Genomic DNA, 72,089 nt, shown 5'->3' on the forward strand with positions numbered 1-72,089 from the left:
CCCTTCTTTATCTCTCCTCTCTCTATACCCCTCATTATGACCTGCCTCTATCACCTTTATTTCTCATGCTTGCCCCTTTTGTCTTTCTCTCCCTACCTCTCCCCACTCCTTATAAATATCTCATTATCTCTACCTCTACCTCTATCACTTATTGAATCCATCTCTCACACTCTCTATCACTCTATTTCACCATCCATATCCTTTTACATCTCTCCCTCTATTTTCTATCTCTCTATCTATTTGTCTCCAACTTCCTATTTTTTCTCTATCTTCATCTCTACTTCTATTTTCCTCTCTCCTCTCTATCTCTAGACATGTCTCCCCCTCTCTTTATCCATACATCTCTCTCCATATCCCTCTTCTTATGCATCTTTTTCTATATATCTTTGCCTCTTAATTTAAACCTCTATTTATTTCTTCTTTCATTTCTCCCTCTATCTAGCTATCTCATTATCTCTCCCTCTCTCTACCTCTCTTTATACATCACTTACAATATCTATATCTTTCAAAATTAATGAATGTAACTAATATCACTATGACATGTTTTCCTCTTTCACTCAAGAATAAAAAAATCAAATCTAATATTCATTCATTTCAACATATGATAGACAAAATTCATTAGCAGAGTGCAAGGTTGTATAGATGTTAGGAAGAAATGACTTGAAAGAGTATCAACATTAAAGAACGTATAATTAAAATAGTATCTACACAATTTGTATGTGAAATAAAAACAAATCAAGTATGGGTAAAAAGAAAACAATGGCACAATGTAAGTTAAAACTTCCATGGGTGAGAAACAAGTGCAATCTCTGTCCCCTATGTCTCTCCATATATTTATCTCTTTCATTATCTCTCTCTATCTCTATATCACCCTCTATATATATTCTTATCTTCCTCTCCTTGAATATATTGAGCTATATCTCCCTCTCTCCCTCTCTACATATCTCTCCCACTTTATCTCTCCCTTTGTTGCCTCTCTCTCCCTCTCCCTCTCTCCCCCTCTTCCCTCTCCCTCCTCTACCTATCTCTATCCCTTTCTCCCTCTCCCTCTCCCTCTCTCCCTCTCTCCCCTCTCCCTCCTCTACCTATCTCTATCCCTTTCTCTCCCTCCCTCTCCCAATCTCCCTCTATCTCTCTCCATCTCTCCCTCCTTGTTTCCCTTTCCCTTCCCATATATCTTTCTCTCTATTTTTCTCTTCCCATGTATCTCTATACCTCCCTATTTCCCTCTCCCTCTTGCCATATCTATTTGTTAATCTCTAATTCTCATTGCTCATTTGCCTCTATATCTATCTCTTTGTCTCTCTCACTCTCCCCTTTTATATATCCTTCTCTCTCTCTCTCTACTCGTGTCTATCTCACTATCTATTTATCTCTCTAGACCTCTACATGTATATATATTTGCTTCTCTATCTCAACCTCTCCATATTTCATCTTCCGCCTCTTCCACTATCTCTAATGAATACAAATTATACTAACAGGTGGGCATGAATCAATATAATACAATATTTCACTTTCAACTTAAAAATCTACTTGTACTTCTCTTTACAATTTTTTCTTTGAGTTCCTTCACAAGTCTATTCTAGATCTCTTCAATTTTGTTATAAATCTATCTACACACTTGAAGATCTTCTATAAACTTCCTTTATTTCCTCTTATAGATCTCTACTTTTGATATACTCTCAAGCCTGCTTTGAATTTTCTTAACAAATCTTCAGCGATATGATCTTAGGTCTTCACAAAGACTATTCAATCTCCCTCAAAAAGGCATGTTCTAAGTTTTCTATAAATCCTCCACAAATCTACTCTTAGCTTCACTCATTTTCCATATCTTCTGCTTCACAAATCTACAATATTCTTCATATTCTCTATTCACAAATCCTTCAGATATCTTCTCACAACTCTTAAAACATCTACCACTTTCTCAAATATGCTAGAACCACACTTTTGAATAATTTTCCATTGTATATCTTCTTTATTCGATTCTCATTATATTCTTCTTAAATACCTCGTCACATGCCCTTTCCCCCAAAGGAGACAACCATTCATAAAGAAGTTGACCATATTTAAGAGAAATTAATTCTTTTTTTCTTTTGCAAAAGTGGCACATACATGAAGGGAGGTCAACCACTTTAAATAAACATTTATTTTTCTTTCTTGAAGAGGTTGGTCTGTATTATATCAAATCAGAATATAGGAAATCATTTTCTAATTCTTCTAGGGCCAGCCTCTATAAGTGTGATGCCTATTTTTTAACGTTAGGTGCCATAATTTGCAAGTCAGCCAACTTTATTTCTTCATAAAGTCTTCATGTTTAGCTTGTGATTAATTCCTTCAATTTCATTGACAACAACAAACTAATTTCTTTCTTCTTTCATAGCAAAAACCTATTCTTATTTGACATCAACAAAAATAATCTTGGACTAGTGAAATCCTTCTGGATATAATTCTTGGACTATAAGAACTTTGACATTAATGACAAATAATCTAACAATCTCTATCTCATTACACACACACACACACACACACACATATATCTGTGTGTGTGTGTGTGTGTGTGTGTGTGTGTGTGTGTGTGTGTACACACACACACACATATTATATATATATGTGCACACACACACACACACACACACACACACACACACACACACACATATTACTTCCCATATCAATCTTTATTTTTCTCTCTCCCTCTCTCATTCTCTCCCTTACTATATATTTATCTCATCCATATATATATATATATATATATATATATATATATATATATATATATATATATATATTGATTCACCCCCTCCCAATATTTATCTATTTATCTCTACCTCTCTCCCTCTTTATCTCAATTGATTTCTCTCCCTGTCTCTACATCTCTATTTGTCTATCTCTACTTATCTAAGTTTGTATATATTTCTATTTCTCCCCCTTTCTCGCCCCCCCTCTCTCTCTACCCTCTATCTTCTTATCTACCTCTATCTTCCTCTCTTCCTCTCTTCCCCTATATCTCTAGACATGTCTCCCTCTCCCCCTCCCTCTTCATAGACCTCTATATGTATATCAAATTTTCCTCTATCTATATCTCCATATTTTTTCTTCCATCTCCCTCTCTCTACCCTTATATCTCTCCCTCCCTCTCTCTACCTCCCTCTCTCTATATATTATTCTCTCTCTCTGTGTGTATGCATTTAACTTTTCCAATTTATCTCCCCCTCTACTCTCCATATTCATCTCTCTCTCTCTCTCTCTCTCTCTCTCTCTCTCTCTCTCTCTCTCTCTCTCTCTCTCTCTCTCTCTCTCTTTGCCTCTCCCTATTGCAAACATAACATGAGCATTTGTGGTGGAGCCTAATTATCCTCCTAATTTAGAGGTTTTTTTCAATCATGTTTGTATCCTTCCAAGTGGATGTATGGTTGATTTGAAGTTATCATTTCTCTATTGAAACTTATTTTTGGAGAAACAACATTGTTTACTAAATGACCTATCAAATGACCTCATGTATTACACAAATGTATGCAAAAAATGGATCAAAATATTTCCTAATTGACCTTCCACACCTCTTTGGTGTACCCATTGCACACCAAGGTGCGATTGTTAGTTGACAAAAAAAACTGTTAAATTGATGGAAAAAAAATCAACCCTACCTTAAACACCCACTATAAATTAGAATGTTAAGAACTTGTATATTTAAAGTCAAGATTCCACATATGTTTTTTTCAATCTCACAAAATCCACCGTTAGGGGAAAGGTACCAATAGCTGTCATAGCTTGCTTTGTGCACCTTAAGTTCCTAAATGGTACATCAAATTTTGACAATTTTTTTTTATTTTCTTTGTATATGACTTAAGAGCTTATAACTATTGTTTTGACTTCTGGGTAGTTACGATGAATGTGGTGGGATTCATTATGCACACAAAGGTCAAAAAACGATCATTTTGAGTTGACATTCAATACATATTCTCTATTGCCTTGCTAATCGTTCGCTTTGACCACCACAAAATTTGCACAACTGATCCAATACTTATACACAAATGTCTTACTAATCGTGTGCTATTACTATCAATAAAGTTGTACAATTGATCTAATTACTACTTTTTCCCTAAACAACTATTAACCCACTAAATAAAATTTTAGTATATTACTAATGAATGAAATCCAATGAATGATCATTAGAACACAAATGATAATTAGAACCTTTCCCCTATCCTATAAAAATAGTTGGGGAAGCTCCCTTAGGGGAAGAACATCAATTCATGTTCATGTTCCAATAAATAGATGGGGAAGCTCCCTTAGGGGAAGAGCACCAATTCACGTTCATGTTCCAATAACCGTTCACTCCTTGCACACCCAACCCCTCAATTACTAACTTTAAAAAAACGAAAAAACAAAAAAGTAAAAGCTCATTAATAAATTACAAATGTACCAATAGCAACTCATTTTTGAGCTTTTTTGGACCATAATTGACCCATTTGTGCATTTTTATTGGTACTCATAGCACACGACTATTGGAGCATTTGTGTATATGTATTGACGATTTTAAGTGCACAATTATTTGGATATCTTTAAACTGGTATTAGGCAACACTTTAAAAAGTGTACTTTTTGACCCTTGCACACATAACAAATCCCACAACATGCATCGTTAAAGCCAAAACAATAACTATAAGCAGTTAAGTCACATTCAGAAACAACAACAAAAAATGAAATCCAATGTACTGTTTCGAATATATGAATATACAAAATTAGCTATAAACAACTATCGGTCTGCTTCCCTGGTGAAATCACATCCTAATTCTGGCTTGGTTTGCACTAAAATCTACAGCGTGACGTTTTTGACGTGACAACTGAATTGACAATTGGCTTGATAAAATGCCACTCGTTTAGCGTATCTTCAAATATGAATATCATTATCTGATCCTCACCAGCTAAAGCAATTGAGTCATACACAAAATGGGTGAAGAGAAGAGCCGAGTTATATCCATATCTCACACCCTAACGCCCACGAAAAGTAACTCAGAAGAGGAAGAATGGAGGGCAGCCATGCTGTTCATAGGAAAAGGCCCCTCTGCAACCCTGCAATTCCTTCCAGAAGAATCCAGAGCATTATTATATGCCTACAAATCCCAGGCACTGGATGGGCCATGCCCAAGTGGTCAAGATGGGTCACTTGCCATTGATAGGGCACTGAGAGTGAAGCAGGAGGCATGGGGGGCTCTTGGGGATATGCCCAAATTACAGGCGAAGAGAGAATTTATTGGGTTACTCACACAGGTATTTCTGAAAAATAGTTTTCTGGTTTGTACTAGAATTATCGAATTTTATTCGTTCCCTTTTTTATATAAATTACCCAATTTGCTGATTTTCTACAATTAGAAAAAAAAATTCAATTTTTAAGTATTGATTGATTTTTCGTGTCAAAGTATCTGCTTTAATGATTTTTTCCTGATGGTATGTTCAGTAATAATACCAGGCACGTCAGAACCAGTCGTGGGAAGATTTCACCGAATTTATCCAAGTTTGCTTACAAAATCATTAAAAACAGAAATAATTAAAAATAAGAAAAAGTTCTTGAAAACAGTTCTTATATTTGATAATTTTAAAAACTTCTGCAGTTTTGGCGCCGAGCATAAATCTCAACGCCATGCTCAGAACCTAGTTAAACTACACAGTTGATTCCAGACGAACATTACAATTCAGGATACTATCGACAAGACATTCTTGAAATCTAAAATGTATATAAAGATGTTGGTCTTGGGTTCATGCATTCTATCAAGGTTGCGCAGACGCTTTCTGTCGAAAACTGTGACAATCTATTGAAAAATCAACATTACTGATTCTGCATAATATTTCACGTTTTTTATTCATAGATTATATGTACATAAAGTTGTTACATTTGACAAAATGTATGCTAACAAATTATATGTTCTTTATTAGAATTCACCTTGAATAGATATATTTTCTTATTTTTTGAATTGGCAAAATTTACCTGCCCTTCGACAGTTGTAAAATAATTTCCTGTTCACTCTGAGGCAGGTGTTGCCTGAGTGGAAGCAGTGGTGTAAGGATCATGGTGATTTGGTTGACAAGAAGGAGGAAGATACTGATGGGGTTTCTAAAATTGTGAGGGAGTTTTTGAAAAGGATTAGCTTGAGAGCAAATCTGTGAGTAAATTTTGCATATCATGTTGGTTTGCGTATTCTTGATTCGGTAATGGATTGAACCGGCATTTTGAAATATGCTTTTTAGTTTAGTTTTTCTTGGTCGGTTTTGGAAACGATGTTGTGTTGCATCTTTGTAAAACTGTTGAGTATTCAATATAAAAAATATGAGTTTTGATTTATTTCCTTAGTAAATCTTGGGGGAATTTTGGATGCCATGTTATATGACATCTTTGCCAAACAGTTGGAGTATTGAATACAATTTTTTTTAAAGAAATTTGCTTAGTAAATATTTGGTAAGGCTAAAGATGGCATATAACATGGTGCGAGGTAACATTGGATCACATTGTGGAGATGTATGAGCATAGGGTACATCAAGATTCAAATGTATTCCGTAATAATTGCCTGCTGCCTTCACTACAAACATGTGTAAGATTTAGGTCGCACATTGTTCTAAAGTTTTAAGTATTCTATAAAACAGTTATTAGTATTTTTTTTTCTTATCAAAATTGTGTGGGACTATGGGTGTGTCCACAATTCTTAAATTATTGTCTAGTAATACTCCGCACATGTTAGCTTGCACACTAATAATGCAAAAGATTATTTGAAATAGGTAGCACTCAGCACAATTAATTATTTTTTTTAATGGTATTGGTAAATGAAGCAACTGGCTACCTATAACATAACAGGTGAAGTTTGGACTGCACATTATGTTTATTTAAAATTTTAATGATATTCCTTTCGTTAACCTTAGCAAGGTTCACAACTGCATGAACTTTTCAGATCAAAATTTTGAGTAGGTTTTGAAGTGATGAGACTGAGGGTTCAAAACTTCAAACTTCAAATATATGCCCTGAAGCTATTTTCCAAAGGCCTGGTCTTCTGTACGTTTTTCAAATGAGCTAATTACATTTTAAGTTTTAACTAGGTAAACTATAAAACGAACCATAAATACCAAATATGTACAGGTGCGAATAATGACATTCTACTGTTCATGGTGCTTGGTCGGGAGATTCCATAAGTGAGTAACCCTGATCCCCTGGTTCAAGCAGTGTCAGGCAATTGCTACATGTCCCAGTCTATTAGGTTGTTTTTTTTAATACACCCAAGTTTTAGACCTAGATGCTCTCATAAGTCTGGGTTAGCATTTGGGTCCTGAACCATGCTGATTGACCTGTCAAGGAAGGGCCCACTGATGGAACTTGCAAAATTCTGATTAACTTTCAAGAGGAATGACTCCACAGCACTCCCGTGAGTAAGTTTTGAATATTTTGTTGTTTTAATAAGTTCTGAGAGTGGAATATTACTTTAGGGGGATTGTAACATATACCGACCATCATTGCAATGCACCATCAATCATAGAACACCTTTAGGTTTAGAAGGTAGAATCCATGTCGAAAACGTTTCCATTCGAGGATTAGGATTAGATGGAAGATTAGGATTATTGTTTGGAGGATTGTAGTATAAGGGACTTGGATTGTGGGTGGAGGTGATGGAGGGGTTGTACAAAGATGGAGATTGGGATATGGATAAGGGAGGAGATGTAGATATGGATATTGGATGAGAGGTGTATGTAGGTGAGGGATAAGAGGGAGACATGAATGGGGGATAAGATGGATGAGGGAAACTTTGGATAGGGAGTTGGTATCCTTTGTCAAAGGAAGAGGGAGGTTGAGCAATAGGAGATAGGTTAGAATTGGATGTGTTGGAATTGATTGTCATTGATGTCAATGGAGAAACAACACAACTGAACCTTTTGGAAATAGATTGGCATGATGATAGAAGGTACACTAACAAGGGAGAAGAGGAGGAAATGATATTTGCTCAATGTGGGGAAATAGATGGGGTGAGACTCGGTGACAAAGTGAATGAGTTGGCACTTAAATTTGACTCCTACATATCTATATCTACATATATCTATATACTATATAATTGAATCTTCTGTCACTTTGGAGGTGAAGATTATAGAAGGATCAGAAACTACAATTGATGTTATATTGATAATTGATAAATGGTGTGCTTCATTAAGGTGATCAGATTGTGGCCTATGGAATGCAGGGTCCCATTGTGACAACTATATGCGCTTTATTAATTCCATATCAAATGAAGGAGCTTCGAGTAAAGGAATATTTTCAACATTATAAGGAGTTGAAGGTTGCATAGGGAATCAAGAATAACTGCTCAAGGTCTTGAGCATGAACTCAGTTGTATGTTGACGGGCCTGACAAATCAAAGATTTCAGTTGAACATTTACATGAGACCTCTGTTAAAGCAGTAGTTGCTGTTGCAGATTTAGAAAGAATGGATCTTAACTTTTTTTGATTAAAGTTGAAAGAATTGCAAGTACAAAGAAAGGAATCGCATGAAGAAGATTTCAAATGGATTAGTCACTGTTAAAAGGGTTGTTGAAGCAATCATAATTATTATCATTTTGTTGCCGACTCCCTGGAGAGTAATCACCTATTATAGAAGTTATATTTATTCAATAAGGCCGACCTTTGAATGAATCGCCTCTTTTCAAGAAGATTTGCCTCCCTTCATGAAGGCAATGGGGTATATAAATAAGGAGAGTTGGACATAAAGACAACAAGTTCTTCAACACAACATCATACAAATTGGAGCAGCCTTAAAGCAGATTTGTGTAAAAGCATATATGAGAGATAGGGTGAATATGTTGCAGACTTAAAAAGGATCTATGAGCAGACTTAAAGAGGAAATATATGAGCAGACTTAAGGAATATTTATGTGCAGATATCTATGAGGAATATTTGCAGACATATATGAAAAATTTGTGCAGATATAGATGAGGAATATGTGTTGATCTTTACGAAGAATATGTGCAGATATACATGAGAAATATGTGCAGATATATATGAAGAATATGTGCAGATGTACATGAGGAATATGTGCAGGTATTTACAAAGAATATGTGCAGATCTTTATGAAGAATATATATATTATATATAGGAAGATAAAATCAGGAGAAAGATTGATACAAACGAGAGATCGAATTGACTATCATCCATTGAAAATTTGGAAGTTGGTGCTTCCTGCTTCCTGAAGGAGAGATTTGTGTTTCTCGCTGAGTTGGTGCTTAGCTATGGGGGTTGGTGCATACAAATTAAGAGGATTGGTGTCTCTTGTGGGTTAGTGCCTACAAAGTTTGAAAGGAGAGGTTATATAAGCATTTTTTTGCTCTCGTTTTCTCCTGTTTCCACGTAAATCGTATGTTCTACTTGCGTTGCGTAATTCTTGCATCTTATGTTATTGATATTGTGCAATTGATATGCTTAAGGTATTCAATTTGAAAAAGTAGAAAATAGTATTTTTTTAAATCCTTTTGGAGCATACCTCCCTTCTTAGGAAGGCTTTTGTTCCCACAAAAGCTTAATGAGACATCAAATGAGGAAAAGAGTTATACTCTCTCCTTAGAGTACCACTTGGCTTGGTTTTCCTTTTAATCTTTGAGTTCAATCTTTCAAGTTTCCTGGACTCTATTCCTTTTTTCTCTTGTTTTCTTTTCCAGTTCTACATCCTTCCTTATGAAGGATGATTCTTCCTTTCACACCCAAGTCTTCTAAAGAGTTTAGTACTTGTTCTTCATTTTCATCCGGCATAGAGGGCTCATGTAGCTGTAGGTACTCACAATTGGCAATGGAATGCATCTTCATGAAGGGAGGAAGATGAAGTTTGAATGCAGTTTCACCTATGGCTTTTAAAAGTGTGAAAGGTCCATACCTTAATGGCTTGATATTCTTTGCTTGTCCTTCAAGTCTTTCCTTGCCCAAGGGAAGCCAAACTTTGTCTCCTACCCCAAAGTTGCATTTCTTTATAGTTTATATATTTGTTGTGTTCTTTCCAATTGTTCTTTAATTTTGAGTTGGATTTTCCTAATCCTCTCAACAGATTTAGATACTAGTCACCTCATTATCTTGTCCTACTTACTCATATTGCTTGTCAAAAGCTACATCAAGTGGACCAGATGGTAGATATCCTAAAAATGCTTCAAATGCAACTTATCAGTAGAAGAATGCATGCTCTATTTAAGAATGCTGGATGTATGAGAGCGATTCATCCCATGTTTTGGGACACTTATGAAATATCCATTGTATTAAATTTCCTGGTTTACACAAGCTGACACTTTCAGACAATTATTGCTATCACAGTTAATTGGTCGTGATTCAGAATTGCTAGGTTAATTCATAGTGCTTTCATGTCTTAATCAAACTCAGAATCTCCAATCAGTGAAACCGCAACTTCTGACAATAAATTTAAACACCAAATACAGTCTACGAGATAGGAAAAAAGTAGCACAACATGCATGTGTCAGAAAACAACATTTATATTCAACAATGATTCAGTTACAGTGTTTGTGGTGCACAGAATCATTTACAGGTGTTGTCTTCAGATCTGGTAAGTATGATGCTTGGAATAGCTTCAAACCCAAAAACAATGGCAATCCTTTTATAGGATAATGACGCTTTAGGAGTAGACAGTGCAGAGTTGAAACGTCCCCCACCAAGTGATGAATATAAAATCACAGTATGCTTCAGATGCCTGGAGAAGATGTGAGGTGTCTCCAGTGCATAAAAAGGGCCCTGAGTGATCAGATCACTAGGGCATATCTAGGAAAAACCCTTGATCTGTATTTAACCCTTGTTGGTGCCACCAACACCCAACAACTCGCCTCTAATTCGTGACCTCTGGAAGTGCCCAAAGAGTTAGTTTCGGCCCGTGACTGTTTGAAACTGAAATCAGATAATCAAGGTATTTTCCCATGGAAATTCAGAATGAATCACTGTTGCAGGTAGTTATAGTGATGGGAATTTTCTGAGCATGCTACTTGATTATAGACCTAGAATAAACAATTTTTCAATAAGCTCAATTCAATTCCCCAAACGGAAATTGCACCAAAGATCAGTGAGGTTTGCATCTGTAAAGCGGAAAATCGAACCCTAGGTGTTCCCCCACTCAATGGAGAGAGAAAGGAGGTCACTAGGATTGACGGTTTTCACTTAGGAGAGACTTTACATTCAAAAGAGGGGTTGAAACTCACAAGATCCAATCCCACACAATGCAAGACTGGATTCTAAATGAGTTTTAAGGGTTAAGACATCAAGGATACCCTCTTTTGTAAAGAATGTAGATAGAATGATTGAACTAGGAATGCATGTAAAGTAAGGAAGATTCGCTTGTAGACGGAGATAGGGACATGGGATGAAGCTGCGGACCTGAAATTAGCAGTAAAATGTCGAGACGATGCTGTCCTGCAAATTTGAGCGAAAGTTGACGGGACGATGGCGCCCGGAGTGCACACGGTCCTCCGAAAAATCCGCGAAACGAAGGGGGATCTGTTCGTCTTTGCACAAGGCTTCCAAATCTTCAATTACAGCTGCGTACCTGCAACCTACACACAGAAAAGAGAGGACGATTGGGGGTTTAGGGATTAGGGGTTTGCCTTTAGGTCAAACCCCGGTTTTGGAATTAACCAAGAAATGAGAATGCTGTAAATGTAAATGTTTATAATGTAAACAAGTACTGATACCTTGTTGTAAGAATGTTTGTATTCTTACATGCGAAGGTGTAATGATGTTGTATGTTTGTATGTTGTATGTTGTAAGTGATCTCCTCTTCAATGGTTGAATCCTTGTCTTGAATGCAACATCTAGCCTTGAATGGAGACTTAGAATACTCAATTGCTTGAAGGAATGCTTGAATGCTTGAATGCTTGAATGTTTGAATGTTTGAATATCGCTTCCGCCTCTTGCTACCACCACCCTTTTTCTGGGAGGGGAAATGTAGTTTATATACTTGTCAATTAGGGTTGAGAGACTGATTTTTCCGACCTTAGGCCGACCTAGGCACATTATTTTCCGAATTGCAAACTTAAAGACCCGATGCCCAACAAGAGACCGGGCCCAAAATAGGGCCAGGGACCAGGGCGCTGGGCGCCATGGTCCCACCTCCCGGGACAACAGGGTGCAAGGAAGGATCAGGCCAAGGTGCAGAAATATGCAGTTTTTGATGTCGTAAACAGGTTTCGGGGTCTCCATTCAGGTTCAACGTTGCGCCGCCATCGTGAAGACCCAAATGCAGTCGAAATTGCAAGTGTCGCAATTTTAGGACGCTACGGCATCCTACCTGTCCAGCTGGCTTGAGGGTTTCGTCCCAAGTCTAGGTAATAAGCAAAATTACAATGATTGGAATAAAAAATTGGCTGCTCAAAATGTTCCATCAAACAGACACATATACCTGTTTGAGAATGCTTGGAAGGACTAGGTTGGCTAGGAGTAAATCAACCATGTCGGCCTACCAAAATAATTATAATTTTTAGAATAATTAATATTAACATAATAATATAATTATATTATTATAATAATATTGTTTAAAACACTTTTATTATTTAAAATAAAATAACCTAGAGGGTGTTGGCACGAGGGGCATGACAACTTACTATTATGCCCCCTAATGAGCTGCACAAAAGTCCTATTGACCATTTCTGTTTGGTCATCTATTGTGGGTGAAATACTATGCTTTTCTTTAGCTTTGTGTCCGTTATTCTCCACAATGTAGAATAAAACTTACTAACAAATTGTGTATCCTTGTTAGAAATGATGAACTTAGGAAGCCCAAAGTGTACTCGTACATTGCGATAGAACAATCTAGTTTATTTTCTTGGGATAGGCTTTATATAAGCCATTCAAATACACATTTTGCTAAACTTGTCAACTACCACAAACAAGTAATCATGCCCATGTCTGCTCATAGGCAACCCTCCTAGAAAATCCATCGAAACACTTTCGCCATGGTCTTGTGGGAACAGGCAAATGCATATATATTTCTTCATTTCTTGTTTTAGATTTGCCAGTGCAACATAATTTATGATGTCTAACAAACCTTGCTACGTCTTGCTGCATTTTGGGTTGAAACACATACCTTTGCAAATGAGCCATCATTTTTTCTATGCTTAGTGACCTGCCACTTTGGAGGTATGGGCCTCCCTCATTAGTAGAAGTGTTTGTGCTCTTGGCACACACAATTTTCCTACCTCATGGAACAACCCATCTCAAAGATAAAAGTATTCTTCACTTCTTATAATTCCCTTTCACCAAAATATTTACCACATGTATATTCTTCAACATAAGCCTCCTTTTTGGAGGGCTCAAGCGAGTTACCATGGCCATTGCTGAAATAGATGGCCCAGACAACATGGCTGCCACACCATTGTTAGTACCTTCTTAATATTTGATTACAAAATGAAATTGCTGAAGAAAACCCTTCCATTTATAGTGTCATGATTGTCATAAGTTACTCTATCCTTGCAAATATTGTAGAGGTTAGTGGCCAATATGTGCAGTAGTTTCCTTACCAATAGATAGTGTCTCCATGTTTTAATAGCTTGAAACTAATGCTATAATTCTTTATCATAAGTTGCATAACCTGTAACTGTTGAAGGAAAAACCCCTGAATAATAGCATGTAGGCTTATTAGCGACTTGAAGCAAGATGACAGCCATTGCATATTCCCTAGCATTTTTTTCTACCTCAAATGGCTTTCATATATAGGAAGAGCTAAAATAGGAGCATGAATTATCTTATACTACAATGTTTCAAATACCTTATCATGCTTGTTATCCCAATTGAAGTTATTGCCCTGTGGGCAGGAAGGAGGAGGAATACAAAAATTCACGAATTGTGCAGCCTCTACAAAACCCTTAGCTTCTAAAATACTCTTTGGTGTAGGGTAATTTGCATTGGTTCAACTTTTGGTGGGTCTATTTTTAATTCTCCTCCTTCAACATGCTATAAATATGCCAATATGCCAATGATTCTTTACCAAATTAACATTTCTTTAGATTTCATAAAGATGTTCTTTTAACCTTTCCAAGGCTTGGTTATTCTGGATTAAATGTTCTTCCCAGCTAGCATTGAATATTAAAATATCATCTAGATAGAGTATCACAAAGTTATTTGTGAATTCCCTTAAAACATCATCAATCTCATAAAAGTAGCAGGTCAATTACTCAAGGCAAAAGGAAGTACTGACCATTCATAAAGTTCCTACTTAATTTTGAAAGCAGTTTTCAAGGTGTCCTCTTTTTCATTTGCACCTGATCGTAACTGGACTTAAGAACCTACTTAGTGGAATACATAGTGTTGTGTTGTATACACACGCCCCATTGGAAATGGGGACCTCAACTTTTTTCACTTTCTAGCTTAGTGTTTTTGCTTAGTTGCTTAGCTTGGCAATAGTTTTGTACTCTTTAGCCTTTGTTTGTAAAGAGGGGTTTTCGTCTTGTCAATCCGGAAGGAGTGTGTTGTTCGGTCCTTGAAATGACTTAGGATGCAAAGTTTATCCTTGAGGGTGTACAATTGAGTCAGGGATTCAAGTTTGGAGCCCAAAATCCATGAACAAACGTCAAGATAGAGGATTCAAAATTGTTGAAAGTTGTCAATGTTGCCAAATGTTGTCATAGTTGCTGAAATGTAAAAATGTTGCAAAACTGTTGTTAGGGACAAGTTGTCAAGGAATTAAGATTTTTGAAATGCTAAAAATGATGAAATTCTATGTCTTGATGAGGAAAATACCTTGTCAAGGTTGGATTTTCCGACCTTGACAAGGGAAAATGAGAAACAATTTGTAAAATCCTTAGACAGAGTTACAATTTCGTGGAAAATCCTTATTTGAAGTGTCAAATTCAAAGATTAAATTTAAAGGTGAAACATTTTATTCAAGTTTGATCCAGAACTCAAGTCCTTGTTGGGTTGTAATGAGGAATTCCAAAATGGAATAAGAAATTCAAGGTTTAGGTCCAGATTGTCTCTTTCAAAATTGAATTTTCCTTAGCAAATTATTGATGATCCTCGTCAAAACCTTCATCTTGCATTCACCAAGTCCTTGCATTGCCTAGAAAGGTGCCTTGACTTGTCCTTGTCAAGGTGGATTTAGCGCCCTACTTATCCATCTTAACCCTTCATTTGTGCCTAACCTTGCCCCTTTGTCCATGGACACATTGCTAATGTGCCCTTGCAGTCATTGTCCTAGCATGAGGCTAAATGTCGCCGTTGTCTTAGTCCCTCTACTCACATCAATTTGCGCTCAACCTTGTTTTGTCCCTGGCACCATCTCATTACCGACTTGTTTAGTTCTTGAGTACACTCCAAATATACTCAGTCTTTAGTCCCTCACTACCCTTAAAAACTGCCTTCATCTAGTCCTTGAGACTGCCTTGCATATTGTCCATGCACATCATGAAAATGTTCTCAGTCCTTCTCCTTATGCAACATGAATACCGCCCTTCATTTGTATTCAAGAACTCTATATAAGGCTTCGCCTTCTCATTTGTAAAGGTTAATAGTCACAGAATATTTGATCATTAGAAGTTAGCAAGTAGAGTAGAGTAGGAGGAGAAGACCAAGAATTGTTGCCAAAGCTATGTTGGAATAAACAATATGACTTTCATTGAAGATATGGTAGATTTTTTTGTGTTGTTTCCACATGATGCATGGTTTCTAGTTCCACTTCTCAAGTTTTAGATTTGTTTGTATGGATTTGATTAGTTTAATGGAAGATCTTATTGTTGATAAATGGTGATGCCTATATGTTCATACCATATGAAATTTGTTGATTGCAAATTGCAGTGCATGGTTAGTCTGAATTCAATTGAAAGATTAATTTCGATTGCTCTATGCTCGTTGTTCATGGTGTTGATGTGCATAAGTGATATGAAAATCATTTGTGTACCCTTAGGAGATTGCACCATATTTGTGTAGTTGTTTCCTCATAGTGAAGCAAAGCTTGGTTTGGTTTCATTAAGTCCGCAATCATTTCTTGTATTTTAGGTGTTAGATTAGCTTTCCCTAAATCCTTTGCCTTTTGTATTTGTTTGAGTTTGAATCAGTTAGTTTCCACATTCCACCAAAATGTAAGTCCCTTTGTGTTACCAACAATATTACATCATACATTGAGTCTATCCACAATATAAAGTCAATTGTTCGCATTTTAAACCTTGGGGTTGCCTTGTTTGATCAAGAAGTTTAGCATTCAAGGTTTCCTTGTTCAAGAGAGGATATAATACTTAGGTATTTTATTCTGTGTTTGAGGTGTCATAAAAAACACATCGACACATAACATGTCTAAGTTGATCTAAAAATCATCTATCCTCGAGAGAGGATATCTAATCTTGACAGTAATTTTATCAAAGAGTCCAATAATCTTTTTATATTCTCCAAGAACCATCTTTTTTTCTTAACATTACTATGGATGTCCCACATGGTGAGGTGAACAAGGCCAATTTCTCCTTGCTCTAATATCTCTTGTAGGTGGCTCTTGACCTTGTATTTTCTCAAGTAATGTTTGTGGATACAAGCTGATATTTGGTAGAGTAGACTTTGGTAGTATTGAATCTTGCGCACCACCTTCTTTCTTGGTGGCAACCCTTTCAGTTCTATGAATGCTTATTGAAAAACTGACAAGGCTTCATCCATGTGTTTCAATTTTGAGTTGGTCATGGTAGAAATGCTAATCCCATATTCATTCTTATCTTTAAGTGAAAGCTGAAAAACTGCTTAGTATCTTGACAATTTAATTGCATGATTAGCACCTTACCATGGCTACATTAGCCCTGCTCTAATGTCCTTTGGTTTTATATTTGATGCCATCATTGGCTCACTTGTACGTAATAGAGCTTCTCATAAATATACCATCTTTGATATAAAGATGTGGACTATTGAGAACAATATCAAAAGCATCAAGGGGGATTATATCAACATCTTATGTATTAATTGTGCATTTATCCCAAATTTTACCTTGCATCATTTATTCACCTATACATTTACATCTCTTTCAACCCATCCCAATAGATATGGATGTAGATGTTCCTTTGTCTTCAGCACAAGTCTTTTAATCAAATTTCTAAAATAAGATTACATTGTGATCCTGAATCTAGCAAAACATTAGTTCTGTTCTATTTAACTTGTAACTTGAAAACAAAAAGTTTCATAATCTCTTCAAGTTCATTTTCCTTAGTGGCCATGTGTCTAAGGTTGTCATCAATAATTGAACTATCCTCAATTTCCATTTAACCTTCATCAATAGTTAGCATAGATTCCTTTGTATCATTTTTTTAACCCTTATTCTTATTCTTAGGGTGTTGTTCATGATGAAACTTCCAATGGTTTGAGTTGACAAGCCCATCTAAATTACTTATGTTCTTTTAAACATTTTACTGTCCCCCTTTTGTACTACTATATGAGCTTTCTGTTTTCCAATTTTTCTAATACTTGCCTTTGAATTTACAAGACACCTTCATACCTCATCTTCTCCTCCTCTATGTAGTTTGCTTCGACTCATGCCTTGTCCAAGTCCTTTGGATAAGTGGTGATTGCCCTCCTTTGTATGTGAGTATGGAGTCCACTGAAATATTTTGTCATCATGTCCTCCTCTTCAAGATCCACTTTGTTTACCATTAGAATTATGTGGTGCAATCCTATACACTTGGACCAGCTTCTTGTTTGTAATAATAATATAAAAAATCACACCTTGTACAATTCAATGCAACAAATGGTGCCTTCCTCCACATCATCGGAGGTCGTGTACCACCGCTTTTGTCTTTTTTCCCACCTAGATCGCTTCATTAGCTCCAGACTGGAATCTTACCAACTCTGTCGACTTGTCATCTTGTTGTGACGTATTCACACATCGCCCCATTGCAAATGGGGACCCTTGCTTTTTGCTCTCTAGAGTTTGTCTTCTAGGTCTTTTAGGGTTTAGTCTGTTAGCTTTTGCATGGTGAGTGCTGTCAGGAGGATCACTAGATAGCAGGCTCTGCTTGAGCTAGGGTGAGTCAGTTGATGCTCCAAGTTAAGGGCGTTTTTCAAGGTCTTCCTTAGGCTTGGTTTTGCTGGTGGTGTCCCGTTTGAGTTCGAGGAAGTCAGTGAGTGGTTGAGCAAATTTGGCTAAGGAATGGAAGGAATAAATCAAAGATATAGCCTAGGACAAAGTCAAGCCAGTTTGAAGGTGAATTGAGCCTAGAAAGGTGAATTTCGCTCCTGACCCTTCCAAAGGGTCCAGAGCGAAATTCATGTAAAACCCTATTTTCCACAAAAACTGGAGCTATATGTCAACCTAAAGGAGAAATTTGCATGATCATGAGGAAAGGAGGCCTAATAAAGTTTGTCCAAGGTGTGAGGAGGAGAAAATATGTGAGAAATTGGCTCAAAAGGTGAATTTCACTCCTGACCCTTCCAAAGGGTCCAGAGCGAAATTCATATTTCCTCTATTGTGCTTCTTAGCTTGACCAAGTTAGGAGCTTCTAAGGCATGGTTTGGTAGGTTTTGGTGCATATTTGCCTTGAAGAGGAATTTTTGGACCTCAAAGTGATGAAAGCTAGCCTCAAATTAGAATTTCACTCCTGACCCTTCCAAAGGGTCCAGAGCGAAATCTTCCCCTTTTGCTTTCCTTTGACCTTAAAACCTAGTCTGACATTGCTTGGACCCAGTTGGGTGATGGAATATTTTGGTAATGAAACAAGGATGTTGATTTGATCAAATTTGGAGGAAAATGAGATAAACCAAGGTGAAAAACTAGCCAAGAATAGGGATTTTGCTCCTAACCCTTCCAAAGGGTCCAGAGCGAAATTCATCATAAACCTTATTTGTTGCCTTGAATGGACTTGAAACCTTGTTCCTAAGGTGGAAAATGATCTAAGTTTGCTTCTTGAAGTGGTTTGAAGTTTGAAAAGTGAGTAATCTAGCCTAGAATGAGATTTTTGCTCCTGACCCTTCCAAAGGGTCCAGAGCAAGAATCTTCCTAAAGCTCATTTCCTCCTAAGTTTGACTAAATTTTGATTTGCAAGAAATCTTGAAAGGAAGGTTGGACATCTTGTTACCTTTGAAATGTGAAGGATTTTGGACCAAAAAGGAAATTTTGCTCCTGACCCTTCCAAAGGGTCCAGAGCGAAATTCCTAAAAACTCTTATTTTTGCATTGAAGGAGGTCAAGTCCTTGGTTTTTTATGGCGTGGATGGAAGTGAAGTAGCTTGTCTTTGTCTCTTGAGGTTGTTTTGAATGGGAGAAATGAAGAATCTAGCCTAAGTCAAGATTTTCGCTCTTGACCCTTCCAAAGGGTCCAGAGCGAAAATCTTCCTAAGATGCATTTCTTTCCTTGTTTGGCTAAATTTGATGTCCAAGGCATGATGATAAGGAGAATGAACATGATCTAGCCTTTGAGAGTGTTTGGTAGCTATGAAAATGAAGGATTTTAGCCAAGAAAGGAAATTTCGCTCCTGACCCTTCCAAAGGGTCCAGAGCGAAATTCCTTACAAGCCTACCTTTTTGACCTTTCTTGGGCTTAAAACCTTGTTCCTAGGGCGATGAAGGATGAGATTCTACCTTGCAAAGAAGTTTCAAGTTGAAAGAATGATGATTTTTGGTCAAGAATGAGATTTTCACTCCTGACCCTTCCAAAGGGTCCAGAGCGAATTTTCTCAAAACCTCTCTTTGCTATCAATTTTGTGCTAGATCAAGTGTGGGATAAGGTAAAATCAAGGAGAAGTTGCCCCTGAAAGTGACTATAAGTTGCTAGAAACCATGAAAGATGAAGGAATTGAGCCTAAAAGTGATTTTCGCTCCTGACCCTTCCAAAGGGTCCAGAGCGAAAATCCTAAAAACCATCTTTTCTTCCAAAATTTGAGCAAAGTTAAACTTGGACAAGGGTGCGAGAAGTCATTTGGATTGCCTTAGAGTGGATTTTGGTCGCCAAGAATGCAAATTTTGAAGTCAAATGAGAATTTCGCTCCTGACCCTTCCAAAGGGTCCAGAGCGAAATTCTTAAGATCACCCTTTTTCCTTACAAATCAAGTCAAGATTTTGGTTTTTATACCCTGGAGAGGAGTGAGGCAAGGTGTTCTAAGTCTTGGAGGTGATTTGAAGTTGAAAGGATGGCGAAATAGCCCTAAAACAAGATTTTCGCTCTTGACCCTTCCAAAGGGTCCAGAGCGAAAATCCTAAAATCTACCTATTCCTTTCAAATTTATGCTAAGCTATGCCTAGACCAAGGTAAAAGATGCCCTTGAGATTGCCCTTGAGTTGATGGTTGTCTCCAAAAATGATGATTTTAGGCCAGAGGAGGAAAATCGCTCTTGACCCTTCCAAAGGGTCCAGGGCGAAAATCCTTCAATCACCTATTTTGCCTTGCAAAATCAAGTTAAACTTAGGTTGGATGAAAGAAGAGAAGTATTTCCTTTCTTTGTGAGGTGGATTGAAGTTGAAATGATGAAGAAGTGAACTACAAGCAAGAAATTCGCTCTTGACCCTTCCAAAGGGTCCAGAGCGAAAAACACTAAAACCATCCTTTTCTCCAAATTTTGTGCTAAGTCAGGCCTATACTAGGGTGAGAGAAGCTATTTAGAATGCCTTGGAAAGATGTTTCACCTTCAAAAATGTGAATTTTGAGCTAAGTTGGAATTTCGCTTCTGACCCTTCCAAAGGGTCCAGAGCGAAATTCTTCAAATCAACTATTTTTCCCTTGTGTGAGGCCAAGACTTTGATTCTTAGGGCGTGGTTGAGGATGGAAGGATGTTATTTAGCCTTACAAGATGAATTGAAGTGAAGGAGATGAGGAATTAAGACCTAAAACTTGAATTTCGCTCCTGACCCTTCCAAAGGGTCCAGAGCGAAATTCTTAAAACCTCCATTTTTGCCCCAAATTTACATCAAGCTTGGTGTTGGTTGAGAATGAGGACGTCCTTGGGCATGTATCTAAGCAAGTATGATCACAAGGTGAGAAGAATTTGAGCCAGGAATGCAAAATTCGCTCCTGACCCTTCCAAAGGGTCCGGAGCGAAATTCTCATGGAGCCTGTCCTTGGAAAGAATTTTAAGCAAACTTCATTTTGATATCTTCTTGTTGATGATTTAAGGTAGGAAATGCTATGTTGAAATAAATTCATTATGTGTCTTTAATCATCTCTTGATTTGTTTTGCAGATGAAAGAAGAGCAGGCATCATCAAGGACGACCTCCTCCAGCCCAGCATCGACAGGGACGACCTTTTCCAGCCCAACATTTTAAGGGAAGGTACACCATCCATCCTGCACATCAAAGACAAAAGAGGATCAAAGCAAGGGTCTGTTGGAGAAGCAGATAGTTTCAGAAGAGTTAATTAAAGTTAGCTTCTCAGCATCACCAAATTGAGCATCAACCAAGTGTCAGACAAGGTGGCATCCTAGTCATCACTCCTCCAGTCGGGTTGGTCCACTTCAGCATGTCCAGATTCAATGTACCTGACTTATCAAAGATGGCAAAAACTTCAATGTACCTACCCCGGCTATCCATTGGTCGAATATTCCAGAGAAGACGTGTTCGAATAATGCAATTATTTCATTGGTCAGAATTAAGTTTGTTGTAACAAACCCTAATTAGGGTTTTCATTGTAAAATCTCGGCCATTGATCTCAAATTGATCTAAGCCATTGAATTGTATTGTGGGCATTATATAAGCCCTGGCTCTTCATTTGTAAAGGCTAATAGTTAGTCAATAATAGCTAATAGTTAATAGTTAGTAAATAGAGGCCAAAATAGTAGAATAGCAATTAGAGTAGATTAAGAAGAGAAGGCAAGACATTGTTGCCTTAATTGTGAAGACTTCTTTTCATTGAAGATATGGTGGAATATGTTGTTTCTTTGCAATGTGCATGGTCTCTTGTTGAATCTTCATTTTTGATGATAGATGATTAGATTGAGTGAAGAAAATTGTTGAATGCACTTGTGTGGAATCTGTCTAGTCCATACCACTAGCCTCTTACTGATGGTAAATGCGCCCTGCGTGGTCAACTGGCATAAAATGAGCTTAATCTTAAGTCGTTACACGTCTATTGTTCATGCATTATCTTGAATGGTGATCATTGTCGGATGGTGTACGATTTGAACGTATTGGAAGCATCCCTTAGAAGATCGCACTGAGTTGATGTTGAATTGTTCAACCCGATGGTGAGACCCATCCCAGTAGGACTCCACCTAGTCATTCATCCATCTTCTCACATTCTAGATAGTAGAGTAGACTTCCTGAACCCTGCATCTTTTGCCATTTGTTTGTCTTCCAGTAGATAGGACTTGTGATTCCAGCAAATCAGACGTTCAGGTCATCGAGTGCAAGTCCCCTTGTGATTCTAGCAAAATCACATCATACCACAGAGAGCTTATCCACGAGTAGAGAACCTACATACAGGAACCTTGGAGTTGCCTCGACTGATCCTTCGGCGAGATCTTCAGCAGTCGGGAAACTTTGTTCAAGAGAGGATAAGGTACCTTTAGGTATTTTATTCTGTGTTTGGTCGTGTACAAAAGACACGTCAACACATCCCCAGGACACTAGCGCGACACAGAGACGTTCACGCGATGCGCTAGCGTCTCGCGAATCTAACAGTCTGCAGGTGGCCATTTGAGCTTTACGCCTGTGCTTGGAAGGAATCGTAACGCCTTTGCATGCGCCCATCGACGTTGGTTTTCCTTCCAGGGCCTATATCTCTCCCATTTGAAGGCATTTTGGAGGGTTCTTGATCATTTTTTTGCAGGTTGAAGCTTTTGGTAATCTTCTTGGGCAATATTCATAGGTTTTCACGAGACCACCATTGTTGCAGTCTCTTGAACAACTCACAATGTTGTCTTCATAGGTCTTGGAAGGGGAGTTCACTTACTTTACTTGATTTGTTTGCATATTCGTAATCTTTCATCTCAATCTATTATCGTATTTCTTTCACTTTATCATTTCATTTCATTGTTGCTATCATCCGGGTTGTCCGTGGAGGTCGAAACACCGAAACGGGGGTTTGACTAAGGCAAACTCCAAAACACAACCCCCAACATTTTCCTTCTTGCTTTTGTGCAGATTTTGTAATCGTGGGAAGGTAGTCATCTTGCGGGACGCTTCAATCGTGGACCCGCTGTGAGCTTCCCTCATTCCTTCCTCCCTTTTCATTCTAGTATTTCACATTTTGCGTTATTAACTTAGTTTTTTCATTTTCCCTGTTTGTTTAGTAATATAGTTGCGCCTGTCACTTTTCATATGACTTTTGTATCTCGTCCGTACAGGACGATAGCGCGCCGCGTTGGTGTCCCAGTTCCGCGCTCTCATGATCGGGACAGAGGCTTAACAAAGCCATTTGGAAACTTAGTTTGTTAGCCATTTATCTTATTTTGTACTTAGTTTTGCATTTTCATCCCCTGGCTCACCCTTAGCGCTAGTTAAATGAGGTAAAGCGAAGGTAGGTTTGTTCCTTGAGGTCCATCACCTTGAGGGTAACAAATCCCGTCCTCTACAATAATACACCCATTATATTTTTTGATAAACCTTATGCCCTATGTGTGTGATAGAAAGTCCTTATCAACTCTATGAATTCTTCCCATTTACCAACTATCGGCTTTTCCTTTTTGTTACAATTTGCAACATATCCTACCCACCATACAAGAGCATAATCATTTTTAGGAATGCAAAATTGATCCATGTATTTAATATATCCACATTAATTTGTTCATTTAAAAAGGCTTAATTTCTACTTTTGTTTCAACCTTTAACTGACTGAATAATCTTTGCTTCTATATGAGGTTCATTTAGAAAATCTTTTCCTTTCATATCATCTTCAGTAATACCAATTTTTTTGCCACAGTTTTAACCAATCCACCGATTAATTTTTTTTTTTCTTCTATATCACCTTGCTTCCTACTCGTGCTCTTGTTTTTGTCTCAAGAATTGCTGATTCTCCATGATGCCTCTTATGTGGCCTTCTAGTGCTGTCACCTGTACACTCAATACATTCAAATCCTCAATGGATGCACTTTGAGCTTTTGTTACTATCATGCAAAAGACTTCCTCAAATCCACCAAAAAAATCAAATTGCTTTGATGTCAAAAGTGATCTCTATAGATTTAGAACTTCACCAAATTTCAACTACTTTCTACTTGCTTGCAAATGAAAGTGTAGGTCTTTTAGAGAAAGGAATATTTTGCTAAAATAAAATAAAAATCAATAAAACTCAAAACACGGATAATCTTAGAAAATTCCCAATGTAGAGGAAAAACTAGTCCCTTTGGTAGTGGCGACGTGCCTTGATTATCCCTACTTTATCAATGGCAAAGAGATATACAAGTTGGCAATTTTGCCTTCTGCGTTTGTTATTTCTCCAGCAATAAACAAGAACATACAATAATTCACAATCCTCAAAATACTAGATGTTTTTAATCCAATGCACAGTTGAGTTTTCCTGGGCCATGAGTGATGAGTTATAGTCACTGAACAAAGAAACAATGCATGTATGGTTCAGCTTTTGAGTCTGAATGTTTGTATGGATTGTAGACTTTGTTTACCCATGGTATGGCTCTAGATGCTTGTGCACCCATGGTACGGTCTAGACTCTTAACACCCTTGCAGTACAGTCTTGTGTTTGATACACTTCTCCATTGCTGTCAAACACTTGCTTCACATCTGAATCTTGTTTTCTGTTACATATATTTTTTAGATCCTTTTGGATCAATTTAACTGGAGAGCAAGCCAAGCTTATCCAAATTGATGTCATTTCTAGATCCAAAAGCCATGCTCGTGAGAAAGTAAGACCTTTCACTTTTCCAATTCAATGTTCTGAAGCCAAAGGAGATCAATAAAGCATAAGATTATTTTAGGAAAATAGTAAAGGAACAAGCATGTGTCTACTGGAGGAAAATAGAATAAAGTAAATAAAGTTATGCAAATGCTGAAAATTGTTTTACATGTAAATAATCCATGGAAGCCAAAAATTGCTTTAGGAGGGTAACACAAGGATAGAAGCTTTTTGTTGGAATTCTATCTTCAAGTGTCTGTCTAAAATAGGAGAGTGCTTCCTTGTTTAAAGCATGGCAAGATTTTTTTTTTCATAAGAATGAAAATTTTCTTTATGCAAGATTGTGTGATTTTTCTAGATCAGAGTGTATGACCTTTCAGTTAATCTCAAGGATGACTTTTCAATTCATCTTTACGATGACTGTTCAAAATCTTACAAGAAAACAAATATTACTATAACCTGGGATTATGTACATGATATTTACATCTTTACTCCCTCCATCTCTCTTAATCTATAAGGGAAGTGAGGCTAAGCATGCCTCCGAATTTTTCAAATTTCTTTTTCCAAGCATTTTTGTCAGGAGATTAGCTGGTCGCTCTGCAATTGGACAAAATATCTATTTGAGATTGCTATCTTTTACATGATGCAGAATCCAATGGAATTTGGTGTTGAATGGTGTGGTTCAGTCGTGAAGTATTGGATTTTAACCATTTTGATTGCAAAAGTGTTGTCGATCATCAGTGGTGTTGATGAACCCTGTTTTTCATGCAAATCCTGAAGACTCCTTTTGAGCCACAATACTTCTCTGGTTGCCTCTGAAGCTGCTATATATTTTGCTTCTGCTGAAGAAAGAGCTGGCACAGACTACTTTGACTTCCAAGTGATGACTACTGATTCTAAATACGTTTGGAAATGTGAGTTAGATTTCTCATCTCCAAGATCGAGTGCATAATCTAAATCCGAATATACAAATAGTTTAAAATCTACTGCCTTGAGTGCTTTAGCCCACAATTCTAAGTTCCCATCAGATATTAATAAACCCTCCTTGCTGGTACCTGTTGCAAGGTATTCACACATCGCTCCATTGCAAATGGGGACCCCCACTCTTTTCTGGTTTCTAAGATAGTGTTAGAGTCCTTAGCTATTAGCCTTTGCATTGGAGAGGTATAATTGGTTAAGAGGCCAGGAGTCAAGAGGATAGCCCTTGTTATGAGGGGTGAAATGAAGTGGTGAATGAATGGAGGGACTCTTTATATCAAGCATAGTCAGCAATTCCAGTATCTCCTTCGTCATCCGAGTGACTTATATGCATCCCAGTGAGAGGTGACTTTCAGGAGTAAAAATTTATCTAAGTATATAAAAATTTCAAGTGCTTCCTAGTTGGAGTGAAATCTGTTTCTCTTGCTCATAATTGGGAGCAATGTGGACTTCTTGAGCAACAATTAAGGGAAATGAATGAGTTTATAAGCCTTCAACAACATTTTGATCACAAGAGAAGTGAAGCCTATCATGAATTCAACCAAGGAGGGAAGACGGATTATTAGTAAGGGTTACTTCAAGTGCTCCTCTTCTGGAGAGAAATTCACTTCAAGTGCCCCTCTCTCAGAGCGAGTTTCACTTCTATTGCCTAAGGTTAATGGTGAAGTCACAATCAAGGTGAGTTTTGAGGTCTTTTGGTATATAGGAGCATAAATTAAGATGTAAAGTGATAAGATTCAACTCAAAAGTGCATTTTCATTCTACTTCATGTGCTCCTCTTTTAGAGCGAAATTCACTTCAAATGCTCTTGATTGAGAGAGAAATTGATCTTAGAACACATCTTGAGCCTAGTTTGAAAAACTTGAATGAATGGAATGAAGGAGAGCAAGCAAGAAAACACTAAGTGTCAAGTTTCAATCCACTTCAAGTGCATCACTGTTGGAGCGAACTTCAAGTGCATCACCTTTGGAGTGAATTCCCCCCTAAAGCCTTGAATGAGTGTGATTTAGTGCATCTGAATCGTCATTAGTGAGCGAGACTTCGTTTTGGAAAAAAACTTCAAGTGCTCCTTCTTGGGAGCAAAACCAACTTCAAGTGCTCCGTAGTTGGAGCGAAATTTACTTCATGTGCCTAGGGTTAGGAGCGAAATTGCTTGTAGAGCCCTCTTCCAAGTTAATTTGATGCCTCCACTTGCATGAATAACAAAGTATTCAAACCTGAAGTGATGAAGGGCAGAATTGGACTAGGTTTGAGAGAACTTCCATTGCCCACCCTTAGGAGCGACCTCCTCTTATCAAACTTGCAAACCACATAAAATCAGAAATTATATCAAATTAGGAAGTTATATAGAAGGTATATATCACGTTGGAGAAGGATCAAAACAAGTGTCGTAAGGAGGAAATTTCAATGTCAAGGTCAAGAAGATGTCTTCAAGAGGAAAACTTCATCAGCAAATACAAAAAAGAAACATCAAGGATGGTGATTGCAAAGCAAAAGGAGGAAGATTGTAAGAAGATCTACACCACCATGCAAAGGAGAAAACTTCATTTACAAGCACGAAAATGCCCAAGAGGAATCTCAACTCTCACCGCACCATGGGGACATGAAGAGATCAAAGGAGTGCAAAGGAGAAATCATACAATCACGCAAAGGCAAGCAGGCAAGGATGGAGGAATGACTCAGCTACATCAATGCTTCCCATCACCACTACTTTGAGCGAACTTGAAATGTTAACTGTCAAGAGATATCTCTCAACATCCCTTCATGATGATGAATCAAGTCTACAAATCCAAGTTTAGGTGTCATCCCAGTCACTACTCTACCAATCAGAGAAGTTCCACATCAGCACGTCCGGATTCAATGAACCAAGCTCATCATATGAAGGCGCAAACTTCGAGGCACCTACCCCTGTTATCCATTGGTCAAATATTCTAGAGATGACATGTGTCAAAATGTTGTAATTATTTCATTGGCCAGAATTGAGTTTGTTGTAACAAACCCTAATTAGGGTTTCATTGTAAAATCTCAGTCGTCGATCTCAAATTGATCTAAGCCATTGAATTGTATTAAGAGCATTATAAAAGGCTCAAGCTCTTCATTTTGAAAAGGTTAATAGATTAATAGAGAATAGTAATAGAATAGTGAATAGCAATTAGAATAGAAGGTAGATTAGGAAAGGCAAAGATTGTTGTCAAAACCTTGTTGTAAAGAACAATTGATTTCATTGAAGTTATGGTGAATTTGATTGGTTACTTCAACAACTTGCATGGTCTTTACTTTTCAATTTACTTTCACGTTGATTAGATTGAGTGGAGGATATTGTTGAATGCATTTGCGTGGATCCATTTAGTCCATACCACTAGCCTCTTGATGATTGTAAGTGTTGCCTTGTGTGGTCAACTGAAATGATATGAGCTTAACTTCGAATTGTTATACAACCATTGTTTATGCATTAGCTTGAATGGTGATCAATGTTTGATGATAATGATTTGAATATCTTTGAATTACCTATTGCCATTTTATGACACCTCGGTCCATCAGTGAGAACCGATTAGAGATATGTTCCATGGACCAGTGCTGCCTAGTTGATCAAGGAGAAAAGCAGTGAAATCATGGTTTGAAGTGTTGTCTTGTCGGAAGTTCCTTGGCCCTCTCTTCCTCTAGCCCGGAACTTCGGGACGCTGAGGTTCCGAGTTTTTTTGCCTTAGCTTCTTTCTTTCCTGCTCCGGAACTCCGGAACTCCAAGTTTCCGAAGTTCCCTTCCTTCCCTTAGCTTTTCTTCTGTCTTCAACCTCGGAACTCTGGAACCCCCAGGTTCCAAAGTTCCTTGTCCAACTACGGAGACCCCAGTCTTTGAAGTTCCCCAAGTTCCTAAGTCTTCTACCCCGGAACTCCGAAACCCCCAAGTTCCGAAGTTCCTTAGTCTTCAACCCCGGAACTCCGGAACCCCCAGGTTTCGAAGTTCCTTGTCCAACTACGGAGACCCCGGTCTCCGAAGTTCCCCAACTACGGAAACCCCGGTCTCCGAAGTTCCCCAAGTTCCTAAGTCTTCTACCCCGGAACTCCGGAACCCTCAGGTTCCGAAGTTCCTTAGTCTTCAACCCCGGAATTCCGGAACCCCCAAGTTCCGAAGTTCCTTGTCCAACTACGGAGACCCCGGTCTCCGAAGTTCCCCTAGTTCCTAAGTCTTCTACCCCGGAACTCCGGAACCCCCAAGTTCCAAAGTTCCTTAGTCTTCAACCCCGTAACTCCGGAACCCCCAGGTTCCGAAGTTCCTTGTCCAACTACGGAGACCCCGGTCTTCGAAGTTCCCCAACTATGGAGACCCCGGTCTCCAAGGTTTTCCAAACTACTTCCGACTTGCAACACTTTTGGATGGCGTGATCGACACTCAAAGCTTTAAATGCTCCGACAGTTTTGGTGACTTATGCATTTTTTTTGTGGAGCCACAGGGGTGCATTTAATGTTTTTGGCAGGATTTCCATCAAGGGAGGTACGGGGCCATGCTGGGTGACTTATGTCATGCCTGACTTTGGAAGGTCAGTCAATCCACCTTCTCAGGATTGCTCTTTGTGGGTATGGCTAGGTTGCTTGCATGTACAAGTCAAGTGCATGCACTTCCCTGCACCTCCAGACTGACATGCAGGGGTCATGTTCACCATTGTAACCCATTTTTCTATATAAGGCTGTTAAGCCTCATTGTAAGGGGTTCTCTCCCTGCTGCCTTGAGCTTTCTTATGCTCTTCTCTTCTCTTGAAAACTTGTAATTTTTGCATTTCTACAACTGTAAGATTGGCGTTTGGCCTTAAATGATTAATTGAAGAACACTATTCTTGCCTTCTTTCAACCTATTTATGTTGTTTATGCTTTCTTACCTTCATCGGTGCATGTTGTGGCTCTTTCTCTTCATATATGCTGTGTTAACTGGTTTCTTGAGTGTGACTTGTGGGAATCCTTCTCCCCTCTTGGCATTCAGTGGATTCTAACCTTCATCTATGCATTGGGGTTACTCATATAACTGAAAGTTGTGCATCTTCAGGGTGTTTCAGTTAATTACTTGTGTCATTTGGGTAGGGAGAGGAACAATCTCTTCTTGGTGCATCACCTCCTTTTATTTCAAGCAATTCCCTCTTCCTTTTGCCCCTGCAAGTTGTTAGGATAGGCTTAGTAGTAAGATTTGAAGTGTTGAGTTGGTTCAACACTTGCACCTGGAATGAGAAGGAAGTCGGCCTTCTCCGGAGATTCAACCCTCTTGCGCAAGGTCCCACACTTCGGGGTTGTTTCCATGTTTCATAAGGTTGTTGAGTTGATAGCTCAGCAAGGGTGCACGCTTTTGTGATAACAGTTTTTGGCACGTCCGGTGGGACTTGTTCAATTCACATGTTAAGGATTTAGTGCTATTCTTAGTGTCTTGGCCTTTTGAGGCAGTCATCTCTCAAGCACTTGGCGACTCTGCTCAAGGACCAGTTCGTGCTCACACAAAGTTCATAACTCTGGGACCCCGGAACCCCTAGGTTCCCAAGTCATCGTAACTCTGCTTACTCCGGAACCCCGGAACCCCCAAGTTTCGAAGTGCTCAGGTCCGGAATCCCAGAACCCCCAAGTTCCGAACTTCCGAACTTCCTCACCCCGGATATCCGAGCTCCCGAGGTGCCGAAGTGGTCACACTTCGGAACTTCCGAGCTCTCGAGGGCGGTTGCAGATTTCATGCCCAGAGTTCATACAAGGGCATCTTCTGGGGGCAGTTTCCAATTCATAGAGCTTCCATCTGCAGGCTCTAGAAGGAGGAGAGGTAGACCTTCATTATCACCAGTCAGGGGTGACGAGGTTGTAAACACTCCATCTCCCAGGTCTCGTTCTACTCCTCCATTTACAAGACCTTTTCTATCAAGGGCTCCCACCACTCATATCAATAGACCATTGTTTCACATGGCGAGAAATCAAGTCTTTGTTACCTTCAAATGGGGGAGTCCCCTTGTTTTGACTCAATGGAATGACATACCAGTGGTTGCGTTGAAGAGTATACCATACTTCATTGGTGAAACAGCTACTACACCCATTGAGCACATTCAAGACATTGCAAACATCTGCTCCGTCCATAACGTCACTCAAGATGATGTTGCTGTCAGACTCTTGGCCACATCTTTGAAAGGCAAAGCCTTGCAGTGGTATAGAGGGTTGCCGTCTAGCTCCATCCACAATTGGGACGAATTGGGGGAGAAATTGTGCAACCATTTTGAAGACAAAAGTGATCACCTATCACTTGTGGAGCAGTTAACTATGATCAAGGGGGCACCCCACGAGTCCATGGGAGACTTCAACTTCGGATTCCATAAGACATGGAATAGGATTCCTGCTCTAGTGAAGCCATCCCCAAATCATGCCTTTTTGTATTATCTTAGAGCTCTCAACAGCGATATAGCTGTCATGGTACAATTGATAGGTGGAGCCTCTCTACCAGGTGCATATGACATAGCCATAAGAGCAGAAAATTGTTTGATCCAAGCTGGGAAGATAGCTCCAAGGCCTCCAATGCCTCTCTTCCCAGAAGCTCTTACTCAACAACCAACCTTGGCTCCTATTCCCATGGCACCTGCAAGTCAACCATCCACGCCATCTACATCCTCGAATGAGCTCCATGAGGTCAAGGCTCTATTACAAAATTTTGGAAATGAGTTGGTAACACTAAGAATGCAACAAACTCAGTATAGCAGACCTTACCAAGCACAAGGTCAGAATTATCAGCAAAATAGGCCAGCCTTCCAAGGGCAAAACCAATGGAGCAATGCCAGGCCTTTGAATAGTGTGAACCCCACAAACGCAAGCAACTCAAAGGCGATAGTTCCAATGCAAAATAACCTTGCCCAAGAGCAAGATTGGTGTCAACCATGTAATCAACCACACAACCAAGGTGTATGCCAAAATGGAGGGTTTGCCCAAACCTTAGTGGTGCAAGATGAGCCGACCACTTCTGGCCAGCAATATGACCCTAATCAGCCTAGTGTTGGTCCCTAGGCTCACTTACAAGGGGATTCTACCTTTGTCAATTGGCAGGAGGCGGAATTTTGTGGTTTGAACCAAACAAATGGTGAGTCCATGCTACAGTATGCAAGGTGAAAGAAGAGAGCCATGGAGGCTACTTCACCTTCAACATTAGTCCAAGCTCCAACACCCAATGTAACCATCCATGATACAAGACAAAGTACCATGCAAGGGAACAAGAGGCACGAAGAGGTCCAAGTCGTCCAAAGAGCAAAAGTAGACCTTGTAGCCTCAAAGGGGCCTCTAAAACCAACTAGTATCCCTTTCAACATAGTTGATCAGATGAAGAAGGCCAACCTCAACGTCACTATGTGGGAGGCCCTTTCAATCCCATCCCAAAGGGATTTGCTTAAAGAGGCATTAAAGGATGTCAATTAGTCAGGTAGTGAGGCAGCAATCAGCGAAAAGGCAGCCTCCACCAGCTTGGTGCAGCCCAAGGAGGAAGAAGATTCAAGCAAGATCAGCAAGCCTCCCCCTTTCTATCTCTCCTTAATCATAGGAGACAACTTGGTTCACAACTGCATGATAGATTCAGGAGCTAGTAGCTCAGTCATGCCTAAGAAGGTAGCTGATCTTCTTGGCATAGAGTATGAACCCGTGACCAAAGGGGTGGTCTAGTTAGATGGCACTTCTATTAAAACAGTAGGGGTGGTAAAAAATCTGAAGTTAACCTTGCATGCATGCCCTGGTTGCACTGTCTTGCAAGACGTATCAATCATCAACCTCCCTGCCTTCTTTGCCATCTGCCTGTCTCGAGACTTCACCGCCAAGATAGGTGGGTACTTGTCTTCTGATTGGTCCCACATGTTATTTCGAACAAGGTATGGTACCAAGGTCACCATAAGGGCAGAGCCCATTGCCCAAAACCACATTGAGGCCTACACCCCTAGTCCTATAAACATGAATTACACTTTGCATGAAGAGGGGGAGGAGTGTGCTGTCCATGAGCCTGCTACTTTCTTGCAAGAGGTTCCTAATTGCTTGCTGGACGAATGGGCCAATGTTTTTCAGTTTGATCCATTAGCTGAGACTGAAGAAACTGGGCTTGGCACCTATTGTATCCATGAAGAGGATACTCCTATCCCTAACCTCATCAAGACGCAAGGAGATTCAAAGGGGTTATGGAGCATGTTTTTTGATGGTTCAAGAAACAAGAATGGTGCAGGCGCCGGGGTAATGCTTGTTTCTCTTGAGCAGGAGAAATATTTCTTTTGTTTTAGGCTTCAATTTGGTTGCACTAACAATGTTGCTGAGTATGAAGCCTTGATCCAAGGTCTCCAACTTGCACAAAGCAGAAAGATAGTGAGTTGGTTGTTAATCACATCTGAGCCCAAAGTGTAGCAAAAAACAACCTACTCAAATCATACAAACACAGGGTTTGGGACTTGATTGAAGGATTCGAGGCCTTCAATATCCAGAGCATTCCTAGGGGTCAGAACAAGCATGCTGATAGGCTTGTAGCAGTTGGTGCTCAGTTCGACATACCAACGCATGTTGCACGAGAGAAAGAGCAACACATCAGACTTGTTGTGAGGCTTGCTGTCCCAGACAACCAAGCGAATTGGCAAGTGTTCGAAAGCGATCAACAGATCGTCAACTTCTTGCAAAATTTAGCAGAATTTTTTGCTAAAAATCAATCCAAGCTGCAAGACCGGTATGGAGATCAAATTATGCAACTCAACTCTAACAAGTTGCCTAAAGGTCTAGTTACCTTGGAGGGCATTTTCAACTCGGATGATCAGTTGAAGAAAAAAATGAACTTGGCTGCAAAGAGGGGTGATTACAAGCCAGTTGTTGTTGCTGAAGGTAGGTCCTTGAACTTGGGCAAGGTGTGTTCCTCAACCGAGCAAGAGGCCTTTGTTGAGCTTTGCCAACAATATGATGACATAGTCGCTTGGACCTATGAGGACTTGAAGGGTTTTGACCCTAGCTTAGCCCAACATACCATAGAGCTAAACTCGGATGCAAAGCCAGTTAGACAGAAACAAAGGCCAATAAACCCCAAAATTGAGCCACTAATGAGGGAGGAGTTGACCAAGCTCATAGAAGCCAATATCATCTTCCCTATCAAGCACTCCTCCTGGGTGGCCAACCTTGTCCCTGTAAGGAAGAAGAATGGGGAGATCAGACTATGTGTAGACTTTAGGGATTTCAATAGAGCCTCCCTTAAAGATCGCTATCCCCTTCTCTCTATGGAGCAGATTCTCGAAAAGGTCAGTGGCTTAGAAAGATTTTCATTCTTGGATGGGTATTCAGGCTACAATCAGATCTTGGTCCAGGAATCAAACCAATACAAAACTGCATTTACTACTAAGTGGGGCACCTATGCTTATTGTAAAATGCCCTTTGGGCTAACCAATGCAAGTGCCACGTTCCAAAGAGCAATGGACATGGCCTTCAAGGGTGTATTAGCAAGGTTTGTGCTTGTTTACCTTGATGACATAACTGTTTATTCGAAGCATGCAGCTGATCATCTTGGTCATCTTGATCAAGTGTTCATGAAATGCAGGGAGTATGGTGTGTCCTTGAACCCTAGCAAGTGTGTATTTGCTACTGATCAAGGAAGATTGCTAGGACACATCATATCCAAGGAGGGTTTGACCATTGACCCAGAGCGAGTGGAGGCTATTCTTTCTCTTCCACTCCCCAATCACAAGAAAGGATTGCAAAGTTTCCTTGGTAGGATCGACTTTGTGAGGAGATTCATTCCCAACCTTGCCACCATGGTAAAACCCCTCACTTCCATGTTGAAGAAAAACTTGGTTTTCAGTTGGACCAAGGAAGGAAGGGCCGGTTTCGAAGAGATCAAACAAGCGATTGCTTAGGCCCCTACCCTCGTCAATCCTAATTATGAAAGGGATTTTATCCTCTATACCTTTGGAGGAGAATCCAACATTTCAGCTGTCCTAACATAGCTGAACGATGACAAGTTGGAGCAACCTATTGCTTTCTTTAGTGAGGGGCTAAAGGACTATGAACTTAAATATAGCTATGTTGAGAAGCAAGTCCTCACTGTTGTAAGGGCATTAAAAAAGTTCAGGCACATGTTGTCCAACAACAGGATCCAACTCTTAGTTCCTCATGCAAGTGTCAAGGATTTCCTTCTAAACAAGGATATCGGTGAGAAGAGGGTTGGGTGGATAACCAAGGTCATGGAGTATGACATCAACATCAAGATCACCAAGCTTGTAAGAGGAAGGGGCCTATGTGAACAACTTGTCTCATCTTCTGAGACTACTTCAGAGGTCGCCCTTGTGTTACAAGAGGATCAACCAACCGACAACAACACTCAATTCAGTTGGGTAAGTGACATGACCACCTTCTTAATGGAAGGTAGATACCCCCAAGGTCTGGACTGGACCAAAAGAAGACATTTCAGGTTGCAGTCCATTCCCTATGTCTTAGTGAATGGCACTCTTTTTCGAAAAGACTCCAATGGAGTCTTACTAAGATGCATCGAGCAAAACCAAGTTAGTAGATTGTTAGAGGAATTTCATGATGGCTCTTCAGGGGGCCACTTCTCTGCAAGGACTACGACTATCAAAATAATGAGGGCTGGCTATTATTGGCCATTTTTATTCAGTGACTCACATAGATGGGTGAAGAATTGCAAGAAATGTGCTCTCTTCTTTGGAAAGCAAAGACTAGCTGCTCTACCCCTTCATCCCATCCAAGCAGATCAACCATTCGCCCAATGGGGTTTAGACTTCATTGGCATGATAAACCCACCTTCTAGTGTTGGCCATAAGTGGATCTTGGCTGCAACAGATTACTTCACTAGGTGGAAAGAGGCAGTTGCATTGAGGGATGCTACTGAGGCCTCAGTATTAGAATTCCTTGAGGGAATTGTGACAAGATTCGGTATCCCCTCCACCATCATATTGGACAATGCCAGGGTATTTGTTGGAACCCAAATCAGTTCTTGGGCAGTTAAGCATGGTGTCATCATCCAACTATTACCCTCAGGGTAACGGCTTGGCTGAATCTTCCAACAAGAACCTCATCAGGATAATTAAAAGGACAATTGAAGACAATCAGAGGGCATGGCACACTAAGTTGAGGACAGCCTTATGGGCTGACAAGATCACACCCAAGAGGGCGATTGGCAACTCCCCTTTCATGCTAGTACATGGGAAAGAAGCAAGACTCCCAACTTCCCTAGAGTTACCCTCTCTTGAGCTAGCACATCAGCTGGAATTAATAGAGAATGATGCCATGACAGTAAGACTAGCTGAGCTGATGGAGCTGGAGGAGGTTAGAAGTCAAGCTATGCATACACTTAAGACTCATCAAGAGCAGGTTAAGAAGGTTTTTGACAAAAAGGCTACTAATAGGGTCTTCAAAGAGGGAGACCTAGTTCTCAAGTGGGATGCAGATAGAGCCAAAGCTGGGCGACACTCCAAATTTGATGCTATCTGGAGTGGTCCATATGTCATCACTAGTTGCAAGGAGGCCAATGCATTTCATCTCTCCAAGCTTGATGGCGAAGTTCTTCCAATTCCAGTGAATGGGATTCATCTCAAGCCTTGCTTCTAAAGAGGGTGTTGATGACTATGTAAATATTAGACTAGAGGTTGTTTTATTTATATAAGTGCTTATGCACATGCCACATTCTCCTTAAGAGGGTGTATGCTCTAGTTTTCAGTTTTCCTCCAAGTGATGGCACACATGTTTGGGTCTTCCATGACTCAGTGCCCAATGGATGCTTAAGGCTTCTGGACTTCATGCTTAGCAGGCAAGCATCCCGCAAAAATCGCTAAAAATGTTGCCATTTTATGACACTCTCGATCCATCAGTGAGAACCGATCAGAGATATGTTCCATGGACCAGCGCTGCCCAGTTGATCAAGAAGAAAAGCAGTGAAATCATGGTTTGAAGTGTTGTCTTGTCGGAAGTTCCTTGGCCCTCTCTTCCTCTAGCCCGAAACTTCAGAATGCCAAGGTTCCGAGTTTTTTTGCCTTGGCTTCTTTCTTTCCTGCTCTAGAACTCCAAGTTTCCAAATTTCCCTTCCTTCCCTTAGCTTTTCTTCTGTCTTCAACCCCGGAACTCCGAAACCCCTAGGTTCCGAAGTTCCTTGTCCAACTACGGAGACCCTGGTCTCTGAAGTTCCCCAAGTTCCTAAGTCTTCTACCCCGGAACTTCGGAACCCTAGGTTTCGAAGTTCCTTAGTCTTCAACCCCGGAACTCCGGAACACCCAGGTTCCGAAGTTCCTTGTCCAACTACGGAGACCTCGGTCTTCGAAGTTCTCCAACTACGGAGACCTCGGTCTCCAAAGTTCCCCAACTACAGAGACCTCGGTCTCCGAAGTTCCCCAAGTTCCTAAGTCTTCTACCTTGGAACTCCGGAACCCCCAGGTTCCGAAGTTCCTTAGTCTTCAACCTCGGAACTCCGGAACCCCCAGGTTTCGAAGTTCCTTGTCCAACTACGGAGACCCCGGTCTCCGAAGTTCCCCAACTACGGAGACCCCGGTCTCCAAAGTTCCCCAAGTTCCTAAGTCTTCTACCCTGGAACTTCGGAACCCCCAGGTTCCGAAGTTTCTTAGTCTTCAACCCCGGAACTCCGGAACCCCTAGGTTCCAAAGTTCCTTGTCCAACTACGGAGACCCCAGTCTCCGAAGTTCCCCAACTACGGAGACCCCGGTCTCCAAGGTTTTCCAAACTACTTCCGACTTGCAACACTTCCGAATGGCATGATCGACACTCAAAGCTTTAAATGCTTTGACAGTTTTGGTGACTTACGCATTTTTTTTGTGGAGCCATAGGGGTGCATTTAATGTTTTTGGCAGGATTTCCATCAAGGGAGGTACGGGGCCATGCTGGGTGACTTATGTCATGCCTGACTTTGGAAGGTCAGTCAATCCACCTTCTCAGGATTGCTCTTTGTGGGTATGGCTAGGTTGCTTGCATGTACAAGTCAAGTGCATGCACTTCCCTGCACCTCCAGACTGATATGCAGGGGTCATGATCACCATTGTAACCCATTTTTCTATATAAGGCTGTTAAGCCTCATTGTAAGGGGTTCTCTCCCTGCTGCCTTGAGCTTTCTTATGCTCTTCTCTTCTCTTGAAGACTTGTAATTTTTGCATTTCTGCAACAGTAAGACTGGCGTTTGGCCTTATGATTAATTGAAGAACACTATTCTTGCCTTCTTTCAACCTATTTATGTTGTGTATGCTTTCTGACCTTCATCATAGGTGCATGTTGTGGCTCTCTCTTCATATATGCTGTGTTAACTGGTTTCCTGAGTGTGACTTGTGGGAATCCTTCTCCCCTTTTGGCATTCAATGGATTCTAACCTTCATCTATGCATTGGGGTTACTCATATAACTGAAAGTTGTGCATCTTCAGGGTGTTTCAGTTAATTACTTGTGTCATTTGGGTAGGGAGAGGAACAATCTCTTCTTGGTGCATCACCTCCTTTTATTTCAAGCAATTCCCTCTTCCTTTTGCCTCTGCAAGTTATTAGGATAGGCTTAGCAGTAAGTTTTGAAGTGTTGAGTTGGTTCAACACCTGCACCTGGAATAAGAAGGAAGTCGGCCTTCTCCGGAGATTCAACCCCTTTGCGCAAGGTCCCACACTTCGGGGTTGTTTCCAAGTTTCACAAGGTTGTTGAGTTGATAGCTCAGCAAGGGTGCAAGCTTTTGTGATAACATTACCCATTAAGAGATTGCACTGAGCTTGTGTCAAAATTGTTCAGTTTGATGGTGAGACCTCGTCCAGTAGGATTCCATTGAATCATTCATCCATTCTCTAGTATTCCTAGGATTAAGAATAGGCTTCCTCAACCCTTCTCCTTTTGTCCTTTTTTCAATTCAAGCTAGTTTAGGATAAAAAGCATCATAAAGATTGCAACATCAGATGAACAAGTTCTAGTGAGTCAAGCATTCAATAATTTAGCGTAAGTCCCTTTGGGATTCCAGCATAATCACATCAAACCAACAAGCTTATCCACACGTCATGACCCGCCATACAAGAACCTTGGAGTTGTCTCAAGTGATCCTTAAGGTAATCTTTAGCATTTGAGTAACTTTGTTCAAGAGAGGATGAGATACTTTTGGGTATTTTATTTTGTGTTCACATGTGCATGAAAAACACATCAACAGTACCTAGTGATTATCTCTAGATTGTTGTATAAATCTGGAAAGAAAACCAACAACAAAAAGAAATGTGTACCTCTCTCCTTTTCCCTTTGTGAATTAGGCTTAAGCTAGAATAGATAAGGAGCTAGCTTTCCAATTTTGGAAATTAGCATGCTGATTTGTTCAATGTCTGCAAGACTTTCCATGCTTGATGGTCCTATGTGGTGTCAGTTTTGTTATAAAAGACAAGTCTAAATCATCAACATATGTCAGAAACTTTATATAAAGACATAAGAGGACTTAGTAGTTTCAGTTATTCACTTATGGAAATGGTAAAACTAAGTAGGGGGGAAATAAAGAAGTTGACAAAAAATTTATGATCTCAAGTGTAAAAAGGCAAAAGAGAAATAGGTGAAAATTAACTATATAAAGGCCTTTAATCCTTAGAGTAGATTGTTCTAGTTGTGTATGTTGTGACGTTTTCACACATCGCACAATTGCAAATGGGGACTCCCACTTTTTCTGCTTTCTAGGATAGTGGTAGAGCCTTTTGCTATTAACCTTTGTGTTGAAGAAGTCAGTGAGTCAAAAGTTAATCAAGTCAAGATTGTCTCCTTAGGATGGAGTGAAGACAGCCAGTTATCAAGGCTTTTGGAATGGATGACTCATCTTTTGCTTGCAGGTCTAGGAATGAAATGAATGACTAAGGCACTGACAGTGACTTCCTTTGCTCTTTCATGGCATTAACAGTCACTTCCTTTGCCCTTCCTTGGCATTGACTGCCTTCCTTTGCCCTTCCTGTGAGATGTGAAATGAGGTGATGTGATATGAGGTGTCAAGTAAGGTCAATTTGAGCATGACAAGAGAGGAAGTTTGATAGATGCATCCCTTGGATGAAGTTTCACCGACTATACAAAGTTTTCTTCATCGTCCAAGAGGTCTGATTGCACTTCATTGAGAGGCAGGTTGCAAGGGCAAAATTTGGTCAAGTGTATGAAAATTTCCTTTGCTCTCTTGCTGGAGTGAACCCACTTCCATTGCTCCTTCAAAGGAGCGAACTTACTCCCCTTGCCATCTAGGAGGTCCAAGATGCCTTGAATTGCAATATGGAACCTTGGTCAAGCAATGAATTTGATCTTCAACCAGCAACCTGAAAATTTGGTTAAGTATATGAAAACTTCCATTGCTCCCTCATTGGAGTGAACTTGTTTCCTTTGCCAATGGAAAGGAGTGACATGGCTTCCAAGGCATTCTTTGAAGATAATTTGATGAATTTACATGCATGGAGAACAAAACCTTAAGGCATGAATTGATGAAAAGGGACAAATTGATGAAAAAGTTGCTAAGAGCAAGTTGGATGGCGAATTCAATGCACTTCCTTTGCCAATGGAAGGGAGCGAACTTCCTATCCACGCCCAGCAGCAATTGAAGGGGTATTTTTGGCACCAAAGTTTGAATTCAAAAGGAAAATATGTTGAATGCCAATCAAGTCGGCCACTTAGGGAAATGATATTAATTTTATTCAAGCCTTTAGAAGTTGGCCTATAACCCAAAAGACACATCGTTTCCTTCAAAGGCCTATAAAGGTCAAGTCAAAATTAGTCAATCAATCACAAATTCAAAGCGATTTCCTTCTCCAACCAGCGAATTTAAGAGCAAAGCAGCGATTATAATTAGCAAAGCAGCGAAACCAATCAGCAAGGGAGCGAATTTGATCAGAAATAAAGAAAATTTGATCAGGTGCAAAGCAAATTCATTCATCTACCTCCAACATCAGCGAAATTCCTAAGCACCGTCAGACATATCTTTGGATCAGGTGCATCACTTCAGGGTTAAAATCGTCCAAATCAGACAAAATCAGAACACATAAGGAATAATAGATGGATGAAATTAGGTATATGTTATGTGTGTTTGATACCTATTTGTTTGTTTTGCAGGTAGTAAAGGAGGAGATCAAAGGGGGCAGATTGTAGGAAGATTAGCACAATACTCCAAGGAGAAAATTTTTTACATTAAGGTCAAGGTCCAGGATACAAGGAAGATGTCTTCAAAAGGAGAGATTTCATCGACAAGTACAAGGGTATCAAGGAAGGTGACTTCACAGGAAGGATTTTGAGGTATTCAAGAACTCTCATTGCATCGTGATGACATGGAGAGGTCAGAACCTTGAAGTGTAAAGGAGAGATCATACAACTATCTCAAGGCAAGATAAGCAAGCAAAGATGGAGGATTGACTTAATCATGATGATGCTTCCCATCATCACCACATTGAGCAAGCGAATGATGTTGAGTATCAAGAGATATTGTTCAAACACTTTGTGTTGATCTATCAAGTCTACAAGTTCAAATGCAGGTGTCATCCTAGTCATCATTCCACCAATCGGAGGATTCTACATTAGCATGTCCGGATTCAATGAACCAAGCTCATCCATGGGGACACAAACTCCAATGTACCTACCCCCACTATCTATTGGTCAAATATTCAAGAGAAGACACGTGTCCAAATGTTGTAATTATTTCATTGGCTAAGAGTGTTGCAACAAACCCTAATTGGGGTTTTCATCTTGTAATCTCGACCATTGATCTCAAGTTGATCCGAGCCTTTGAATTGTAATGAACTCTCTATACAAGGCTCAAACTTCTCATTTGTAAGGGTTAATAGAGGTTAATAGTGAATATAGGTTGATAGCGAATAGGAGGCTAACAGTTAATAGTTAGTAGTCCAAGAATAGTTTAATAGCAGATAGTAGCTACAGTAGAATAAGAAGAGAAGAAGAAATTGTTGCTAAGACTTGTAACTGGAAGTACTCTTTTCATTGAAGATATGGTGAAATGTGTTATTTCAACAAGCTACATGGTTTCTACTTCTCATTTGCTTTCATGTTGATTAGTTGAATGATAGAGCGTTGTGCATGATTCATGGTGAAACTCCTAATCCATACCACTAGTAGTTTGTTGATTGCAAATTCGCCTTGTGTGGTCAACTGGAATACTTGAATGAACTTAAGTTCATTTGTTATTCAATCATTGATATGCATTCAATTAATGGTGTCTATGATCTGATTTCTTTCGAAGATCGCACTAAGCTTTGCGGAGTTGTTGCTTTGCATGTCAAAGCAAGGCTTAGTGGGGTTTCACCAAAGATTATTCATCGTCTCTTGCATTCTTAGGAGTAGTGTAGTCTCCTCAAACCCATTTCTTTTGCTCTTTTTAAAAAATTTCAAACTAGTAGTTAGAATCTAAGTTCTAGCAATTCAAGTATTCAATTATTCAACGTTAGTCCCCTTGGATTACTAACAATCACATCAACCATTGAGCTTATTCATATGTCGAGACCCGACAGTAGGAACCTTGGAGTTGTCTCATTTGATTGCGAGCATAGTATTTGAGAGATTTTGTTCAAGAGAGGATAAGATACCTTGGTATTTTATTGTGTTTGATTGTGCATAAAAAACACACCAACAGTGTATAGATGGCCTTATTGTTGGCCACATACATTGTGCATATTGGTCTAAGAGTTTGCAGCCATATCTCTTTAGGAAGGTTTGTTTTTGTTATGTACTGTTTGAAAAACTTAACATTAATTAAAAAAGCTTTTGTTTTGAGGGATTTTCTTGAATTTATTTGTACTGTTTGCCTCAAATTGTGTTAGATTACCTGTAGATTGTTTGCCTCTAATTTTAAGACAACAGACCAAAATTTTTACTCTCGGATCTACAATTTTGACTTGGTGGATATCTGTAAATCAGATTCAAAATTATATTACAGTTTTCAGATTTCAGGACTCTGGATTCGAGCTATATCACAGTTACTACTTTTCCATTCAGGTTTCCACCTCTAAATTGGTAGCCAGATATAGGAGTAGATGTTTCATTAGGAGCAAATTTCAGGTTTCAGAATTAATTTTTTATTTACGTCTTAAAATTTTCAGATTTTGTATGCAAAAATTTCCAGCTATAAAAACAGATTTTCTGTCAGGAATGTAGCATGGTTCAGATTTTATATCATGCCTAGATCTTAGCTGTTGGGATTTTCAATATATTGGCAGATTTTGGTAAGCACTGCTGCTTTGAAGGCAATTTTTTTCAGAATATATTTTCTGAAAACTTAAGTTGTCTGACAATAGCACAGTAAAATTGTTTCGTTTAACTACTATATTACTTTCCAAATATGTGAATTGCCTCAAGGATTGTCAGTATCTCCACTACACCTACCTGGTTCTCACTAAAGATGCCTTCTCTTTCAATAGTGGCATAGGTTGTATCTTTTATGGTTTTATTCTGCTGTTCCCACATATTTGTGTCTTCCATATGGATTTGAACCCATGGTTGCTAAATGACGCCGACTTTCTGCTTTATTAAGGTATTGCTATTCAGCTGACCCTTAAAGGTGAACATTATTTTGGAGTAATGCTATCAGATTTCCACAATCCATGCTATAATTCTTTTGATGCTTCTGGATTCGATTGTGAAATTTTTTTTAATTATCAAAAGAATTATTTTGGAGTGTTATAATAGCCAATGCGTAGTTAATTTAATACCCAGGCAACAATATGTTGCATCATTCTACATTGCAGTTTTTATAACTTGAATACATTTCTTACATTAGATTCTCCATTGTTAAACATTGAAGCCATCTGCATGAGTCTGCCAGTGACAACCACCCCAAAGGGCAATCTCACCTAAGTGTACTTGGATTGGAAAACCCAATGCATGATTCTTGCTATGGAGATTCACTGTGCAACCTTGTAGATTAAGCATATGCACAATACAGTTGAACAATACACAAGCACACGATTGACACAATAATAAGCTTTCATACCATCACAAATAATAGATTACATACTCTTAGCCGTCCTTGCCCAATGCCAGCTGAAACCCACTTCTTGCTTTCGACTCTCCCCGACTATCTCTCACATGTACTGGGGAGGGTTGTTTTTATAGACATAAGTACCTCCCATTATAACAATAATAGGCTAATAGCTCATCTATAATTATTTACATGCACACTATTTCATGTGCAAGCAAGCTCATGCGCATGCTTCTGCTAAATATAGATTACCACGTTGCATAACCTCTTGCACATGCTTCTATTAAATATAGGATTTGACAATAATGAGTAATTACAATCGCAAAATTTAATGATAGATGTTTATTTGAATGGTCTCTTTTTGGCGCTGACAGTGCTGCCTGCTTGTCAATGCAGCTTGTGGCAACTTGAACATTGTTGCCTACTTCTGGTAAGGGCTATTTCCAGCTATAAATTTCAGAATCCACAGTATTAGACTGTTGGTCATTTCTATTCAACCAAGAAATCCAGTTGTTACAATTCTAACAAAGTCAGATTTTTATCCCAGTAGAATCCTGTTGATGTATTTAAAGTCCCTACTACTATGCGATTCTGTAAAATGCATCACTTGCGACACATAGCAGACTTTCAGCAAAACCCTTGGCAACAGAGCCATGTTCCTCAGCTCATCTCAGGGCTGTAGGTAAGGGTCTGATGTCATTTTGGCTGTTGGAAAACTAAAGTTTTGGATTAGTTCCCATAGCTGCCTTCTTGTCCTTAGGAAACTCCCTAACTCTCCATTGCTACACAGTGGATTCCATATCTACAACTAACACCCCTGGCCTGCTGCACATCTTACAACATGTACAGCCCCATTTAGTTCATATTTTTTTTGAGATCTCCTGAATGCTCTATTTTTTATCCTTTGGTGCATTTAATCCTCAGCCCTTTTCCATATGCCACTACTGAACTGCGTTATGGCAAGAGACTCTCTATGGGTTAGGACCAAGAAGCTTTATTGAGGATAAATAGAGATACCATGAACTTAGTCCCAATGGAATTTTATTCTAAACAATTGATAGATGCATCATATGCTCAAAATGCTTCTGTACGGTCCTAGTTTTGGCATCATATTATTCAGGTGGAGTAACTATTCTCCAATGATATGGACGCATATACATAAATATATAGTGCGTACATGTACAATGATATATTTAGAGTTGGAATCTGTTATCTTGAGCAGTTCTTGTTACTTTTGTGTTCTCAATTTTATATTTGTGAGTTTAAGTGCTGTGGTCTCAAGGGTATATGGTAATCTATTAGTTCCAAATTGTCTAGAATTTATGTAAATTTAACCGTTTGATTTGAATGATTTCTTTTTGATTTGATGTCTTTAGGGATTTAAGGACAACAATTAGAATTGACCGGAGATATTTGTTTCCTGTTGGCATAGGTGAGAAGAGCATGGTGGGAAATGTTATTTAACAGAAGTCGGAGGAAAGAAGTCTGGATAAGATTGTCAATTTGCTTTTAATACTAGCATATCTGACGTAACGTATGCATATTTGTTTGGTTAATACCTACCAAATCGGCTTGGAAAGCCATGCAATAAGAATTGCCGAATGCTCTTTTGTATATGTATTGCACGCTGAAAGATGGCATATACTTTAATGATAACCATTTAAAACTACCTCAGCAAATCTTCAATAAATACAGTGAAAAAAGAGTGCATTTTATTTGCATATTTTCAATTCAAAATTTCAAACAATTAAATTGCATGAAAATTATATGCACGTCTAACTCTGTATGCGTTCAGTTTCATTTCTGTGTATTAAGTATACCAGTTTTAATCTTTTCCTTGTTGAAACGGGACTGATTCCTTTTGCATAGTGTTTTCCTTTTATTGATTTTTACTAGTCCATGATTTAAAAAACTTGAATATATATCTGAGATATAAAAGATATATGTTTGGCATCCTTACTTGAGGTAGATTCATACCAGAAGGCTGTCGTGAGTACATGGATGTGCTACATTATTTTGCATGGACTTTTATTTTTATTGGTTTTTACATCCATGATTTAAAACTTGAATAATTATCTGAAATATGAAAGAAACGTATTTGACATCTTTCCTTGAAGTAGATTCACACCAAAAATGGCGAGACAGTTGTTTAGTTTCCTAAGAGGCAGGAACTGTAGAAACAACACATTTGGCTATTTTGCTAATATAAGTTTGGTAACAATTAGATTGTAGATAGTGTATGATACGAATCTTATGTGTAAATCTTGGGGACAAGTGAACGTGCACATCTGAACATCCCCAAGATTGGGAATGTCGTAGAGCAAATCTCTCTCTTTTTTAAATGTATTATATATTAGTTGTTTAAAGAGTATATTATTCTGTTCAAAAAATTAATGGAGTCGCACTCCAAAGATTATGCAAGTTAAAGTCTTAAACGAACAAACCGAAACACAAAAGAAGCAGATAAATTGCTAAGAAGTAAGAGTTATAGATCCAGCAGGAGATGTAGACAGCTCACAGTCATCAGGCTTGCCCAGAATAGGTTGTCAATTGTAGAAAATTTTGGGTAATGGTTACAATAAAACTTAAAAGTATGTGATCAATTAGAGAGATTTTTTTTTTTCTTTCAGTAATATTTGGTATTATATTAATTAGCAGAAAAAGGTACATTTCAAGTATGAAATTTAACAGAAGAGTCGAGGCAAACCCTACAACCTCGGCTAATTAAGTCCACCATTACCACAGCACAGACTACCCAAGAGCAGAGAACACAACAAGGGCAGGCTCCAAAACGTGCAGTGCCCATGGACCTACTAAGCCTCGAAGTTTACATACATATAAACATAAAACCCCCATTTTCAGATTTCAAAGGGTTCCTCAATGAACCCTAAACTATGACATTCAGACTTCGAAACACAAAAAAACCAAAGAACAATCTAAAATGGCCACACCAGCTAGGTCTTCCGCATTTTCCCCATCGAGCCGCTAAGCTCTTGGTCCTCCGGGTCATCCTTTTTCTTTTTTCCACGCACATTGTCCTGTTCTAGTCGCAGAGTCTTCCGTACCAGCTCCCGAGCATTCAAGAAATCCATTTGATTCGCAACCCATTTGGGCTTCAGCTCGGTGCTTGTCTTGGTTGCCAAACACGCTCCAAATGAGAAACGGTTGCACTGGTGTCTTCACATAGCCAAATTGACTCCAATCTCCATGATGAGCCCACAAACCCACACTAGTTTACGCAATTGCCAGAATTACAATAATTCCGCCACGCCACTCCAGCTTCACACACTTCTCCATTGCTCTCAACACTTCCTCCTTGGATTCCAATTCCAGTCCCCAGGCCATAAAGGCAGAAGCAATGTCAATGTTGGAGCGATTGCGATGTTCCGACTTCAAAAATTCTTCACCCAAAATCAATTCTATAATCTGCCAGAAAAGAGGTTCGTCAATTTTAAAAACACTGTGAAGCCTCTTCTCTGTAATTTTGCCACGGAAGCATTGTTGCTGTCTCATTGTGACCAGTGTAAAATTCGCCTCCATGGTACCTGTCTCCCACCCTCAGCTCAAAGCATCAACTCATGGAAATGACGTGAGACAGTTGTTCAGTCGGGGTATAAAAGTGGGTCTCACACATGATCGCCCTACTCGGCTAAATTTGCTCAACCGTACACCAAAAACATAATGAAAAAAATCTCATAAATATTCACATTAAACATAACATCTTTAAGGCCATACATGTATCCATTACGAAAAAAAACATAAAACATTGCAGAACATTTGGAAATATTAAAACATGCATTTACGAAATAAACATATTTCAACGTGGACACTTTCACGTGCAACCATGCCAAAGAGTGGGCCCCTCTAACAAAATTAAAGAGTAACTGTAAAATTTTTAAAGATGACCAAGTTTTTGTTATGCGGCCTCAACCGCCAATAAAACAAGCATAACATAAACATTAATATTGCCAACACGACACGCGTAGACCCAACCGCGACCCTTCACACAACACATTTTGGTTGGTTTGGGTCCACGTCGGCGCCGCGACACCTCCTTCCCCTTGCACAGTTCCCAACACTGTCGCCTGTGTACAACTCGTCCTGTCTCCTTCACGTTTCTTCAGGGCAACTCCCACCTACAACGATGACAAAAACCGTGTAAGGCCACCAAATTCCGACCAAAAACAATCAAATCAGGCTTAAATGAATTACTTTTGCAGATTCAATGGACAAACAATGCAAATTCAAATTTCAAATTCGAAACAACACATTAAAAAGGGGGAAACCACGCAATCCATGTATAAAACAAAAATTCTCATCTCATTGCAAGAGTCGGATTTGAAAGAAATACACTGCAAGAGATAAACATAAAGCAAAAACACGGAGTGGCAAACACACACACCAGTCGATCGGATTCAACAAAAGCACACGGGTATTGTTCTTGTTACCATACATATTTTTCTACATCACACTATTATTTCACATTTTCTCATTTACGAACTGTATAAACTGTAACGTTTAATCCGAAACATTTCAAAGCATTCCCAAGCATTCCCAAAAACCATTGACAAGCATTCCTAGAAACCATTCCCACTAAAATTTATGTATTTTGTTACTTTTAAATTAAAAACATTGAGAAATATGATGCTTACCAAAAATTTGTCACACATACACATATTCATTTAGTCCCGCATTCGCTTCTTTTGCTTGGGCGAGGGGACGTAGTCTTCATCATCGTCGGACTCCTTAGGAACCCCTGGTACGTCGTACCAATAACCAATGTCATTTCCCGCCTCAGCTGCATCTCCCAACGTTCCCTCTCCTGCCACTTCACTTGCACCTCTCGACATTCCCTCACCTCCTGCCTCACCTGCACCTCCCGACATTACCGCCTCACTTGCACCTCCCGACGTTCCCTCGCCTCCTGCCTCACCTGCACCTCCCAATGTTCCCTCACCTCCTACCTCACCTGCACCACCCGACGTTCTTTCATCTGCCTTCTTCCTCTCAATGAGCCACATCTCCAGCATCGTCCATCCGAGTGTGGTTTCGATAGACCTTGCCTTGCGGTCCGTCCCCACTTCCCATCAAAGGAAGGGGAAAAAAGTAGGAACCCCACGACTCGGTTCTCGCTTAGGCACTTCAAACCCAAGCCCTGGAACAACCGTTAGGACAAGTTCATCGAGATTGATCATCCATTCATCGTCCACAATTTATTTCAACAAGCATTTAACTTTCTCTGAACTTTTCCCAATCTGCCGAGCCCAAGCCATCAACATGGCCACGATGTTTGCATTCGTCCGGTACCGGTGATCTGTGTTCATGAAACAATCACCCAGAAACAATTTCAAGTACCGAAGAAATCTGTCATCCTCGAACTTGAATACGGCCTTCAACCTTTTATCGGTGATCTTACCCCTAAAGGCCAGTTTTTGTTTCGTTGTGTAAAGGGTGAAGGTGGCTTCCATGTCTTCTGCAAACACTACACACGTCGGGTGCACATATGAAGAAACCACCTAGATTAATGCAAGGAATGTTTTTTTAACTAACTGAAAGTATATCCGGCCAACACATTAAATAGCAACTTCATTGCTTTGGCTTACATGTTTTTTTAATAATTGCCTCCAGATTTATTCTCTCTCTCTGTCTTGTTTCATTTATTGAGCAATTAATAATTGTGTCCCTTTGCAATTGCCATGCATATACAATTAATACATGCACAATTGTATACGAGGTGGTTGCCACCTTTCACCCTTTGCAATTGCCATGCGTATACAATTAATACATGCACAGGTGTATAGGAGGTGATTGCCAACTTTCACCCTTCGCAATTGCCATGCATATACGATTAATACATGCACAATTGTACACGAGGTGCCTGCCAACTTTTACCCTTCGCAATTGCCATGCGTATACAATTAATACACACACAATTGTATACGAGGTGGGTGCCAGCTTTCACCCTTCGCCATGTATACAACTGAGTTGGCTCCCTTCTATCAGCAGATGGGGTCCACATAGATATGGGCTCCAGTTATGTATTAATACCTTTAAGAACACACACACACACATATTTATATATATATGCATACACACACTCACACACATACATATACACATATATTTATATATACACAAATAAGTGTATATATACACACACACACACATATACACACACGTGATTATATATAAAGTCAGATATATATGCATACATTTATACATTGAAACATATTTCCGTATATGTGTGTGTGTGACTGATACACACACACACATGTGATTATATATAAAGTCAGATATATATGCATACATTTATACATTGAAACATATTTGCGTATATATGTGTCTGTGAGTATGTGTGTGTGAGTATTTATGTATGTGTGTGTGTGTGTGACTACATGCATCACTATTCATACATATATATGTCTGTCAATCCGTAGAATGACATACGACTTACTGTGCAATTGCAGACCAATTCAATATTTGCATTCACAGACATGTACAAGTGTTTTGCAATTTCATACCAATCTAATCTTTGAATTCAAATAACATGTAGAAATGCATGCCAATTACTCTACATGTATGTATATACATATGATAATGTGCATGTATGTATATACAGATTAAAGTAATGTTTTGAGGTCACATGCAAAGTTTGTAATATTTAGCATGATGCAGATTGACAATTATACATTCCAGACAACGCACATGGATACAACAAAGCGTGGAAATGTCAAACATAGATCAATGCTATCAGATTGTAAAAAAATATCAATATGAGAGGCAAAACTATCTCAAGGTCCACGAGATTCTAACAAGTGAAAGTCTTGTCGAAACCCTATCTATAGACGATGTTGATTATGAAATCTTGAACTATCTTCGTGAAAATTTTCCCACCTCACACTCTGTTATTCCATTCACAGAATGGCCTGTTAACATCCCATATCCTTGAATCCGAGCACAACAAGAGTGGTTAGCCAGACATGGTCATCATGTTGACCAATTCTTTCTTTGTCCATACCCCTGTGATAATTTTGTCTTCCCCACAAGATCTTATTTCTTTTCAAAATTATTCAAACTCAGCCTCCAATCATGGCAAACCAACTATATCAATAGATTTTTCTTAGATAACTATGGTCCTCAAGTTTGAGAATGCTCTCAAAACCTGTCTTGGCAACGCCTGCTTCATACAGTAGTGGATGAACAAATCCCATCGTGGATTTTTACCAAAATATACATCCAACCTAAGATATTTTCAAAATTATTCAAACTCAGCCTCCAATCATGGCAAACCAGCTATATCAATAGATTTTTCTTAGAAAACTATGGTCCTCAAGTCTGAGAATGCTCTCAAAACCTGTCTTGGCAACGCCTGCTTCATACAATAGTGGATGAACAAATCCCATCGTGGATTTTTACCAAAATATACATCCAACCTAATTGTAAGCCAAGCACCCCTTCCCGTCTATACAGTCAAGTAATTCTTTGTTAAGCACACAGTATAGCTACACCCCCACATCTAGAAGACCAGAAGGTTTCAACCCTGAATCCATATCGGAATATGTGTCCAATACAAAAAATAACAAAACAAGTGTCCAATAAAAAAAACAATAAAACAATTGCTGAAATTTTGAGTTTTGTAAAAGGGAACCATAGTCCTACTGTTCAAGCCTCGCTGACTTGTTGCACCTTGTTGTCATTCAATCTGTAATTGCACATTCATTCCATATCAAGCATCACTGTTGGCACTAATCAACACTCATCGATTTACAAAATGACACGGTTAGTCGGTTTGATCTCAGAGTATTCGGATTCAAAAGAGTATAGCTGATATTAATCGTTCTTTCCATGGCTAACATTCATGTTCATGTTGTTCTATGCAGACAAGATGCCTCCTCGTGCTTCAAAGAGACCAGCATGCGCAAGGGTGTGTTCACAAAAAAGGGGTGTCACTTTCAATGTTGAAGCAAAAGCCCCGCCTCTCGTTCAGACGCAGACAAACCCTATACCCCCAACAACAGACGATCCAAATGAACGTCCTATCCCGACCACAGTGGACGAACCTAGTTCACCTTCAATTACAAGAAAAGTAACAATGCAACAAAAGTTGTGGTCGGCAATAGACATGGAAGGTGCACTCCAAGATGTTGAGGACAATGACATGTCCATACGAGGTGCATTAAGGAAGTGGGGCATCCCAACTGCAACATTGTCAAAATGGTTGGGTGGTCTGACCACCACATCCAAGAAAGGTCCACCAACCATCCTCACGTATCAAGAAAAAGAGGAGATTATGCAGTGGTGCCAAGAGATGGTTGGCCGTGGTCATGGTCTTGAAATCATAAACTTGAAGGCAGTTGTCTCTAAGATTTGTGAGGGTAGACCAACCCCTTTCAAGGATGGCATGCCTGACAACTCATGGTGGTTTGGATTCAAGGCCAGACATCGTGAACTCAGCTTGCAGACGATCGAAGGCCTCAACAAAGACCAGACACTGTGTCTTAGACTAGCAGTTGTTTCTGCTTTTTAAGAGACATTGTCAAAAGCATATGCTGCTAATCCATATGGTCTTGCCCGCATTTTGAAATGTGATGAAACATGAGTTATGGCTGACAGAAATGGGGCAATGAGGGTGCTTGCGAGGAAAGGAAGCCAGAACGTGTCTTATATACTTTCAAAGAGCCGTGAGTGGATCACAATTCTTTGTTGCATTAATGCTTCCGGACGAAGCATTCCAGGGTTCTACCTGTTCAAAGGCAAGAGGCGGTTACAAAATTACATAGCTAAATGCGAACCTGGTGCTTGCATGGTAGCGCAACAACATGCATGGATGACCAAGGAACTATCCATGAGTTGGTTGCACCACTTCAAGCACTCTGTCCTTGGGGGTGTATCACCAACTAACAAGTGCTTGTTGATATTCGACGACCACGACAGCCATGTTGCATTGCCAACCATCCAGGAGGCAAGGATGTTGGGCATAGACTTGTTGACATTTCCAAATTGTAGCCACTCGATGTGAGTGTATTCTCTCCATTCAAAACATACTTCAAATTGGAAAGAGCTGCATGGATAGCAAGGTTCCCCAATCTAGAAATCAGGAGGGTTGAACTGATAGAATTGAGCAGCAAGTATTTGGCCAAGGCATTGACCATTTCAAACATTGTTGCGGGATTCAAAAGGATGGAGATATGGCCCCTCAATCTCGATGCCCTCACCCAAGACATGCAACCCAACACCACATTCCACATTAATGATGGGGAAGATGCATCTGCAATGCAAAACATGCTTAGCCTTTTAGGAGTCCATGTCTCCCCAGAAGTGATTGCAGAAAACATTGCAGCCTTCCGTCAAACAGATTCAACTGCACAAGTTGACATGGAACAGGTAGCCACCAACATTGATGAAGCTGCAGTTGACACTTTGGACGAGAGTCTTGGCTTTCCATCTGAGCGAATTACACCATCCTGGGTGGTGGAAGGGGCGGCGAATCTCGGTGTTGAGTTGGAAGGCGAAGACGGATGGGGGACATCTAGCTTGCCTTCACCACCAGAAGGTGTCATTTTGGAAATGGCGCATTACTATGCAGATTGTGGTGACTCTGATAGCGGAAACGATGCAGGTTTGACGCAAGAAGCAACACAAGATTGTAATGTGGAAGAGGAGAGCTTGATGTCACAAGTAAGTGAGATGCCTCAATCATAACAGCAAAACACACTTTCACGATTCTTAAAGTTGCCCGTTCACATTGTGAACCAGAGAAGTGGTAGGTGGCTTCAACTGACATCTGTTTGGCACGGGAAGGGCAGTCGATAACTTCTGATGAGTTCATCGAGGGTGTCGAGTCGAGTTTGCAGAGACGAGGAGTAGAGAAATAGAGGAGGGGAAACAAAGAAAGAGAGCAAATAAAAGAAAACAAGGCAGCAAGTTTGTTGGCCAAAGAACTAATGCACTGTTGAGAAAGGAGAAGGTGATCTTGTGGCAAGAAAAGGAAAGGCTGAAGGAATTAGAGAAGAAGGAAAAGGTTGAAAAACTGTAGCGAGATAATGCAAGGAAGGAACACGAAGTTGAGGAAAGGTCAATCTCAGAGAAGGTCCATGAGTTGGCAAGAAAGAAGTTGTTGAACAGTGAGTCCGGTCCGTCCATGCCTTTTCTCGACCGAAACCTTGTTATGCAGGATCTAATTAACACAATGTTGCCCAACTTTCCAATAGGCATGAATTATTCACCTACTTCCCCATCGCCTACTTTTCCTAGTACTTTGAAATATATTGCAGGGGTGCCACCATATGGTGCCAGCCTCGGATATTGCAGCCCAATGCCACTTGAATTGAATACAAGTGAGTCAATTGATGTTGACGAGAACATGGCACCCGTTGCAGCATCGAGGCCATCAGGCTCAAGGCCAAGAATTTTTTTGCCTCGTTTTTTCAATTGAAGTTTAAGAAGAAATTTTGGATAATAGTTCTTGTTCAATTTTGATTGATACTTACACACAATGTGTGGAAATTGATGTAATAGAGACAGTGGTAGACATATTGATTGGTGACATAAAGGTAATGGGATGATTGAGTGTTTCTACCAATTTGAATACTTTATTATGTGTCAATGGTTTCAATTGTTTAAGGGTTGCAAGGTTTCAATGGTTTCAATGTTTGAATGACTCAAATGCTTTCAATGGTTACATGTACATTCAATGCTTAATTGGTTTGCGTAGTTCAAGTGCTCCAATGTTTGAATGTCTCAAATGCTTTCATATGTTACGTTTATATTCAATGCTTGAATGGTTTGCAGAGTCCAATGGTTTCGGGTTGGAAAGGGAAGTTTGATATGTTGGTACAATTCACATTTAATGGGATGATTGAGCAAAGGTGTGAACAACTACATGCTACAATTTTCATTTATTGAATGGTGTTTATGGCAATAGTTATGATGTATCAATTTAGCACAATCGAGTTGGGTGCCCAACTCGAAACCTTGCCAATTGAACACCTCAAAAACCTTGCCATTGGTGTGAGGTGTCGAAATTGTGCCATTTTGTACCATCAACGGAGGTTGTTGCGTGGCATTTTTTCTACACCACCACCCAATCCACCAAGCTCTCCCTCCATACTTCCTCCGACCACTTTGAAAATTTCCTTACAGTGCCATTAACTACGCCTCACCTCACCTTCCATGCATTCAGGTACTCCAACGAGGACACACAATTGTTTGAAAATCTTAATACTTTTGAATTGTGATGCACCCAATCCACCAAGCTCTCCCTCCATACTTCCTCTGACCACTTTGATAATTGAAGAGCACGCAGGTTTTCAAACAATGACATCTCCTCATTGTTTGGGAGTAAGAGAAGTGCAAAACAAGATAAAGGTGTTTTTTGTGAATCTAGCACATAGAGGATCAAAGTTGTTTGAACTTAATTGTTCAACTCGCCTAAGAACTATTTCATATTGAGTAAGGTCCTTGGGTTCTTGTACAATTTCTGCAGGGTTGGATGCTTCTTGTTCCAATTGTTGACGTATTGGACCAATCATCATATTACATGTGAATGGAGATCAAAGCACACAATGACCTAGTTATAGCCAGGTCAATGGAGTACTTGGGCAGAGGTCAAAGTTGGTCTCTCAGTCCACGTGGCATGACACGTTGTCCCTAAAGTTAGGGTGCACACGTACTGGATCCTCACACCAATGTATATACATGTTCAAGCACATATGTATATATATGTACATGCACATTCGTATATACATGTACATACATACATAAATGTGCATGTCCATATAGTGAACGTATTCAAATTTGAGTTGTAAGTCATGTAGATTCATACATGTACATACATAGACATGTGCATACACGTGTAAATACATAGACACGTGCATACACATTTTCACATACATGCCACTGTTCATGTCTAAGGGTTTGAGGGTTTCTAATTTACTGCTTATGCATTATTCGAAAGAAACGGTACTAGTTACAATGAAGCATGACAAGTATTAAGTATTTCATTTGTGAACATTCAAAATTTAATTTAAAGCATTGGGGATGTGAAAACATTGAAACTATTGAAGCATGACAAGTATTTAAACTATTGAAAAATGACAATATTGAAACTATTGAAACATGACAAATTAATGAGTTCATTGAAAGAAGAATAGTAAAAGTATCTTCACAACTAACTCGCAATCAACCAAATAAACTTCATTTAATTAAGTGTAAACCCTCGGACATGTAACCATTCAAGCATTCAATGTACATTTAAGCATTGAAGCAATGAATTGAAATTTGTTAAAAATTGACACAATGAAACCATTAAAACAATGAAACCCTTCAAACCATTGAAAGCATTCAAACCCTCAAACCCACAAACCCTAAAAATCACAAAGACTCAAACATTCGAATATTCAAATATTCACTTGAACCATTCAAACCGAGAAACCCTAAAAAATTCCAACATTCGACAAATTCAAACATTTGCACCATTGAAACATTCAACAAATTCAATTATTTGCACCATTGAATAATTTAAAGCATTGGGGACATCAAAACATTGAAACTATTCAAACATAACAACTATTGAAACTATTGAAATTATTGAAACGTGACAAGTATTGAAACTATTGAAACTTGACAACATTGAAACTATTGAAACATGACAAATATTGAAACATGACAACCATTAATGAGTTCATTGAAAGAAGAACACTAAAAGTATCTTGACAACTAACTCTTAATCAACCAAATAAACCTCATTTAATTGAGTGTAAACCCTCAGACATGTAACCATTCAAGCATTGAATGTACATTTAAGCATTGAAACAATGTATTGAAATTTGTTAAAAATTGAGACAATGAAACCATTAAAACAATGAAACCCTTAGAATCATTGAAAGAATTCAAACCCTCAAACCCACAAACCTACAAACCTTGAAACTCACAAAGACTAACATTCGAATATTCAAATATACACTTGAACCATTGAAACCGAAAAACCCTCAAAAGTTCCAACATTCGAAAAATTCAAACATTTGCACCATTGAAACATTCGAAAAATTCAATTATTTGCACCATTGAAACCCTAATCAATCTCTTGAAAAGTGAAACAGTGAAACCCTTGGAAACCGAAGGCATTGAACTCTCCAAAGCATTCGAGCATTGAAACCATGTAACAAAGGAAACCCCAAAAACCCTATACCCTCAACCATTCGAGCATTGAAACCATTAAAACAGTGAGTGAATTCAAAAGCCTTCGAGAAATTGAAACATTGAAATGTTTGAAACACCAAAACCCTTGAACATTCAATCAATGAAACCCTTCCAATCGAAAACCATTGAACTCTATAAAGAATTGTAATAATTCCAACTTATATCAATTCAAATCCTCGAACCCTCAAACCCTCAAGAAAAATTCAATTCGACATCAATTAGAAGCCATCAATATAAGCAGGGATGCAAGAAATGTAAACCCGCCTTGTCACAGCAGTGAGACAAAAAAAGAACAACGAACCTTGAACAGACGATTATGACCCTTTTGGCATGTAATTGTGTTCAAGAACACATCGTTTTTGTGCTCAGAAACACAAAGACTTGCAGAAAGACAGAGAATGAGGAAAAAATACCAAAATAGCAAAGGGAAGTAGCCTTCAAACAAAAAACCGGAATCAGTAATGCCTTAGTGAGGACATTTCCTCACCTGGGTCGAAGGGGGAGCCGTCGTTGGTCTGCCGCAGCCACCGCAACGTGTCCTCATCACAACTGAACCCTGCAACAACCAAAGGAAATGTCAAACAGTCAAAGGAGGGCAAAAAAATCGAGAAAAGTCCAGAATTCGAAGGAGAAAAACAAATCCTTTACCCAACTGAAGGTGCGCACGTTCTGGGTCGTTGTCGATTTGGTTGCATGCCATGGCGAATAGGAGGTGAGGTGATGGAAGCCCTTCAATGGAGAAAGCACACAAAATGGACGACCTTTCGCAAGAGCGAAATGCAAGGAGACGAATGCCATGAATGCCTCTCTGCTTGAAAAACGTGATGGGGCAACTAGACATAGGTCGAGTGGATGCAGAGTTAATGCGACAGGTTGGAAAGTTTGAAAGTGGCGGCAACGTTTTTGGAGGGAGAGCTTTGTGAAATGGGTTGTCGTCTACAAATTTGCCACGCGTAAACCACGTTTGAGACTGGCGGAAGATGTGGACAACTAATGGGCTGGGCCCGCCAACATTCCAGTCGGAGGTACAAAAAGACACTATTTCACCACCTCATACCAATGCGCACCAGAAACGTGGCAAAACAAATGACTGGCCTTCCACCTCATGATTTTGAGTTGCCAAGTCACCGGTTGAGTTGGGTGAGGGTCAAAGTTGTTCTCTGGGTCCACGTGGCGTGACGTGGACCCCCGAAGTTAGGGTGCGCACGTACTAGCGCCTCTCTCCTAAATCTCTCGAAAATCTTCAAATAACTCCGGACAATTAAAATTTAATGATGACACAACAGTGTTTGACAACGTGTCAACCAGTTGGTTGTCACTCCTCACATGTGAGATTTTGAAATATTCAAAAGAGGAAAGGGCAGATTAAATTAATATTATATATTTATTTAAGCTCTAGGCACTTGTTTCCCCTTTTGCAATTGCATTGATCACCATTATCGAGTACCCCTCTAAATGGATGCGGTTGACACTATGTTTTTTTGCCATTTGAATGGCCTCCTAGGTAGCCTGTGCTTCTGCCTCATTAATGGTTCCATCACAGAGTCATTTTGTGCCAATAGCCAAAAGGTTCCCCTACGAATCTCTAGCAACGAACCCTGCACTCGACGGGCCAGGGTTACCCTTGGATGCTCCATCAAAATTCACTTTTTTCCAACCTGGATCTGGACATTCCCATCGCTCCTTTAGATCGGGTTGCCCCTCAGGATTAAACCGAGAAAGTCCATTAACAGGCCTAAATTAGAGATCATATTTGTTGTATCAAAACACTTAGCAATAAAATGAGGAAGAAACAAGCTTACATAGCCACAAAATACACAAGACAATGATTAATTTGGAAATCTTTTTTTGGGAAAAATGGAGCACCACAAGAGAGCCAACAATTGTATTAATCTATTAAAGATAACATCCAAACCATAGAAGCAATAGTTTGCAAAAAACTGCAATTATACCCCATTAATCCCGAATCTTGGAGTTAGTCGATTTGTTTCTTAAAAAACTCTTAATTCATTAAAAAATTATTGAACCAATTTTCAATAAGTTTTTGCATTTAAATCATGTTAAAACCCCCAAAAAATTGCAAAAAAGAGTGAAAAAAGTAGTAGTAAAAACTCGCAAAACCCTAGAAAACTCGTGAAATTAATGAATTACTCAGAGATAGGGTTGATTCGAGACAAAATTAGAGTCGATGTGGAATCAACATTTAAAAGTTTGTTATTTTGTCCCTTAATTTTCTTTCCGAACTATGAAAATCCCTAAATAAATGAGTGGGAGGAGCAATGGTAGTCATCAACAGAATTTGAAAGGGCCTCAATCATTCTAAATTATGGGGGGCATATGAGATAGTATCAAAGCAATTAGCAAATCTTCTCAAAATTGCAGCTTCAATATGACTCAAGCTCTCTACACACCCCGCCCCAAGGATTTTGATGCGAACACGTATATAATTAATGTTGTAAACTAGCTTTAAAATTAATGCTATTATAGAATTAATACTATAAAGTAGTTTTAAAATTTAAACTATTATCGATTATGAATATATATTAATAGTTCTATAATAAACTTTAAATTAAAAATAGTGTAATATATATATATATATATATATATATATATATATATATATATATATATATATATAAACCTAGGGTTTTAGCTTGGTCTGATCCCAAATAGACCACTTACAGAGGATCTCTTCCCACGAGGCCATTTCTGGGGGGTCATCATTCCCCACACTTCACTTGTTCAAACCCATGACCTCAATGGCCTAAAGAAGGAAGAAGGCCTACGAGCTCAGTGGCCCAAAAGGGATATGAACCTTGGTGGGAGTGTTTCTACAATGACACTAAATGTTCAAAGACATATAATATAAATAGATATAGATATACGATTTTTAATTTCTAATTGATATAGTTAATTTTTGCTCAAACAAAGACATACAATTCATTATGTGAGAAATATATCCAAATTGCTCCACACAAATGACAACAAACAAACTTGTATATACTTATAATAAAACAACCTCCAACACATAATCATTAAAATTTGTCTCTACCTAAAATAGTAATTGGAAGCTAGGTGATGCAGGTGCATCTAATATATTATAATTTTCATAATTGTCTATGTTGGTTTTATGACTTTTTGTTTAATTTTTCCCACGTTGAGTTAGATGATTCAGTTTTGCCATAGTTAAAGATGTTTGGTTAAATAGTTTGAAGGGAAATTGTGTTAGCAAGATGGAAGAGTTGAATGGGAAAAAAGGCGGTAGAATAAAAACAAAGAGACCGATTAAAAGGACGGTTGAAGTTTGATTGTGAACGATGGAATAGAGAAAGTTATCCATCAAATGGGAAATAAGCAGAATTGAAAGGTTAAGAAGCCACACAGCTAGCTAAGTAAGGCATTGGGAGGAGAAATGTAGCGCAAAGAAGATAGAGGATTGCAATGTGAATGTTCAGGTGCAGATCGAATCAATGAGAAATGTGAAAAGACATAAATTTGAATCGATTCAAAGATTGCATAGTAGCAGGCATCAATTTAAAAGGGGTTTGGTTCACTGCCAATGAGGAGGTCGTTGAGAGGAACCGACTCAAGGAGTGTGGGTTGCGTAGATAGTGTGGGTATTGCCCAAGATTGATGTCATTGTGCGAACATGTATGTAATTAAAGAAATCAACTTTCTACAATCTATCATGTTACTTGTTGCTGTTTTTGGATTTGATTGTGTATTTGAATAAATTTCTTGTTGTCAATTAAGCTTGTGTGCAAAGAGTCTTTGCACTTGTGTTAAGTGCTAATGAGTTTCTGAGTTAGGCAGACGAGTGTTTTTGTTGTAGTTATAATTCATGTGACCAACTGGTAAGTGGTTTGGTTAAGAAGAAGAATATGTTCATAGTTCCTATCGCCAATATATTTTGTTGCAGAATTTAGTTAGTTACTGTTCAGGTTCTTGACATCATCTGAAATTGTAGCATATGTGTGTTTGTGAGCCATCATGTGATATTCATGTGTAGAAGATTAAGGATTTTGACATCACTAGATATTGCCAAAACCAGTGGCTTGCTAATCTTTTACTTCATCTAAACAAATACTTTTTGTTGAATTCTTTCCCATATAAAAGAATTACCAATTGCCATTGGGGAATATAAAGCATTGCAACTGTGGAATATGATTTGATCAGCTTTCTCAAATATTGAACTATCCCTAGAAATCTCCTTGCCTCAATCACAATGAAAGTCTTGGATCACTTCAAAATGGCTTCCACTTTTACTAAATTCCTAACAATAGTTGAATCATTGTTTGATACATTTTAATCTCAACTACTTCATAGACTTAGCTAATCTTTGATCTCAGACTTAGATAACTATTTGGTGTATTTGACAGCTACTCTTTTAAAAAGTTAATTTGAATATTTGTCTATGTAATCAGGAATATGAATATACACAACAGAAATCTATTTTCTACAATTCATGAGTTAAACTCTATTTACTCTCTATATCTCTATGCGATGGAAATGCCCCCCTCCCCCCCTTTTTAAAGTAGTTTGTCTATTTTTCTACAATTTTTACGATTTTTTAAAATCTAATTTTTTACCTATTTTTTTCAGAAAATATTATACATTTGGTTTGCTGATTTTTTTGCTATGATATAAAGAATTGCAATTGTGGAATATGATTTGATAAACTTTCTAAAATATTGAATTAACCCTATAAAACTCCTTGCCTCAATCACTTCAAAATGGCTTCCCCTTTTATTGAATTCGTAACAATGGTTGGATTGTTGTGTGTTAAGTTTTGATCTTAGTTACTTCATAGACAACTAGTTTTTGATCTTAGAATTAGACAAATATTTGGTGTATTTGGTGATTGTCCTCTTATAAAGCTAACTAAATATTTGCCTATGTAATCAACAATATGTGATGCCCTCCTAAATGGCACAAGGTTAGTGAATGATCAACAACACAAAAAGACACAAAAACGTTAGATTGTCAGTGTTAGTCAATCAAAAACTAATCTAAAAAGGCATACCAAGAGAGATGCTAAAAACAAGCTAATATATCTAACTAAAGAAGCAAACATAATGAGGCATCTCCAAATGCCTCTTAGCATGGTTTTAGTTCCTTTCTCCCTTGTTCCTCTCCTCTCCAAGTTCCAAAATAGTGTAGCTCTCAGCAGCTTTTTGCACTATGGATGCTTATGGAGGATTGAGATTGTAATATTGAGCTAATGCTATGCTATTGATGCTAAAATGATGTATTTTAACCAAAATAACAAGGTATTAGATGATTATGCTAAAAATGCTCTCTAAAATGTCTATAGCTTATATGCATACAAGTTTTCAGGATCTGGATTATGAAGGAATGGGATCTATTTATAGGAAAAATGGAGCAATGGATGGTCAGGATTGAAAGATTCAATCAAAGGTTGAGTTTGAAAGTTGGGGATCCATGTGCATAATTGGCACCAATGAAATGGTGACAAGTGTCAACATAGGGTTGGGTTGAGAAAAGGAGTTGGAGGCATTAAAGGCCTGATAACACCTCATGGTTATCTAAAGGCTAAGGGTCAAGTCTAAATTAAGCTTACCCACTGGATTAAGAGTTAATCCAAAGATAAACCTTTGTGCAAATGATTAAGAGGTAATCATGGTCAAAGCATTAATGGCCTGATGAGACCCTTGGGTTGGATAGAGGTTGAGTCAAAACAAATGTTTTAACCATGTGGGAAGGTTTGAATTAACCATTAATGGTTATTGGAAACTTTGGGGATTAAGTGGTTGAAGGTTGAAAACCTTTAAAGGTTATCAAAGACTTTGAGCCATTTAGTGGTTGAAGACTTGGAGCCTTTAATGGTTATCAAAGACTTTGAGGTTTTGAGAAGTGACTTCCCTTTGCTTAGGGATGTGACAAAGTTTAGAAGATGGATTAGGCTAATTAGGAAGGGTTTAGAAGAATCTAGAAGGGGATTAGATTTTGCAAGTGGATTTGGTGGGTGAGGGAAAATAGGATTTTATTAAAATAAAAATTCATTTATTTCAATAAATGTGTGCAAGTTGCATTTGTAGGAAAATGCAAGTGGGGGGGATAATGATTTAAATAAATGTTTTATTTAATTTATTTAAAAGAGGAATAGGGGGATTTAATTAAATAAATAGATTTTATTTATTTAATTGATTTGTATTTGGTTTAATGAATTAATTAAAATAAATTGAATAATTTATTTAATTAATAGAAGAATGTTTGGGGATGAATTAATTAAATATTTATTTAATTAACTGATGGCTAGTGGATTTTTAATCAAATAAATAGCGAATATTTATTTAATTAAGCTGGACAGATTTATGTGACTACATTTGCCCCTCTTTGAGACGGTGCGGTTTATCGCGTCGTTTCAAAGAAAGAAAAATAGGTGTGAAGAAATGCCCCATAAAATGTGAATTTTATGGGTGGTATGCCCCCTCGAGAGATGGGTCGAGAAATTTCGAAAAATCGGGCGATCTCTCGAAAAAGAACGAAAATTGGCAGGGTGGTAGAAGAGAAGAAGTTAGTCATACGGGTGAAAAATAGAAGAAAACGGGGAAAACATGGAGAAATGGGGGGCTCGGGAAGTTCACGGGGACCACGGCGATAAGCAAGGGAGAAGTTACGGTGACCACGAAGGGTATAAATGGGGTGAAAGGGGTGAAAACATGATCATTTGTGACCGCGACCAGTTGAAAACGAGAGCTCTGATAGTGACATTTGGAGGAGCAAGTAGCAGCTACGATGCCGATCCCGATCACCAAGCACAGATTCGAGCGAGTCCGACGATTCCAGCGGCTAGATAACTATGGACCAGCGGTACGCAAATTCAAAAACTCAATTTTTGTGCATTTTTGCTAGGTTTTTAGCTGAGTCCAAGTCAAGTCGGAGCAAGAGCGCTGGAACTGTTGTTTTGGCGCTTTTGTTCCATAAAATAGCGCTATTGTGCTGCAATGGCGCTATTGTCCCCTTGTTTGAGCGCTTTGTCCATGCATTAGCGCTATTGTATGTAAGTTTTAGCACTATTGGTTAAGTAGCGCTATTGATGGGTTAATTGAGCGCTTTTGTTGTTAAGGAGCGCTAATGGGTAGCTGATTTAGCGCTTTGGTAGTTGTAGCGCTATGGTATAGCTATTTGAGCGCTTTTGATATAGTTGTAGCGCTATTGTTTAAAACTAGCGCTTTTGTTGGTAAAATAGCGCTTTTGCCTTAAGATAAAAAGATGCCCCAGTTTGGATGCAGAAAATCTCTTGATGCCAATGATTGATGGATGGTGAAGTGAAGTGGGAGTTGTTTTGAACCATAGCAGCCTGATGAGACTTAGGTCATTTGTTTAGGATAAATGCCTGTTGAAGTCTAGGTGGCCATGATTGCTTACCTGTTGAGACTCGAAGATACTTGATCAAAGTATCTGATGATAGTCTAGGTTTAAACTTAAGAAAGTTTGAAAACAAAACAACTGATGGTGATTGATGAATGTTCATGTGCAGGAGGATCTGCGCGTGTTGCAGTTACGCGAGCGCCATCCTGCGACACAAGGGTTGCGGGACCGATTGACTCAGACGGAGATTGATTGTATTGCAGTGACTGGGCTCTACGAGGTGATGCACATGCCCGTGATTCGGATGAATCATGACCTGATCACAGCACTGGCAGAGCGGTGGCACAGTGAGACGTGCACCTTTCATTTGGCATAGGGGGAGATGACCGTGACGTTGGAGGATGTGTGGCGCATCCTATGGATTCCGATTCGAGGGGAGCTAGTCACATATGATAGATCCTGGGGGACTGTGGCAGTACAGAGGATTTTTGATGAGGATGTGTTCATTGATGATGGCTCGATCGCATGGGAGGATATAGCGACACTGTATGAGCCACTTCCAGCAGTGTTGTCCGGGATTGTGGGAGAACTCCTGTGTCCAGACAGACGGTCACATGGGTTGGCGGTGGGATGGGGATAGGTTATCGAAATGATGATGACCGAGGGGACCCGATTTGCATAGGGGCCGTGCGTGCTGGCGCACATGTATTAGGAGCTCCACGAGGTAGTGTACCGAGGGAGGGATTCTTTAGCAGTGGGCATGACACTTTTACACATTTGGGCTTGGGAGCACCTACCAGTGACTCGACCAGTGAGTCTTAGATTCAGGGCAGTGGACCAGCCGTACATGTTTATGTACAGTGGTATGATGAGTCAGCCCCACCTGGGGAAGTTAGAGTGGTGGCGACGGGCGCTGGATGATCTGGATGCAGTGATATGGCGACCATACTTGGAGTGTGAGCCATGGGAGGATGACGCAGAGGCACTGCCGTATGTGTTTATGACTCGATTCCTCATTGGGAGGACGACATATCATGTGGAGAGACAGGTGCCGGGGAGAGTGATGAGGCAGTTTGGACGGCAGCAGGGACTGCCTAGCGGATCAGGAGAGTATGCACGGGTGATTTGGGAGAGGTATGCATGGGGTCCAGTGCTACCTTATGATCAGGCACTAGCAGAGTTTTGGACACTGCAGGCGAGGCCATGGGACCTACGACCGAGGGTCGTTGATGCAGGGGTTACAGATGAGTACACACAGTATCGGGCGACGCACCCGATCCTACGAATATCGGACCCAACAGAGCCGATCCCAGCATTTGAGGATGAGAGGGGATGGAGACAGGGGAGGGCAGGAGGTCGAGGAGATGGAGGAGGAGGAGGTGGAGGTGGAGGAGGTGGTGGAGGAGATGGAGGAGATGGAGGAGGAGGAGGTGGAGGATTAGGGATGCGGAGCCAACGGAGAGGGAGAGGTGGACTGCCTCTACAGATCTCACAGGGACCATTGATTCCGAGAGGAGTGCAGCTGAGTGGGAGGGGGATGGAGAGGGAGATCCCGATGGATAGAGGGGTGGGGACTTCTGGAGAGGGAGGTGTAGGGGAGGCAGCTATGGACACCGGGGAGGGAGCCACTGGAGATCTGCGGGAGCATATTATAGTGCACTTGCAGACGCGGATAGAGGATTTGGAGGCAGAGGTGGCAGCTAGGGATGTGCAGCTATTTGCACGGGAGTCAGAGCTGACGGTGGTGTTGTGGGAGAGAGATACTGCAGTGGAGAGATTGGCGGAGCTGTAGGAGAGAGTGCAAACTGGAGTAGGAGCTCAGGGGCCTATAGGGGAGGTTATGAGGCAGTTTGGGCGAGCACAGGTTGAGATAGAGTACTGGCGAGGTTTATATGAGCAGGTGGTGCCACTCAGTCAGCGAGCTCTCAGTTATACCCAGATGCGACAGACGAGATCAGAGCGATCACAGAGGATGCAGAGCAGTGGGGGAGTGATGGGTCCTTTGAGGCGGGAGAGATCAGGAGATGCAGGAGGGAGTGGGGGTTCGATGAGGCCTCCACGGAGAGATGGATCAGGTGATGCAGGGGGAGGTGTGAGGACAGCATCTGGCCAGAGTGGCATTTGAGAGAGCATTCATGCCTATATGTATTTGTATCATTTATTTTGTGGACTGTATCTTGGATGGCTCTTGGTAGCCGATTTTGTAGACTTCATTGTACTCTGATATATGAGATGAGATATATGAGGAGATCCCATATTTTGATGATATGCATTTGATTATGTATGGATGATGAGTTTATTGCTTAGATGGATATGTGTATATGTATGCATTGATGAGATGTTTCCTATATGCATGTTTTTATGATGATTTATGATGTTGGATACTAACATATGAATGCAGGTTTATGTATGATTTGTATTGATTTGTTGATGCAATGCTTTATGTATGTAATGCCATGATGATGATGTATGCTGATGATAATATATGAACAGGAGTTTGGTGTTTCCTATTTTGATATAATGATGAAATGATTTATGTGATGATGTTAATGCAATGGTCGAATGAATGATGTGTATGGATGAATATGCATCGAGATGTTTGTTAAATGAATGTAAGATGGATAAACAAAATGTAAAGTACAAATGTTTATATGATAAGGTGTTAGATGAATGCAATATGGATAAACAAAATGTAAGGTACAAATGTTTATATGATAATGTGTTAAATGAATGCATATGCATAATGGCTAAAATTTTTTTTTAGAACCAATGTTTTGTAAACAAATGGATTGCGATGTTTCTAAATGCTTTAAATATGTTTTAAGTACAAATGATAATGGGATGATATTATAACTAATGTTTTAATAATTGCACCTTAATGCAATTGAAAAGATGATAATGAATGCAATGTGAATGAATCCTTAAATGAGCATAATAAGATACTTAGTTAATGGATGAACGAATGTACTTGTTCACTAAATGGATGAATGTATACAATGATAAATGATAAAGGATAATAAAATGATAATGGATAATTGATACTAAATGAATGTTTAGTAAATGATTTAAAAGCAATCAAAAGACAATTTGATCCCATGAATGAATCTAATTATTTATGATTGATGCAATGATGCAAATGATTTTAATGAAAACTAAATGTCAAGAAAATGAACTATATGCATAGTTTAAAAATGACATGAATGTTTAATGCAAGATGCGATTAAATGTTTAATGTAAGATGCAACTAAATGCGGGGATGATATGATCATGAGGAATGCAAGGTTTGTAAGACTTAGCATGATGCATTGATGATGTATTAGAGTACTCGATCGTGATTGTATCCAAGACCAGCTTAGTTTTCATATTTTGCATATAAAGCCTACATATGAATGAGCGAACGGATGGGTGATATGCAACGGAATGCAATATATAAACAGATTGGATGAAATGACGATCCATAGTGCTCTATTTTCATCATTGAGCTTTAAAATGTTGGAAGAGAATACAAGCATCTTTGACATAATGATTCAAGATGACCTGAGTATTGCTTACATGGATTTTATATAGCAAGTTAATACAAGCAACTTGATATAATGGATCAAGTTGACCTGAGTATTGCTTGCGGAACAGACAAGGATTATCTCCTTTCATGCATGACTTGGATCGTCCTCCTTGATCTTAGGCTGATCATATCCTGAGACAAGTGCATACCGTACTAAGAGAGAAAACCGTTATCTAGTTTGGATGAGGTAGGAGGAACCAAAGGAAGAGCATTGTACCTGCAAACAAACAGTATATACATAAAGAATAAAGAATAAGGATCCTTGGTAATAGTTCATGCTCATATGGTCGAGGTATACGCTGTAGTCAGCAAGCCGTAGTGATCTATGACTACATTTTGCATAAGATCACGTAGCTTGGTGAACTTCCCACATAGACACCATTAGTACATGCCCCAAAACTTCATCGAAAATAATGCGTAAACAAAAACGATGTTGAAAGATCCCGATAAAGATAAACAAATGATTGTACTCACAAATCAACCAAGTATTTGATAGCTTAACATAATTTTCTTGTCAAAGAAAACGTCACTTTGTCTTTGTTTTGGTAAGGAAGGATGCATCCTTGTTTAAAAGACAGTTTTTGAGTCTTTGATGTTGATGGTGTGGTCGATTGATAAGTGGTCTCTTTTGTGAGTATTTTGTCAATATTTGTCTTGGTATTTGCACGGATGAGTATGTACAAGGTGTTGTCATGTTTTTGTGTGATTTTCGATGTTTTTTTTATGTTTTTGGATTTTGAATCGTTTTGAATGGTTTTGGTATTTTTGCGAGATATTTTTGAATGTTTTTGGATTTTTGATGATTGTTTGAATGAAGAACTTAATGAATCACAAGACAATGTAGAATCCACTTCCATCAATAGGTTAAGGGAATTGCCCCCAGTTTTTAGTCATGACTTATGAAAAAGCGGGACGCAAGATGCATGCAGTACTTTCACAATTGCAGATAAATAACAAGCCATGGTTGTGGATGGATGGATGTATGTATGAAGTAGATGTGATCGCAACAAGTCTGAAAGACAATGGAGCCATAGCCTTTACGAGTGGCACCTGTTTGCCAGGTTTTTACCATCGCACTTACCCAAGGTGCCACCGGAGTGGTTGTTCACCGTTTGGATGCATGATTTTTCTTTACTTTTTTGAATGTTTTTGTATTTTCTTCAGGACATTGTTTTGAATGTTTTGGGTATTTTCTGGTATGCAAGGGAGCCTGATGCTCTATACAACTTAGGTATAAAACCGTTTGAGGTGCATGCTGTTAATTGGATCTGCAAGTGGTTCTCCTTCTGATGTAGCCAACTGATATGCCCCGGACCCGAATACAACAGTGACAACATATGGGCCTAGCCAGTTTGATTCAAACTTGCCTTGATGTTCTTTGTTTGGTTGATTGCGAGGATTCTCTTGAAGAACAAGATCACCTACCTCAAATGTACGAGGTCTAACGCGGTGATTGTAGCTTCTGCTCATGCGCTGCTGATAGGCTTTGAGGTGATTGTTTGCAGCTTGTCGTTTCTCATCAAGTAACTCTAAGTCCTGAAGACGGGACACTCTGTAGGCTTCATCATATATGAGATTGTGCAAGGAAACCCGTAATGATGGTATCTCGACCTCAATAGGCAAGATAGCTTCTGCACCATAGACCAATGAATAAGGAGTTGCACCTGTAGGGGTCCGAATGCTAGTTCGATATGCCCATAGCGCTGGATTTAGTTGAACATGCCAATCACGACCGACATCATTGACTGTCTTCTTGAGGATTCTTAATATGTTCTTATTTGATGCTTCGGTCTGACCATTGCCTTGTGGGTAATAGGGGGTGGAAAAGCGATGTTGGATATGAAATTTTTCACAAAGTTCGCGGACATCCTGATTTTTGAAAGGAAGACCGTTATCTGTGATGATGGACATGGGCACACCATACCGGCAGATGATGTAGTTGAGGATGAAGGAGGCGATCTGCTTGCCGGTGACTTGGGTAAGTGGAACAGCTTCGATCCACTTTGTGAAATATTCGGTGGCGGTAATAATGAATTTATGGCCATTAGATGAAGATGGATGAATCTTACCCACAAGGTCAAGGCCCCATTGACAAAAAGGCCATGGTGTTGTGATTGGTTGTAGTTCCTAGGCCGGTGCATGTATCAGGTCACCGTGAACTTGACATTTCTTGCATTTTATGACAAAGTATTAGGAATCTTTTTCCATAGATGGCCAATAGTATCCATTGCGCAGGAGTTTCTTGGCTAGTGACAGACCACTTGAATGAGTCCCGCAAATTCCCTCATGTACTTCTTCCAAAGCCTTTTTAATCTCATCTTGTTCTAGACATTGAAGGAGAGTACCATCAAGACCGCGTCGGTATAGGGTTTTGGCAATAATGGTATATCGAGCAGTTTGGCGAATGAAGGTTTTACGTTGGTTATTTGATTGGTTGGGAGGAAGGGTGTGATTGCGGAGATAGGTGTAGAACTCACCGTACCATGGGGATTCAGAACCGACAAGGCGACATATCATCTCGGATTCAGGGATATCATAAGCGGGGATCCAAATCTGTTCTACCAAGAACTCGTAGCGTGTTGAATTTTGTGGAAGATCTAGGAGAGATGCGATGGTAGCCATAGCGTCAGCAACTCGATTCTGATCTCTTGGTATCTGCTCAAAAGTGATAGTAGTAAATGATGTCTTTAGAGTGTCCACCATTTGCTTATATGGCATGAGTTTATCATCTTTGGTTTGATATTCATCTGTTGCTTGTCGAATGACTAGTTGGGAATCGCCATATACTTGCAGTTCTTGTAATTTCCATTGTATGGCTAGCCTGAGTCCTGTGATCAAGGCCTCATATTCGGCTATATTGTTTGTGCATGGAAATGTGAGCCTGTAAGACTTTGGGATGCTATCACCTTGAGGTGTGATAAACAGAATGCCTGCCCCCGAGCCATGCCTAGTGTATGAACCATCAAAATATAGTTTCCATGGTTGTGCTGTTGTGATCATGAATATCTCCTCATCTGGAAAATTGGAAATAAGAGGATGATCACCTGTGAGTGGTGCATCGGCCAACTGATCTGCAATAACCTGCCCTTTGATAGCTTTGCGATCTATATACTCGATGTCAAATTCACTTAGAATCATCACCCATTTGGCTAAGCGACCTGTCAATGCTGCTTTGCTGAGTAAATACTTGAGTGGATCAATCTTTGCAATTAGTTGTACTTTGTGTGTTAACAGATAGTGCCTCAGTTTGGTGGCTGCTAAGATTACTGCTAAGCAAGCTCGCTCAATAGGTGTGTAATTGAGTTCATAGCCAACCAGTGTGCGAGAGATGTAGTATACAACACACTCTTTGCCTTCCGCATTATGTTGTGCCAGTAATACACCTAATGCTGTACTTGTTGCCGAGATATAGAGTAACAATGGTCTACTTGGATCTGGTGGCATCAACAATGGTGGATTCATGAGATAGTCTTTAAGCGTCTGAAATGCTTGCTGGCATCGGGCATCCCACTGAAAGCGGATGTTCTTGTGTAGCAGATGTGTAAATGGGTGACACTTATCAGCCAATTGTGCAATGAATCTTCGAATGGATTGAAGGCGTCCTTGTAATGTCCTTAGCTGACTGATATTCTTGGGTGGTGGCATGTCCATGATTGCCTTAACTTTTGCTGGATCAACCTCAATACCTTTGCTTGAGACAATGTATCCTAGAAGCTTCCCGGAGGTTACTCCAAAGACACATTTCTTTGGGTTGAGTCGAACATGATATTGTTCTAGTCTATCAAAGATTCTCTCTAATATGTCCAAATGATCTTCTCTTGTGAGTGATTTTGCCAGTAAGTCATCAACATAATCTTCCATCATAGTATGCATCATGTCATGGAAGATGGTGGTCATTGCTCTCTGATAGGTTGCTCCTGCATTCTTGAGACCGAAAGGCATTACATTCTAGCAATATGTGCCCCATGGACAGGTGAAGGCGGTCTTATGTTGATCTTCTGGTGCGATCTTTATCTGATTGTATCCTGAAAAGCCATCCATGAGTGAAAGCATGGCATGTCCTGCTGTCAGATCCACTATGATGTCGATATTTGGAAAGGGGAAGTCATCCTTAGGACATGCCTTATTCAGATCTTTGAAGTCAGTGCAAATGCGGATGCCCCCTTTTGGTTTGCCGACAGGCACAATATTGGAGATCCACTCTGCATAATCAATTGGTCTAATGAAACCAGCATCTAGGAGTTTCTTGAGTTCTGTTTTGACTAGTACTGCAATCTAAGGATGCATCTTACGAAGCTTTTGCTTGACAGGTTTGGCTCCTTTTGCTACAGTGAGGT

General features: G+C 39.4%; 1 protein-coding gene across 2 annotated transcripts; it reads left to right on the forward strand.

The window, feature by feature from the left end:
• Nucleotides 1-4,848: 4,848 nt before the first annotated feature.
• LOC131033665 (acyl-CoA-binding domain-containing protein 4) lies at nucleotides 4,849-45,385 on the forward strand. Of its 2 annotated transcripts, none has more exons than XM_057964931.2 (3): nucleotides 4,849-5,270; nucleotides 6,033-6,160; nucleotides 44,052-44,145. In XM_057964931.2, exons 1-3 carry the CDS (start codon nucleotides 4,950-4,952, stop codon nucleotides 44,128-44,130), a joined length of 528 nt encoding a protein of 175 aa, XP_057820914.1. In that variant the 5' UTR covers nucleotides 4,849-4,949; the 3' UTR covers nucleotides 44,131-44,145. The 2 variants fall into 2 exon arrangements, with proteins under 2 accessions (XP_057820914.1, XP_057820915.1); XM_057964932.2 differs by lacking the exon at nucleotides 44,052-44,145 and adding an exon at nucleotides 45,088-45,385 and having other exon boundaries at nucleotides 4,871-5,270.
• The last annotated feature ends 26,704 nt before the right edge of the window (nucleotides 45,386-72,089 follow it).

This window comes from Cryptomeria japonica, chromosome 5 (assembly GCF_030272615.1).
Source record: "Cryptomeria japonica chromosome 5, Sugi_1.0, whole genome shotgun sequence".
NCBI classification, from domain to species: domain Eukaryota; kingdom Viridiplantae; phylum Streptophyta; class Pinopsida; order Cupressales; family Cupressaceae; genus Cryptomeria; species Cryptomeria japonica.

Bases quoted from the DNA above. Each gene is read 5' to 3' on its own strand.
- LOC131033665 (XM_057964931.2), top strand. From the start codon at position 4,950: ATGGGTGAAGAGAAGAGCCGAGTTATATCCATATCTCACACCCTAACG. The intron at 5,271-6,032 runs GTATTTCTGAAA...ACTCTGAGGCAG, and splicing joins TTATTGGGTTACTCACACAG to GTGTTGCCTGAGTGGAAGCA. The intron at 6,161-44,051 runs GTGAGTAAATTT...TTGTCAATGCAG, and splicing joins ATTAGCTTGAGAGCAAATCT to CTTGTGGCAACTTGAACATT.